This window comes from Humulus lupulus, chromosome 2, assembly GCF_963169125.1.
Source record: "Humulus lupulus chromosome 2, drHumLupu1.1, whole genome shotgun sequence".
In the NCBI taxonomy this organism is placed as follows: Eukaryota; Viridiplantae; Streptophyta; class Magnoliopsida; order Rosales; family Cannabaceae; genus Humulus; species Humulus lupulus.
The window spans coordinates 69,266,234-69,338,322 of NC_084794.1; the positions used below are offsets into that span (position 1 = coordinate 69,266,234).

General features: G+C 36.0%; 3 protein-coding genes and 1 non-coding gene across 4 annotated transcripts; 2 read left to right on the forward strand and 2 right to left on the reverse strand.

Annotated features, from left to right (window-relative positions):
• The first annotated feature begins 21,362 nt into the window (after positions 1-21,362).
• Positions 21,363-27,326, forward strand: LOC133814381 (aquaporin NIP2-3-like). The gene is made up of 5 exons (XM_062247348.1): positions 21,363-21,515; positions 21,705-21,929; positions 26,212-26,406; positions 26,554-26,615; positions 26,811-27,326. The coding sequence occupies exons 1-5, from the start codon at positions 21,363-21,365 to the stop codon at positions 27,061-27,063; spliced, it is 888 nt and encodes a 295-aa protein (XP_062103332.1). The 3' UTR covers positions 27,064-27,326.
• Positions 27,327-28,542: 1,216 nt separating this feature from the next.
• On the forward strand, positions 28,543-30,718 carry LOC133814382 (aquaporin NIP2-1-like). Its single transcript, XM_062247349.1, has 5 exons — positions 28,543-28,644; positions 29,133-29,378; positions 29,726-29,920; positions 30,004-30,065; positions 30,286-30,718. The coding sequence occupies exons 1-5, from the start codon at positions 28,543-28,545 to the stop codon at positions 30,539-30,541; spliced, it is 861 nt and encodes a 286-aa protein (XP_062103333.1). The 3' UTR covers positions 30,542-30,718.
• A 28-nt stretch (positions 30,719-30,746) lies between these two features.
• Positions 30,747-39,921, reverse strand: LOC133817992 (structural maintenance of chromosomes protein 4). The gene is made up of 28 exons (XM_062250667.1): positions 39,628-39,921; positions 39,242-39,331; positions 38,870-38,971; positions 38,381-38,557; positions 38,163-38,293; positions 37,819-37,897; positions 37,585-37,742; positions 37,439-37,514; positions 37,180-37,308; positions 36,968-37,112; positions 36,649-36,779; positions 36,315-36,467; positions 36,041-36,230; positions 35,591-35,724; positions 34,610-34,768; positions 33,971-34,279; positions 33,720-33,896; positions 33,378-33,461; positions 33,080-33,289; positions 32,906-32,995; positions 32,670-32,791; positions 32,377-32,532; positions 32,198-32,305; positions 32,034-32,094; positions 31,615-31,749; positions 31,386-31,473; positions 31,230-31,302; positions 30,747-31,146 (listed from the first exon to the last, which is right to left on the reverse strand). Exons 1-28 carry the CDS (start codon positions 39,769-39,771, stop codon positions 31,026-31,028), a joined length of 3,732 nt encoding a protein of 1,243 aa, XP_062106651.1. The 5' UTR covers positions 39,772-39,921; the 3' UTR covers positions 30,747-31,025.
• Positions 39,922-51,911: 11,990 nt separating this feature from the next.
• Positions 51,912-52,020, reverse strand: LOC133820232 (small nucleolar RNA R71). Its single transcript, XR_009886657.1, has one exon. It is a non-coding gene; the product is annotated as a small nucleolar RNA R71 (small nucleolar RNA).
• Positions 52,021-72,089: the final 20,069 nt, after the last annotated feature.

Here is a 72,089-nt window from a genome sequence, read left to right on the forward strand (position 1 = left end):
AGCTCCTGAAAGGCTAGCTCACACTCATCTGTCCATTCGAACTTCTTACTTCCTTTCAATAAGTTGAAGAATGGGAGACCGCGGTCTGTTGACTTCGAGATGAACCTGCTCAGAGCTGCCATCCTGCCAGTCAGGCTTTGAACATCGTTATGCTTCCGAGGCGAAGGCATATAGATGAGGGCCTTTATCTTGTCGGGATTAGCCTCGATCCCACGAGAATTGACAATGAAACCCAGAAATTTTCCTGAAGACACCCCAAAAGTGCACTTCTGAGGATTCAACTTCATGTTGTACTTTCTGAGCACGCCAAAGCACTCTTCGAGGTCATCAACATGGTTCTTGTTAAGTTGAGACTTTACAAGCATGTCGTCAACATAAACTTCCATGTTGTTCCCTATTTGCTCTGAGAACATCATGTTTACGAGCCGCTGGTACGTGGCTCCGGCATTCTTGAGTCCGAATGGCATGACATTGTAGCAGTAAAGCCCTTTATCTGTAATGAAGCTCGTATGCTCTTGGTCGGGGGCATGCATGGGAATCTGGTTATATCCAGAATAGGCATCCATGAACGACATCAGACCATGCCCCGCCGTGGCATCCACGAGCTGATCAATTCTCGGCAGGGGAAAACAGTCTTTCGGGCAGGCCTTGTTGACGTCCGAGTAGTCAATGCACGTCCTCCATGTCCCATTGGGTTTCGGGACCAACACTGGATTGGCCACCCAATCAGGGTAAAAAGCGTCCCTTATAAAATTATTTTCTTTCAGCCTGTCCACCTCCTCCTTTAGTGCTTTCTTTCTGTCTTCATCCAGCTGCCTTCGCTTTTGCTGCTTTGGGGGAAAAATTTTGTCTATATTCAATGCGTGGCTCGCTACATTAGGACTTATTCCCACCATGTCAGAGTGGGACCACGCGAAGACATCCTGGTTTTTCTTCAGAAAGTAAATTAATTGCTATTTTGATTCGTCTTGGAGGTGTTTCCCGACCTTCACCTTTTTTGAGGGATCAGATTCATCGAGCTGAACCTCTTCGAGCTCCTCCAAAGGTTGGAGGTCAACCTTCTCTTCAATCCTTGGATCGATCTCCTCATCAATTTCTAAAACTGTCCCATCTTTATTCTGTATGACAACAAGTGCTTGCGCGCTTGTTTGTTTCTTTCCCCTTAAGGAAATGCTGTAGCACTCCCTTCCTGCCAATTGATCTCCTTTCAATGCTCTGACCCCGCTTGGAGTTGGGAACTTAAGGACTAGATGCCTTACAGATGAAACTGCCCCCAGCCTGACCAGGGCGGGTCTCCCGAGCAATACATTGTAGGCAGATGGTAACTCTACTACCACGAACTCCATCATCTTGGTCATCGAGACTGGATAGTCTCCCAAGGTCACAGGGAGTTCAATGGACCCCATACAGGCGGTTCCTTCTCCAGAAAAGCCGTACAAAGTGGTTGCACAAGCCCTCAGGTCGCGAAGGGAGAGTCCCATTTTTTCTAGGGTTGCTTTATAAAGAATGTTAACTGAGCTCCCATTGTCTATGAGAACTCGGCGCACTCTTTTGTTGGAAAGCTGTAGGGTGATGACGAGTGGATCATGATGAGGGAACTGGACGTGGGAGGCATCCTCCTCGGTGAAGGTTATAGGCTGAGTCTCAACCCTTTGGCTTTTTGGTGCCCTTGGTTCGGGTTCATATGGAGACCCGTCCCCTGTCTTCAGCTCATTCACATATCGTTTTTGAGCATTTCTGCCCCCTCCTGCGAGATGAGGACCTCCCGAGATGGTTATTACGTCCTCTCCATCTATCGGCGGAGGCCTGTCCTCATCCCGAGATCGGGAGTTATTATTCTGTGCTGCCGGAAGCGCGGCTACTCTCTGGCTAGCAGTAGCCTGTCCAGTATTCTGGTTTTTGATGTACTGCCGGAAATAACCTCTCGAGATTAACCCTTCGATCTCGTCCTTCAGCTGTCGGCACTCATCAATTGTGTGGCCGGTGTCCCTATGAAATCGACAGTATTTGCTGGAATCCCTCTTGGATTTTTGATTCCTCATAGGGTCCGGACGCCTGAAGGGGACCTGGTTTTCATTAGCCAGGTATATGTTTTCCCGAGACTCGTTGAGCTCGGTGTGCACTTTATATACGGAGAAATACCTTTCTCCTTTTTTCTTCTTTCCTCCATCAACCTCGGGATTATTTCCCTCGCTCTTTTTCCTCTTGGAGGGATTCTCCGAGGTAGGCTGTGTAGCTTCCGGGTCAACCGAGGTTGAGGCGGAGTTAATGTTTATCGTTGTAGTTTCGGTCTGCGAGGTCGCCTTGAGTGTTGACCTCGCCTCCTCTACATTGACAAATCTCTGCGCCCGTCTGTTAAATTCAGTTATCGACCTCACCGGTTTCCCTTGCATGTCATCCCAAAGGGCACTCCCGGGCAAAACACCAGCTCGAATGGCCATCAAATGCCCACTGTCATCCACGTCTCGAGCTCGGGCGACCTCTAGATTAAATCTTGTCAGGTAGCTCTTTAGTGTTTCGCCCGGTTGTTGTCGGACGTTAGTCAAAGTGGATGCTTCGGGTCTAACTCCCACCAAAGCCCGGAACTGCTTCTTGAAGTCTCTAGACAATTGATCCCACGAAGTTATAGAATGTCTCTTGTACTTCTCGAACCAACTCTTGGCAGGCCCGGCCAATGATGTCGGAAACAACATGCATCTGAGCTCGTAACCCACGTTACTAGCTCTCATGATAGTGTTGAATGTACTCAGATGGCTGCATGGGTCGGTTTTTCCTTCAAACGCTGGGACGTGAGGAATCCGGAACCCTTGGGGGAACTAAGTGTTAGAAATATTGGGAGCAAATGGCTCGAGCTCCTCATCAGAGTCCTCATATCGACCGTTCCCTCGTTCATTCTTCAAAAGCCTAAAGGCTTTTTCGAGCTGATCGATCCTTTCTTGTACTGGGTCCTTAGGCGGTGTTTGGAATTGATAGTCATTAATCGCGATCCCAGGCTCGCGTCTCCGTGAGGGATCTCTACGCCCATTCAGATGATTCCTAAGATCCGGGTTTGTCTGATCTCCCTTTCCCCTGCTCTGATTCAGGTGATTGCGCAGGTCGGGATGTCTCTTGTGATTCCCAGTATTTTTACGACCCCGGTCGTGTTTACTGACAGACCTAGTTTCTCCGGACTCATCACTAGTGAAACTCATCGATCGGTCATTTCGTGGTGGATCCTTCCTACGTCGCCTCGTCTCTGCAGTGCGAGATCGGGACGTCTGAGTTCTCTCGGATGGCGCGCCTTTCCGCCCCTGGAACGTCTCCCTGTTTTCTTGTCTTTCCCCTGTACGCCCTTGATCCTGATCTCGATCAGGTTGAGCGTTCCTGCGGGGAGGTGAAGGATATCTTATGGGAGACGGAGGGAACCGTATAGGTGACGGTGGTTGCCGTCCTTGCCTCGGCCTGGAGGGTCCAGAATTTGCCCGAGATGGGCCAGTTGCGTTTGGTGCACTACCAGGAACCTGAGTCCGAGCCTCGGCAGGAGCTCGGTTGTTCTCAGTTCCTGCAGGCACTTCCACAGATGGATTAGGCGGGACCCGAGCTCGGGTACTCCTCTGAGGCCTAGAAGGAGCAGTGGCTCCATTGGTGCTGGAGGTTGCGCTGGCCTCCTTGTGGTAGCATTTTTTCGTGGACGCCCACGGGGCCTCCGGGGAGGAACGTGCACGTCCCTTGGAGGAGGGACTTGGTCTTCGCGTGGAAGCGGGGGCTGAGCCACCTGCGCTTCCACGGCTATCCTAGTCAACTCCTCGTTACGTTTGTTGGCATCTGCCAGCAGTTGTTTCAGCTGCCGATTCTCCAATTCTACAATAGGGACATAACGCTCAGGGTTATAATACATGTCCTCATCCCTTGGTTGTGGAGGTGGTCCCCGGGAATCGGAGGACCCACTCCTTTCTTCAGCGTCTGGGTTCTCCATCGGTTGTTTTCCAGGACGCCTTGGGTAATTTTCTTCAGGAGTGTTCTGATTGTTTGCAGCCATGAATCTCTCTGGGATGGATGCTTGAGGCTCTCAATGAAAGCACCAAACTGTTGACGCCGTTTTTCGTCAACAGATAAAAGAAGAGAGCACGTAAACAATTAAAGACAATAGCTAAAACAAACAAACGAATCAGACACACGGTTTTTACGTGGTTCAGCAGTTAAATCTGCCTAGTCCACGAGTCTCTGTTATTAATCTCAAGATTATCTCTGAACAATTCTTTAGCATGAATTCTCCAGAGTTTTCTCTCAAGAATCAGAAATTCGGCCCTCTACAATGGTGCATGACTTCTCTATTTATAGAGAAGGATGCAGAATACTATCCCACATATTTTGGGTAGTTACTCTTTTGTGAATAAAAATAAATGGCCTTAAATGCCAATAATCAGATATAAAAGGAAACGTTCCCCAAAGATCAGGAAACGCATAACTGACTAAATAATATCCCACGATTTTTGGGGATTTACATCAATAAATGAGGATCATATCCCATATCTACAACACTTGTAGATATTCAAGGTAATCATAGCGTATCTCCAAGGCTTCAGCATCTAAGGTTTCACGTCATTGTGCGAGCCACTGACATTTCCCGAGCTGACATTTCTTTCGAGATGGCATATCGAGCTCAAGATCTCTGCTCCGAAGTTGTTCCTGAAGATGAGGGGCTCACAGAGCTATCCTTCGAGATCGAGATCATTTCGAGGTCACCATATTCGAGGTCTGTACCATACTTTGCAGGCTCCGATTTACAATCGTAGAGCATACCCTAACCCTCACGAGACCATTTAATGCGAACTCAGCTTTCGAGGTCATATTTGCTATGGCTCGAAATCTGGGTATAACACCTACTGCAACTAAACTAACTTTATGTTCTAAATAATGAGTTGTTTAAGATAGCTAAATCTAGGATCGTTAAACGACAAACGGTCAATAACGTTAGAAATGACGTACCTTTGTGTAATGACCTAACTATTTCTAAGACTTAGATCATTAAACCTACTACACATAACTACTACTTTGAAGAGAACTTACATGAGAAAAATTCATAACTTTATTGAAAACTTTAAAATAATATTTGTAATACATAAAATGAGCTCATTGTTTTAAAATAAAACATAACTTTAAATGAAATTGTTTACAAAGCTAAATGCGAAAAATACATAAAAACGTAATTTTAAGAGACTAAAGAAAATAACATCGTCCTTGAATCGACACACAGCCCATCCACTCCATTCTCCTCAACACACAGGCCAAGCTTCCAAGAATCCTTCCACCTTTGTATCTATTTTCCTGCATCAAACTAAAAGTAAAGGAGTGAGCCTAATGCCCAGCAAGGAAAACTACTAACAACATAAAACATATACATAAATTATATCATAACCACATATACTATAAACATATGTCATATAATACTACAATGGCCATTATACTACTTGGGGCAAGTCATATGCCCAACAGATTTGTGGGGCTTGCTAGCTAAGCAAGTCATATGCCCATAAATTATTGGGGCTTGCTAGCTAGACAAGTCATATGCCCAAGGTCTATAAACATACTATACATAATGTTAACATACAACATAAGATGAAATAACATATAACATAACATATCATACAAACATACAAGATCTATCTTATTTTCCTTACCAAAACCGAGATTTTTGAAAACAAATGCGGGACTTGGAACACTCCTAAAACCAGCAATAAGAATGGTGAGAATTTCTAAAGAGTAAAGAATAAATGTGGGAACTAAACCTTCAAAAAGAAACTTACCAAGAAAGATCCTTAAGTTTCAAAAACCTAGTCAAAAACCAATATCAAAAGTTAGGATCTGAATAAAAGGAACTAAAGAAAACTAAAGAGTTTTAGAGAATTGAACTTAAAGAATAAGAGTACCTTAGTTGACCTTAAGGATTGGTCTAACTTCAATACCAAAATACACTAATCCTCACTTCCCAAGTATTTTATAAAGCTTAAGAATGGCAAAGCTTTTTCCCAACCCAAGTGTTTATCACTCTATGGAATCACTAGCACCTTGGAGTCTCTGATCACAGCTTGAAGAGTGAGTGGAAGGTTGGGTACTAAGTCCTATTTATAGAGGTAAGGAGTGAAACTAATCTCATTATGATTTGAATAAAATAATGATTTTAAAATGAAAAGAATTGAATTTTCGTCAATCAGAGGCTGAAGACTCGGTCAAAACGTTCAGAAGTAGGTCTAAGTAGTTAAGGCTTGTTTTTTTTAAAAAAATTAGAAACAAAAATATAAAAAAAATGTTGCTAAGGGCGATATATCACCCCTATGTGGCGAAATATCGGCTCTTCCCTAGTCCTGAGTCTTCGTTCGTCCGTTCGTGCAACATCAACGTGTTTTTCGTATCCTTCGTCAGGCAATATATCGGCTTCCAGCTGCGATATATCGGCATACGTGAATATTTTAAACACATAATTGCACTTTTTTAGCATAATTTGAATGGGACAACTACTTTGACTGAGTCAAACTATGACCCTAATAGTTTCTGGTGAATACTAAAGCTTATATTTTCTTATTTTATCATTAAAATACTTAATTCCTTAATAATCATGCTTATGACAAGTGTCATATTCCTATTGGCTCTATCTAAACCTTAGGTTATAATAAATATCATATTTATGACCAACAATATTAATCAAACCTTATGTTATAATTAATATTCTTAAACTATAGGTTAAACTTATAAAATCCATAACTATTGCTAGGAGTTTCCAACTAAGTCTCGGTTTGAACCAAAATCCATGAAATCTAAAATACTACAACTACTACTAACTAGCTAACTGAGTAAACATTCTGGGACTCTACACTTTGGCATTTTCTCTTTGGTCATATTTGCTATGATAGGATTCAAAGACTAACAAAGGCTGGGCCTTTGAGGGAACTCACCTAGGGTGACCTACCTGTTTGTGAATATTGTCTGGAGGGCAGAATGACAAAGCGTACATTCTCTGTGATAGGAGAAAGTGCCAAAGAACCACTAGGGCTAGTATGTTAAAATGTCTGGGGACATATGAATGTTCAAGTGAGGGGTGGTTATGAGTATTTCGTCACCATCATCGACAATTTCTCTAGAGACTTATGTAAGTATCTAAAGCATAGGAATTATGCGAATTTGTTAAGAAGTTCAAAGAATTCATTGATATGGCTTTAAAACCGCATTAGGTAAAACATTAAAGATCTTGCGATCTGATTGGGGTGGAGGATATTTGAATACTAAGAACCAAGATCATTTAATTAAACTTGGAGAATTTTCTAAAGCAACTATCCCAAGGACTTCGCAATAGAACAAGGTTGTTGAGCGGTGTGAATCGCACGTTTATGAAAATGTGTGTTCTATGATAAGCTATTCAACTCTACCAACTTCTTACCCATATATTTTCTGGAGACATACTACCTAGACTGCATGTGACATTTTTTAAATGTTGTGCCGTCTCAAAAGCTGTCTCCAAGACACTACTAGAATTATGAAATGGTCATGAACATGGTTTATGTCATTATGGAATTTGGGGGTGTCCTATTTATGTCCTAAGGAAAAAGGTAGGAAAGCTACAACAACGAACTGAGGTTTGCTTGTTTGATGGCTATTCTAAAGGTACTCAGGGTGGTCTGTTTTATAGTCCAGTAGACAAGAAAGTGTTTGGCTCTACAAATGCTACTTTTCTGGCTATTCTAAAGGTACTCAAGTCTCATAGCAAAATAGTATTAGATGGAAAAATGATAAACTATTGTTCCATCCTCACCGACGCAAGTTGTAGCGTCTCGAAATTTTAGTAGTAGCAGTAGCAGTAGCAGTAGTAGTAGCAGTAGTAGTAGTAGTAGCAATAATAGTAGCAGTAGCAGTAGTAGTAGTAGTAGCAGTAGTAGCAGTATTAGTAGTAGTAGCAGTAGCAGTAGTAGCAGTATTAGTAGTAGTAGCAGTAGCAACAGTAGCAGTAGTAGCAGTAGCAGTAGTAGCAGCGGCAGCAGGGGTAGCAGCGGCAGCAGGGGTAGTAGCAGTGGCAGTAGCAGTAGCAGTAGCAGTAGTAGTAGTAGTAAATATTAATTTTATCTTAAGGTTTTGATTAATGAAGATAGTCCTAAGAATATTATTTATTATAACCTAAGGTTTAGATAGAATAATTAAGAATGTAACATTTGCCACATATACGTTTATTAAAGATTTAAGGTTTTTGATGAATAAAAATAATCATGGATAAGTCTAGGAAGTCTAGAACCTTCCCTTAGCTGTTAGGATCACGTTTTACTCATTCAAAGTGGTTTAAACAAATTCAAGGGTGCTAAAAGTGTGTAAAAACGTGTTTGAAATATCAGCGTATGCCAATATATCGCAGCTATAGGGACCGATATATCGCCTATAGGAGGCGATATATCGTCTCCAGTGGCCATTTTTGAATTTTCGTGGAATCCGAAACTAGAAACAACCCTCAACAACTTTGACTTGTTCCTGAACATTTTTGACCAAGTTTTGGGCATCTGTTGAGCGAAAAATGTATTTTTAATCAATTATTTATTCAGTTTAAAAGGAGTTAGTTTCACTTCTTGAACTCTATAAATAGGCACCTTCACTAAACAATTTTTCATCATCTTTCAAGCACAGTTCAGAGCCTCCAAGCTGCTAAGTTCATTCTAGAGAGAAACACTAGGGTTTTGGGGTTAAAAGCTTTCCAATCTAAGCTTTTATAAACACTTGGGAAGTAAGATAGAATGATTTTTCAGTATTGAGGTGTAGATCGAAGTTCTAATCTATCTAAGGTATTCTTTATCCTTAGGTTTAGTTCATTATAGTTCCTCTTATTCTTTTCATTTTATTCAAATCCTAACTCGTTATAATGACTTTTGGTAAGGTGTTCAATTTCTTTGAAACTTAAGGTTTTTGGTAAGTATTTATTCCAATGGTTTAGATCTTCTATTCATCTTCCTTTCTCTAGAGGACTTATGGTTTCTATATGTTTGGTTTTAGGAGTTTCCAATCCCGCTCTTGTCTCCAATATTTTGGTTTTTGGTAAGGAAATTAGGTAGTTTAGTTTATGTTTTGTATGACCTAACATTTCAGGTACAATAAAGGGGTAAGTGTGTATGGACCTAAGGTGTCCAATGATGTATGACGGACTTATGTCCGGTAGGCTCGGTTGCCAAAATTTTATGACGGACCTAAGTTGATGTTTGGTGTATGACGAACTTATGTCCGGGGCTTAATTGCCACCCCTGTATAAGCACTTATCTTTTTATTATATCTGACTTGTTATTATGATCTATGACCTATAGTTAAGATTATGACTTATGACCTATGACTTGTGACTATGAACTATGACTTAGATTATGATTTATGATTATGACTTAGGCTATGATATGACCTAGGGTTTTATGATGTTGTATGATTAGTATAAATAAGTTTTGTTATGACTCTTGTAAAGTTTATGATATGTTGATTAAATGATTAACTCGTATTTGTATTTTCTTTACTGGGCTTAGAAGCTCACCCTTTATGATGTTATTTCAGGCAAGTAAAGATAGAAAGTTCGGTGGCGAGTGGGACCTAGGAGCTTCGTGATGTACTTGATAGTCGAGGAAGATCAAGCGGGCCTATTTATTTTTATTAAAGAATGTTTTCTTTTAAAGTTTTATTTATATGTTGCCCGTTTTAATATGTTAAAGACAGTTATTTCATTTTTGTAAAACCATGGATCCATATATTTATTTATTTATTTTAGTTTTCATTCAAAAAAAAAAAGAGCAATGTTTATGATTATGATCCAACGCTGTGTTCTCGATAATTTATGAGAAATTAGGGCGTTACACAAGTCAATGAAAACAAGGTAGATTTAGAAACCACTAATTCAAGTCAGAAAGTTACGATGTCTTGTCATAGCAGGAGGGTTTCTCGGAATCTTGTACCTATGAAATGGATAGTGAAACGCACAAGCTGGTTGCGGACACAAGTAACAATGATCTGTTGGCCTTTAAACAGACAATGGGTAAGTCTGAAAGGGATCTTTGATTTCATGGATCCATGGTCCCCGCATCACCTTTGAGTAAATCATCTAGAATGTCTCAATTAATTGATTTAATTATCAATTAGGATTTTTAAAGTTGACTAGGTCAATTTTGGAAAATTTACAGAGATGTGAGATTTAGAGAATAAAAGAGAATCTTTGGGTAAATTTATTAATATTGATAAATTGGTGTCAATATAAATAAATAATATTAAATCAAGTTTCAAATTATAATTAGTTAATTTGAATAAGGATTTAATTAATTAATTAATTCAAAAACAAATAAATAAAAGCTTTTGAATTTAGGCCCAATTCGGATTTAAATTCAAAAAAAAAAAAAGATTGGGCCCAAGTCCATTTATGGTAGAGCCCAAGGCTTTTATTTTTTGTTTATTATTTTTATGTAATTTAAATTTAAATAAAGCTCATTAAGTTTCCTATATAAGGAATATGATATCTAGGATTTTCAAAAGGAAGTCAATCTCAATTGATTCATTGGGTAAGTGAAAACCTAGACAGTCTAACCCTTTCTTGGCCACTTTCTCTTTTTCTTCTCTTCTAGATCTCTATCTCATGTGTTGAGAACTAGCCCACACTAATTCTAGGTTGATCAAAGGCTTGGTGAGGAAGATTGTGTTGCTGATCTAGTTTAATCTCTTGATAATACTCTACTACAGAAAGGAATCAAGTGTTAGAGAGATTGAAGGAAGGAGTTATTCCAGTTCCGTTGCGTATATGTAAGTGTTTATACTTAACTCTGTTTTGTATCAATTTCATAGGAACATGTTCTAGGAATTTTCATGTTTGTTTGATAATATGTAAATTGCATGAAAATAAATAAAGATCCTGCAATATGTATTGCCTACAGCACCTTGTGGAGTCACATTGAGAGAAAGCATAGGAAGTGTCCATTTAGCACATTCGTCACAGGGAATATGAAACAAGCAATGATAACCTATCATTTCACCAAGAAGACTCTTGATTCTGAAGATAACTGAAGTGGGACTCACACAGCAAAATTTAGTCAAAGTAAAGTGAGAATACTAATTGGCAAGTACTTTATTATTGATGAGCTTCCTCTTAGGCATATTGAAGGTAAAGGGCTCCGCTTTCTTGTTGGTCATTTTTACCTAAATTTGAATTTCCTTCAAGATTACAATTGCTCGAGATATCTACCAGTTGTTTTTGGAGGAAAAGAAAAAATTAAGAAAGGTTTTTGCCAATCATAGGTTGTCTTTAAATACTGATTGTTGGACTTCTATACAGAATTTTAGTCATATGAGCTTGATTGCTCATTGGATTGATGATAATTGGAAAATGCATAAAAGAATTATTAATTTTATTCATGTTCCTAGCCACAATGGTGAAATGGTGGCAAAAGAACTAATCAATTGTCTCAATCATTGGGGGATTACTAAACTTTTTTCTATCATGATTGATAATGCCTCATCAAACAATGTAGCTTTAAGAAAGGTAAAAGAATGTTTGTTAAAAAAGCATAATGCTTTAGTTGTGGGTGGAGAGATGTTTCATGTGCGTTGTTGTGCGCATATTTTGAACTTGGTTGTTTGTGATGGTTTAAAAGACATATCTTATGTCATTTCTAGCGTAAGAAATGCAGTAAGATATGTGAGACCTTCTCCAACTAGATTGTAGCGGTTTAAAGACTTTTGTAAATATGCAAATGTTGAATCAAAAGCAGTATTATGTTTAGATATGGTGACAAGGTGGGACTCCACATACATGATGCTAGAAGCAGCATTAAACTTCAAGATGGCTTTTAGCTATATGGAAGGGGATGCAAACTACACAAAGTATTTTGAAGAAGAAAGAGTCAATGGGGAAAAATAGATGGCCCACCAGAAGCTAGTGGTTGAATCAATGCTGAAGTATTTATTAATTTTGTCAAAACTTTTTATGAACTTACTTTGAAGTTCAGTGGTTCATTGTATGTAACATCAAATCTTTTCTTCCAAGAGATTCTTGCAGTTCAAGTTGAGCTCAAAGAAATGAAGACTAGTACAGATGTGTTGATGAGAAAAATGGCAGAGAGCATGCTATTGAAGTTCAACAAGTATTGGGGAAATGTTTAGAAGGTTAATATGTTGTAGTATATTGCCTCTATTTTGGATCCAAGATTCAAACTTGATGTAGTTCGGAATGGTTTCAGGTATCTCTATGATCCAATTAAAGCTTAAAAAATGATAAAAAAAAAAGTTGAGAATATGATGACTTGTTTGTATGCATTTTATCAAATGAATGTTGTGCTTCCAAATTCTTCCAATGACCAACAAGAAAGGGAAAATGTCACTAGCAATGTAAGTGGAAGTTCAAGTAGCACATTATTTCTTATCATGCTTAAGCCTGTTTCAAGTGAAGTAGCCACTAATGCTTTGGATGATTATCTTGCTGATAGAAAGCAAAAGTTACTTGAGAATGTGGATTTTTACATTCTAGATTGGTGGAAAATGAATGGTAATTGGTGTCATATTGTCTCTCACATTGCAAAAGATGTTATTTTTTCTCAAATGTCTACAGTTGCTTCTGAATCAACATTTTCTACTGGAGGGCGGATACTTGATTCATTTAGAAGTTCTTTGTCACCAAAGATGGTTGAGGCTTTAATTTGCTTAAATGATTGGTTGACTTGAGAATATGATTGATGAGTGTCGTATACCACAAAAAAATTAACAATTATTTTTCTTTCAATACTTCCAATTATTTTACTATAATAGCAAGCACAGGTTGAACCCACGAGGACTATCGTTCACTTTATTAATCAATAATTAGCTCTAAGACTTTAAAGGGGGATTTAGATTTCAAACTCAAAATTAAATAACATAAACTAGAAAGCAAATAAAGATTAATATTACAATATTAAGAAACAATTAAAGGTTAATCTCCACCCTCAACAATCATTCCCAATCACTAATAATAAATATTATTCCAATTTCTCAATTAAACTATTAACCCCGCAGATAACGTTGATGGGGAAACTTATACATGATCTTTATTTATTTTCATGTAGATCTAATATTAAACAAGTTAATATGAGACAACCTAGAACATGTTTCTAAAATTGAATTCAAAGAGAAATAATGATAAGAATACTTACATTATACGCAGCGGAATGATAGAGTTATTCCTTCATTTTCTCTAACCCTTGTATCCTTTCTATCGCAGAGTATTACCAAGAAACCGAATCGTTCTTCAATTTACTTCACGCCTTCCAAAGTATCATTAGAATCACCTAGACTAGAGTGGGCAATTCTAAACACATGAGATAGATATAGAGAGAATAAGATAAAAGAACAATGAGGCTTAGAAAAGGACTTATATAGTAGAAAGAATCTAAAACCTAATAGATCTTCTGATCTTCTTAGAAATGTGTGATTCAACTTATGTTTTCAACTCTCTTAGCATTCCTTTTATAGACTCAATTAGGTCATTTATTTAATTAAAAAAAATCAATAAAAAATAGCCAATTAACAGCCCTAGGTCAAAATTATCATGGGCTTTAGGCACATGAAATTTCTCATTTGATTATAAGCCTGTTGGACTTAAAATCAAGGCCATTATTATTTTTTATTGATTTAATTAATTAAATAATTATTCAAATCTTTTATCAAATTAATTATTTATAATTTGAACATTGATTTAAACTTATTTATTAACTTAGATACCAATTTATCTTAAGTAATAAATCTGCCCTAATTTCTATTTTCTTCTCTAAATTGTATAACTCTGCGAAACTATCCAAAATTGACCTGGTTAACTTTGATAATTCTAATTGATGATTAAATCAATTAATTGAGACTATCTAGATGGTTTTTATCCAAGGTACAGTGGGGATCATGGGCCTATGAAATCAAGCTCCAATAAGTTATCATAAATCTAACAAATAAATTTACTAACTTATTAATTCCTCGTGACTCCACTAAAGACTCGAAATTTCACTCTTGAATTCATAGAACGCTCTATAAGAAATATAGACACGTTATTAATTATCCATTGTTACAACCATAATTGTCACTCAATCCTCTATAGACTGTCTACAATGAGATGGGGCTAAAATATCGTTTTACCCCTCATTGTATTTTATCCTTAAAACACTTAGTTCCTTGTAAATGATATTTCAGTAAACTAATATTAATTACTGAAATGAGATCTCTATCATTTAGCACCCTGAACCAAACTAAAAGCAAACCATCGTTTCACTTCTTCAACAGAAGCTATAGATGTTCATATCTATTATTAACAGTCCCACTCAATTATACTACCGAGTTTCCAAGATGTAAGTATGGGCTAGTCCGTATGGTAAGCTAGTAACGAACAAGTCAAAGAACTCAAATAATACAATCAGTTAGAATACTAACCACTCATAATTAAGATTAAATTGACATATGGTCAACTATATGATATGACTAGAATAGATAATAACGGTATGTTTATTTATCCTATCTACTATCAATATCGGTCCAGTCCGATGTAACAAATACATCCAATCTTATCTACTTTGCTAATGTTCTGGAAAGAACATAACACTACGATGTGTAAGTAGATCATATCGTAGATTGGCAAGTCAATGTAAATCTTATGCACTAACTAATCTTAAGACTAACTTATTTTGAACATATAATCATATTTATATTCCACTGTGATTACCTCACTATAAATATGATTAGTTATATGCTCGGGATTTAATAGAAATTTACATTAAACAAATAATCATGAAAATAAAACATGTGAGCAAAGTCATTGACCAAGTCAAAAAATGATTTCTATTCTTTTATTGATAATAAATAAGATTACACAGAAATTGGGTTTTAATTAAGGCATAAAACTGTTGGGGTTTTATGCCCTAATTAAAACCCAAATTCTTTGTAATCTCATTTTATTATCAATAAAAGAATATAAATCATTTTTTGACTTGGTCAATCACTTTGCTCACATGTTTTATTTTCATGATTATTTGTTTAATATAAACTTCTATTAAATCCCGAGCATATAGCTAATCTTATTTATAGTGACGTAATCACAGTGGAATATAAATATGATTATATGTTCAAAATAAGTTAGTCCTAAGATTAGTCAGTGCACCGGATTTACACTGACTTGCCAATCTACGATATGATCTACTTACACATTACAGTGTTATGTTCTTTCCAGAACATTAGCAAAGTAGATAAGATCGGATGTATTTGTTACATCGGACAGGACCGATATTGACAGTTGATAAGATAAGTAAACATACTGTTATTATCTATTCTAGTCATATCATATAGTTGACCATAGGTCAATTCAATCTCAATTCTGAGTGGTTAGTATTCTAACTGATTGTATTATTTGAGTTCTTTGACTTGTTCGTTACCAGCTTACCCTACGGACTAGCCCATACTTACATCTTGGGAACTCGGTAGTATAATTGAGTGGGAGTGTTAATCATATATATGAACATCTATAGCTTCTGATGAAGAAGTGAAACGATGGTTTCCTTTTAGTTTGGTTCAAGGTGTTAAATGATAGAGATCTCATTTCAGTAATTAAATTATTAGTTTACTGAAATATCATTTACAAGGAACTAAGTGTTTTAAGGATAAAATACAATGAGAGGTAAAACGGTATTTTAGTCCTATCTCATTGTAGACCGTCTATAGAGGATTGAGTGACAATTATGGTTGTAACAATGGATAATTAATAGCGTATCTATATTTGTTATAGAGCGTTCTATGAATTCAAGAGTGCAATTACAAGTCTATAGTGGAGTCACGAGGAATTAATAAGTTAGTAAATTTATTTGTTAGATTTATGATAACTTATTGGAGCTTGATTTCATAGGCCCATGGTCCCCATTGTACCTTGGATAAAATCATCTAGATAGTCTCAATTAATTGATTTAATCATCAATTAGAATTATCAAAGTTGACCAGGTCAATTTTGGATAGTTTCACAGAGTTGTGTAATTTTGAGAAGAAAAGAGAAATTATGACAGATTTATTAATTAAGATAAATTAGTATCTAAATTAATAAATAAATTCAAATCAAGGTTCAAATTATAAATAATTAATTTGATAAAGGATTTAAATAATTATTTAATTAATTAAATCAATATAAAATAATACATGACTTGATTTTAAGTCCAATGGGCTTATAATCAAATGGGAAATTTCACGGGCCTATAGCCCATGATAATTTCGACCTAGGGCTTCAAAATGGCTGTTATTTTATTGATTTTTTAATTAAATTAAATGGCCTAATTGAGTCTATAAAAGGAGTGCTTAGAGATAAGATTTCAGAGACGACAGATAAGTCACAAGTCAGATTTTCTTATAGTTTTATATTCTCTCTAAACACAAGTCCTTTTCTAAGCCACTTTGTTATTTTCTCTTCATCTCTCTATATCTATCTCATGTGTTGAGAATTGCTCACACTAGTCTAGGTGGTTCTAAGGATACATTGGAAGATCGTGAAGAAAATAGAAGATCGGTTCAGTTTCTTAGTAATACTCTACGACAGAGAGGATACAAGAGTTAGAGAAACTGAAGGAAGGACTCTTTAATTCCGTTGCGTATACTGTAAGTATGATATTATTTGTTTCTCTTTGAATTCAATTTTAGAAATATGTTTTAGGCTATCTCGTATTAATTTGCTTAATATTAGATATACATGAAAATAAATAAAGATCCTGTATAAGCTTATCTAACAAAAACCCCAACAAACTCCCACTTGCACTAATTGAAACTAATGCCTTAATTATAATAATCCAATTTCTTTTATATGCTTATCAAATGTAGCTTCTGGTAGTGTCTTTGTAAACGGATCCATAAGATTGTCTTTAGATACAATCTTCATAACCTTCACATCTCGCCTAGCCACATATTCTCGAATAATGTGATACTTCCTTTCTATATGCTTAGTCCTCTTGTGACTATGAGGTTCTTATGAGTTGGCAATCGCTCCTGTGTTGTCACAAAGCAACACAAGCGGTTTATCCATTTCTGGAATAACACCAAGATCTAAATAAAACTTCTTTAGCCAGACTATCTCCTTAGCTTCTTTTGACGCAGCTATGTATTCAGCCTCCATGGTAGAATCTGAGATCGCAGACTGCTTTATGCTTCTCCATATCACAGCTCGAACCCCAAGAGTAAACACCATTCCAGAAGTAGACTTCCTATCGTCTACATCAATCTGAAAATCTGAATCGGTGTAGCCTAAAGGGTTCACACTATAAGAAAAAATATTTATGATAACTCTCAAAAAGTGTTATCAAATGAAATTTATAACACTTTAGCAAGTGTTAAGTATGCCCATGTTATTAAAAGTCTTGCCATTTGATTACATTTTTTTCATGTTATTAAATAGACTATTATAACGTTGTTTCGGTGTTATATATTGTCAATAGTAACATTATCTAGATGTTATGATTCTTTATGTTAAGTATATTTTTTCATGTAATTACATTTTTAAGATGTAATCTTATTATCTTTAATTACATTTTCAAGATGTAATCTAATTATCTTTGATTACATTTTAAAGATGTAATCTAATTATCGTTGATTACATTTTCAAAATGTAATCTTATTATCTTTAATTACATTTTAAAGATGTAATCTAATTATTTTTTATTACATTTTCAAGATGTAATCTAATTATCTTTGATTACATTTTCAAGATATAATCTTATTATCTTTAATTACATTTTAAAGATGTAATCTAATTATCTTTGATTACATTTTCAAGAAGTAATCTTATTATCTTTAATTACATTTTCAAAATGTAATTAAATTATTTTTAATTACATTTATTTGATAAAGCAATTTATTATTTAATGATGTAATTTGAATTTGATAAAGCATAATGTATTTTTTTTATCAACCAAAATATCCAATACATGTGTCCCAAATGAAAAAATTTCAAGTGCAAAATACCATAATAAAAGTTTGTGCTTAGAAATAATATGTCTAATTAGTCTAATAAAAGGCAAATTGTAATATTTGTCCAATACTATCTCTATATTAATTGCAAGCATTCAATTCTCGTGTCGCTATTTCATCACCTAAATAACATAGAGAGAAAAAATGCAATAAGAAAACAATACTCATGATATTGTCATAAGCAATGCGCATATGAGTTGGTTATTATTTTTCTGAAAACAAATCGGCAGCATAACATGTATTTTTCAATAAATCCTAAATTTTGAAACCTGCAATTAAATCTCAAATTTTCACATAACAGTTCCAGAAACAATATGATACAACTCATTATTATAGGTAAGATCAATCTTTACCTCATTATAACTTTGTCAGCGAGCCAAGCAGTAACACTTCCAACACTATCTTCGATACTAGTTATCCTTAAAAAAATACAATAAGAAAACAAAACCCACATGTTATCTTCTTAACCAATAAGCATAATGGTCGGTTGATATGTAAAAAAAAATCAGCAACATAACAACTATTTTTCAATAAATCCTAAATTTTGAAACCTGTAATTAAATCTTAGATATTCCCAAAACAGTTCCAAAAACAATATGACACAACTCATTATAATATGTAAAATCAATCTTTACCTCATTATGACTTTGTCGGCTGGCCAAGCAATAACACTTCCTACACTTTTTTCAATACAAGTTATCCTTGAAGTAGGCCTCCACAAAAATGCATCAGGCTCTCTTGCAAAATCAATACAGACCTTCATGGCAAATGGTCCAATAGGGACATCAAGAACTAAATCTTTTGGATCATTTGAAATGAAATATCCATAAGCAACAATATTCCCAGAACCATTCCAATCCAAAAGTTTGCATCTTTGGCCTTGAGTTCCAACACTTCCACTCTGTAATCATCATCCAACCACAAAAATTCCAAATGACAAAAATATTATGAGAGATCAGAAGTAATTAATTAACTTAACAATTTATAAGCAAATTGATAATATTGGAATCTTACCAAAGTAGGACTATGTGCATTGGATTGCTCTCCGCTCAAACCAGATTGAGACTATAACCATCACAAACAAAAATATTAGATACAACAAATAAGGTGCATGCAAAGTAAATGTCAATAAGAATGAATAAATTTACCTTGGGATTCATGAAAGAGTGAATCAACTGCTCCATAACTGCCACTTTTTCCTTCAACTCTTTATAATTATTTTCCATTCGAATTATATGATCATCTTTCTCAGATGCAATTGCCAACTTTGTTTTAGTAACTCCTTTGCCATAAGCTCTCAGATAACAACCTTTTTCGAGACCTATTATATTTGAAAGAAGATCTCCTATTTCTTTTGGAGTTTTTTAAGATAATGACGAATCATTCAACATGTCATAACAAAATATCCAGATACAAATAACATATAATCATATTTAAATTTCAAATAACCATATTGAAATAATATCAAAAATTAAATAGAAATTAGCAGGTGCATACAAAAGCTTCAGCAACATTTGAATTGACAGGTTCCCCATTTTTCTTTGTGTGCGCCTTAGTCCAGACATCAACCCTAGAAGATGCTTCTTAAATACTAACATATAATCCCTAATCCACCTTAAATACTTCAGAATATGCTTAACTGTTATCCAATGTTTCGGTCCTGGGTTTGACTAACACCTGCTCACTACTCCCACTGCATAGCAGATATCTGGTCTAGTACACAACATAGCATACATCAGACTTCCAACTGCAGATGCGTAAGGAACTTTTCTCATTGCATCTTCCTCTTTAGGAGTCTGGGGAGACTGCTTCTTTGAAAGATGAATTCCACGGCGAGACGGTAAACGTCATTTCTTGGAATTTGTCATTGAGAAACGTTCAAGCACTTTATCAATGTAAGTTGCTTGAGATAAAGCTAAGAGTCTGTTCTTTCTATCCCTAATGATCTGGATACCTAAAACATAACTTGCTTCACCCAAATCCTTCATTTGGAATTGAGTGCTCAGCCAATTCTTCACATCTGACAATTTCTTAACATTGTTTCTAATGAGTAAGATATCTTCTACATAAAGAACCAGGAATACTACTACTTGATTTGCCTTCAGTTTGTAAACACAAGGTTCATCAATATTTTGTTCAGAGCCATAGGTTTTGATTATTTCATCAAAACTAAGGTTCCAGGAACAAAAAACTTGCTTAAGTCCGTAAATGGACTTATTCAACTTGCAAGTTTTTCTTTCTTGTCCAGCTATTTTAAATCCTTCTGGTTGATCCATATAAGTGACTTCGTCAAGCTTTCCATTAAGAAAAGTTGTCTTGACGTCCATTTTCCAGATCTCATAGTCGAGAGTGGCTGCTATGGATAGGAGGATGTGAATGGACTTGAGCACGGCTACCAGACTAAAAGTTTCCTCATAGTCCACGCCTTCTCTTTGGGTATAACCCTTTGCCACTAATCGAGCTTTATAAGTCTCGATATTTCCATCAACACCTCGTTTCTTCTTGTAGATCCACTTGCACACAATGACCCTAAAGTCACCAGGTCCTTCCACAAGATCCTAGACGCAAGTTGAGTACTTGGACTCTATTTCCTGTTTCATGGCTTCGAGTCATAGTTCCTTTTCAAGGCTAGCCATTGCCTATGTGAAAGACAACGGATCATCATCTTATAAATTTAAAAGATGATAATTCCCATGTGGTGTTGAGAGAAGATATTAATATATTAAAATTAAGGGTAGAAAATCATTGCCTAGCCATTCCCATTTTCAAGGCTAGCCATTTAGAAAATCATTCCCATGTAGAAAATCATTCCCATTTCCTATTTGAAAAACAACGGATCATCATCTTATAAATTTAAAAGATGATAATTCCCATGTGGTGTTGAGAGAAGATATTAATATATTAAAATTAAGGGTAGAAAATCATCTAATCGCAATCACCAACCAATTTAAGTGCTAAAAAACTATATCTTCAGTAAGAAAGACACAAACAAGTACATGTCATTATGTCATGATTAGTTTTGTTTATTCAAATTATATACCTAAATTTTAATGAGAATTATTTGGATTGGTAGAATACCCTTTTAATTTTCTTCATGCGATGGTAAGAAGAAGGGTACATATATAAAAGTCGTCGTAAGTTATAATTGGATGTCCTAGTGGAGGTCATGAATTGTATCTAGCTAGCTTTAGCATCCTTGTCATAATAAAATAGGTGACATCGCACCATATGTAAAGGCTACTCAGCTTTGTTCTCTATTTAAGCCAACGTTCTCGAGGCTATTGATGCATGAAAAACACCAAACTTTAGAACTAGAGTTAAGCATAAAGTTCTTCTATAACCTCTCTTTAAGTTCTTGCTCTATAGTATATAACTCCATATATATAATGGACACAATAGATCAAGCAGTTCCTAGAATGATGAGTAGTCATGAGACAAACGAACTGACCTCTAGTCTGTATCCCAAACCTCAAACTCATAGCTCATCACGTTTCTGGGCTCTGTATAATGACCACTTCGAACCTGGTCTGTTTAGAAAGGTACTATATATAAATTGAAATAAGTACTTTTAGCAAGCCAGTTAATGTTATATTATATTACACATATACATGTGTGTATCTCCTCTACGGAATTTTGTCCACATGAGCCATGCACATGCATCATGGATTAATATATAAAACGTTTATTTAAGAATATATATATTTAATAAAATGTATATGCATAGGTAGATGTTGGCAGAGGTGGTATCAACGTTCCTGCTGGTGTTCATGACATGCGCTGCAGCTGCCATAAATGGAAGCGATGAGCGGAGAATCTCGCAACTGGGAGCATCGGTTGCCGGTGGCCTCATTGTGACGGTCATGATCTACTCTGTTGGTCACATCTCCGGTGCACATATGAATCCTGCTGTCACTATTGGTTTTGCATCTTTTCTGCGCTTCCCATGGAAACAGGTATAAGAACTTCATTTAATTATATATCAATGTTATTTTTATATAATTAAACTCGAAATCTCTCTCTAATTTTTTATGCTCTATTTGAATTCATAATTTTATATTTGGTTTAAATTAAACTATATTAGTTTGGCCATTCATACGCTCATGATATGAAAATTTGACAAATATTATTGATTTGAAAACTCTTAAATTTACACACTATACTAGAAAGAAAAAAATGACCACTTTTTAATCACACAAAAATAACAAATGATTAGAGTGATTAGTCACATTAGACAGAGTCTATAGCGAATACATTTGTCATTACTATTGCTTAAAAGGTTGTCGTTATTGATATCAATAGTAACTTTGTCATTGTATTAAAAGTTTGTTATTATTGCTTAGCGACGAATTTTAATGTCCTTGCTAAGCATTAGCAACGACACATATCTTCGCAAATGAACAAATGCTAAAAATTTATGGATTATTATTATCTTATACAAGAGGTTAGTGAGTACTAGCAAGAACATTAGTCCTAACTAAAGGGTATTTATACTATAAGAAACAAAAGATCTAGTGACGGCGACTTCAATAACAACACTGAAAATATCGTTGCTAGACACATTTTAAAACACTGGAAATTTTTGTGGGGTTTAATTGATCTAGCAAATTATTTTATTTTCTATGACAATTTTTATATGGATTGTAATTTGTGCATGCTTTTTATTACAAAATATACTACAAAAGATGTTTATGTCATTTTTTTTCCGTTGATCAAATGTGATAACTAACATAGAAAAAAGATGAGAGTTTAAAAATTGACATAGTATCTCGTCACAATATATCTCATAATTTCTCATGTCGTTTGATACCACATCGCAATTTGCAACCGACGTGATATCCCTCCTACGTAAGTCCAATATAAACCAAGTCAAAAAAGATATTTCTTGTAACTGTTTAAACTCATTAATTATAACTTTCTAATATTATTATTTCTAACATTGTAACATTTATATAAATATCTAACACCATATGAGTCATATAATTATTATTGTAATTTATTATTAAATTCTACAAATTTAAATTTAAAATAAAATATATAAGATCGAATATTAAAATATACTAATCATACTATTAACAACTACCCGTACCCTCTATCACAATTTGCCTAATGTTGAATTTCAACAAAATGTAACTATAATTTAGTTGGGTGGGAAAAATGTTTGTGTAGAATTTAAATGATGGGATTGGGATTTGAATGAATTATGAATAGACACGTGTCCTAAACCTAAACGATTCTAAATGAGTCAACCACGACTTGGACCCACAAAGATTCCCAGCTTGCTATTTGTTTTTTTTATTCGAGCCAAAATAAGGCAAAATCAAATAGTCTACTTTTATATTTGGAACCGTCCAACAATATATCTATATATATATATATATATATATCTATTCTATATAAAAAAGTGTGTGGATAACGAAATTATTGGTTTTAACGGTTTTTTAATTTTTTCCAGTTAACTTTAACAGAATATTCTTGTATTTAACAGAATATTCTTATATTTAACAGTAGATTGTAAACATGACTTAAATTTAAATAAATAAATAATTAAACAAATTAAAATAAGATATTTTACAATGATAATTATTTAAGAATAATAAAATCATATATTTTATAACTTAAATAAAATTTAATCAAACTTAATTAAAAATAATAAAACCATATATTTTATAACTTAAATAAAATTTAATCAAACTTAATATTATATTAAACATATAATATATTATCATTTGTTGTCACTACCAAATTCAAAAACTAGAACAAACATAAACTTAAACAAAAATAAATTAATTAATTAATTAAAATAAGATATTTTATGATAATTTAAATAATTAAATCATATTTATTAAAAAATAATAAAGACATGCATATTATTTTTTTATCTTATAAATTTATGTGATAGTTTGTTTTTATCAAGTGATTTGAGCTTTTCTTCTTCATCAAATTCACCAAAAGATATTGCGAGATATATTAGAATCTAAAAATAGTTGATGCATATATTCTACTGTCTACACTATGACTTTTTCTATTCTTATTTTATTTCTATTATCAATTTCTTTTTAAATATTATTCTATTTTATATATATATGTCATGTAATCATGTAAATATATATATCTATGTCAACGTTATGTTTAGGTGTCATATATGTAAATATTATTAATATAAATATTTATATATAATATAGAACTATAATTCATTCGATTATAAATATATATATTTTTAAAAAATAGTGAACTAGTTTTTATTAAAATTATATACCATGTTTACAACTTTAAAATTAAGCAAACGTGCATTGCACGTTGTTTTTACCTAGTATATATAATAAGTGTGTAGATAATAAAAAATTTTGGTTTTAACGGTTTTTATTTTTTAAAGGTTAACTTTAACGGAATATTCTTATATTTAACAGAATATTCTTATATTTAACTGTAGTTTGTAAACACTTAAACTTAAATAAAATAAATAAATAATTAAAAAAATTAAAGTAAGATATTTTTTAGATATTTTACCATGATAAATATTTAAAAATAATAAATAATTAAACAAATTAAAATATGATATTTTTGAGATATTTTATAATGGTAATTATTTAAAAATAATAAAATCATATATTTTATAATTTCAATAATATTTAATTAAACTTAAATTTACTTATTATAATAATATTATATTAAACATATAATATAATCTACTGTAAATTAGCAACAATTTAAAAAAAAAACTAGCAAGAAACTTAAATTTAAAATTTACATATAATATTTAATAATTATATTAAATATATAATATATAATCTATTATTGTCACTTCCATATACTTAAACAAAAATTAGAATAAACTAGAACAAAGATAAACTTAAACAAAAATAAATAAATTATTTAATTAAAATAACATATTTATTTCAAATTTATATGACATTAATATAAATTTGATAAAAATAATTAATAAATTCTATAAACAAAACTAAGCAAACGTGCATATTGCGCGTTGCTTGTATCTAGTATCATAATAATATATAAACTCATACGAAAGTTTGAAAGGTAGACTATTTATATATATATACGGTAATTTTGTGGTGCATATGTTTCGTAACTTTTTTTATTTCTCGGTTCGTGAATAGTTTTTGGCGCAATTTTTTTTTATGATTGTGTTTATTGAGTTATTTAGAGCATCCTGCAAATTTTTAGGAAATTCCGAATAATTTACAATGCCGAAAACTAGGTTCAAACAGACTGTTTTCCACGAGTATAAAAAAAATTAATCACGCGTGCAACAACCTGTTTGAACCTAGTTTTTGGCATTGTAAATTATTCAGAATTTCCTAAAAATTTACAGGATACTCTAAATAACTACAATAAACACATTCATAAAAAACCTCGCACCGAAAACTGTTTACAAGCCAAAAAATATTAGAAGTCACAAAAGGTATGCTGCAAGATGCATATCTTTTTAGTATGCACCATAACAATACCCTATATATATATATATATTTACAAATATTATATTTACTTATTTATTGTTCTTTTTTGCTTCGACAAATCACAAATTGGCAGACATTGATGCATAGGCAACTAGATGTCTTTTCTATTTTTCTTTTTTTGGTCTGCATGCATAAGAATGCTATAATTTGTGCTCGAAATTTTTTTTAAAAGAAAAGTACACAAAACAAATTATTATCTTCTTTAAATTAAGATTAAAAAAATGAAATGAAGACTATTAATTTGTTTTCGTATTTATATATATACTATAGAAAAGAAATATAGAAATGCTTGATCATGATATTTATTATGGTATGTGTTAATTAGAACATCGATTTCAATGGAGAGTTGAAATAGGGCAATGCGCGTACGTAGTGGCTCGATCTTGGTAATTCATTCAATAAAATTTATTTACAAGAGGATCGAGTTAATTAGGAGGAAATAATACATAACAAACTCGAAAAAGTAAATATAAATTTTTGAAAGGTAAGCGTTGACTGATCTCATTTTATCTACTGTAGCTGATAAAGGGGTACTAGCTAGACCTAGCTGCCAATATAATTATATAATTAAGTTAACTAACCTTGTCTAGCATTAATTAATTTTTTTTTTTTTTTTTTTTGAGAATGGACTGTTCTCTAAATAATCGATTGCTAGCTAACTCCATCATATATATGATCTTGTATTAAAAAAAAAAGTACAATGAAAAGAGAGAAGTAAATAGTAGCTTTTTTTCTAATATATACCATGCATTGCAAACAGGTCCCATTCTATGCATTATCACAATTTACAGGAGCTATTGCGGCTGCATTTACGCTGCGAGCACTTTTGGACCCAATAGACCGTATTGGCACCACAACACCTTCTGGGAGCAATGTTAGGGCTTTAATCATGGAAATAGCTGTGACTTTTAACATGATGTATATCACTTCTGCTGTTGCAACTGATGCTAAAGCCGTAAATATTTTCACACCTAGCCTATCTCTTTTTATTTTCTTGTTACAATAACTATATATATTTAACACACACTTGAACATGTTTGATTCTTGTACTATATATCATATATAATATTATGTGTTATTGGACTAATGTATACAATTGCAGGTTGGAGAGTTGGCTGGTTTGGCTGTCGGTTCATCGGTTTGTATAACATCAATCGTTGCTGGGTAAGTAAAATTTTCGAATAAAAATCTAATAATAGGGAACATGCCACGTCAGTTAATAATAATAATAGTTATATAGCTTTAGACACCCTTAAGCACTAACTATCAAAAATTGGTTGTAATTAGATTAATTATATATGTGACAAAAAATAAGAGCTTAATGAAGAGAGGAAGAATTTGATGATTTGTGAAATCCAGGCCGGTGTCAGGTGGATCTATGAACCCAGCAAGAACATTAGGCCCAGCAATCGCGAGTAGAGAGTTCAAAGGGCTTTGGGTGTACTTTGTGGGTCCAGTGACTGGAACATTGCTTGGGTCATGTGTTTACAAGGTTCTTCAGCTGAGTGAGCGCAAGCCCATCATTGCTCCGTCCGTTTCACTCAGACTTCGTCGTATGATAAGCACTGATGCTGCTCAGGCTCGCGACAAACGCCATGCTACTTCTGTTTAAAACCACTGCAATGATAATATTTCCCTAATTACAACGTAAGTACGTTTGGTTAGCCTTCCAATAATATTACTCCACTGGATGGAGTGATTGCACCTGTGAAAGTGACTATATATATATATATATATATATATTTGTATGTTGTGAGTGTGCCTAGCTCTAAGTTAAGTTTGTTTGTACTCAGCAAGCTTAATTATAAGACTACTGCTTTAGATTATGTGTATCTCGTAGAGTGTGTGATGGGATTGCGACTGAAAGGTGTAATATAGGGCTACAATTGTGAATAAAAACTTTCTATCGAAATTTCTGAAACAAAGTTTTCAGCATTGTCAAATTAATCTCAAATTCCATCAAATCAAAATGGGCAAATAAATAAGTAAATAAACTTAAGACATGTAGTTTTAATATCTCAAACTCAATTAAAGCATTGGGAGCACAAAAGTAAAGCATTTATTATATTAAAATTATAACCCTTTTGTTTGTTCTTCTTCATCTCCAAATTATAATATGTAGCTATCCTCTCTATCTTTTCCATGAAAAGTACGTTTAGAAACCATATAGACTACTAGAGCTTAATTCCATAGGACAGTCTTCAATACAATTCACATCTTTGGACTGCTCATTAACAAAATTAACCATCAAACAATAATGATCTTGAAAGAATAAAGGGTGATGAAAAGCATAAAAAAGAGAAAAATAAGGAAGAAGGCGCCGGTGGGCATAATGATCAAAAGGCTGGAAAGAGAGTAAAGTGTAGTGGAGATACTAGATATGTGTGTGAATTTAGAAGAAACAAGATTAATTAAGGGATGAAGTTTGGTGGAAAGATCGGCCTTGGGTTAACACTACGGACTAAATCTGTACCTAGCTAGGGCCCTGAGCCTAAAGTTATCTAGGTCAAAATTGTCAAGATTGATTCTAATTGTGAGGAACAGTAGATATTTAAATTTAAAATTTTGTTGTAGTAGTATTTTTAGAAATTGTACCGAAATACAAACAAAAAAATCTAATATTTGAATAAAAATCCATACATATATTTTCTTTGGAGCATACCTGTACTTGCATTATTCTCAAGATCATTTATAGTACTTATTACTTGATAGGGAGATCCTCATCATGTAAATATCCTTTGACCAAAGCCTACCTAGCTAGCTTGATCAATCAAAAGTAGTTACTAGTCGTACTAGCTATATATATTATTATTCTCTCATCCTTTTCATAATTCTTTTCTTTTTCTTCTTACTTGTGCCTTCTTCCCCCCACCCTACAACTTTCTCATTTCGAAGTGGACGACCAACTTTACCTTCTATTATTGCACTGTTATAACAGAACTAGCTTTTCGAAAGCAATATTAATACATATATATATATATATGTGTGTATACAATAAGCAACCCGAACAAAGGGAAAAAGTGAAATAGAAACACATAAGAATCAGAAAAACATTCGTTTCCAATTTAAGTTCAAACGAAAGATTAGTTTAATGGATGACATAATTGAGCCAGTTTCAGAGCAAACTCCAGGGTCCTATTATGTTTTCTGGAAATTTTTAGAGCAACATTACCCACCGGGATTTTTCAAAAAAGTACGTAACATACTAATATACGTAATGCATTTCCTTAGTCTCATAATTGCTTTCGCGAGGAATAATGCCATACGTTTTATTTTCTTGAAAAGTTATTGTGTACACCAAGCACGTTTGTTCATATGTTACACTTACATGTGTCTTTTCTTCTCTTACAATAACTGCATGTTTTTATTTAAATTTTTCCAACAATACTAAAAAGGATAACAATTAAGCTAGATGAAGACTTTTATGTTACTTCTTCTAAAGTTAGCAATACATAATAATTTTTAACATCTCTGACCAAATAAAAAATAATAATTTTTTAACATCATTTCCATAATAAATAAGTGTACACTTTTTATTTCGTTTGTACTTTTGAATAAAAAAAATTGATAAGATAAATGTTTTAGGGATGCACACAGAACGTGCGAGGAACACTCGTCCTACTCCTAATACTAGTCTCGCCCAGCACACTTAATTGACTTTCGAATAAAATTTGACATTAGTGTATTAATTATTTGGGACAGGTGGTGGCAGAGAATGTAGCAACATATCTATTAGTGTTTGTTACATGTGGTACCGGTGCACTGAGCGTAAGTGAGGAGCACAAAGTTTCAAAGCTTGGTGCCTCTGTTGCGGGCGGACTCATTGTGACCGTGATGATCTATGCCGTCGGCCACATCTCCGGCGCACACATGAACCCGGCTGTCACTCTAGCTTTTGCAGCTGTTAGGCATTTTCCATGGAAACAGGTACCAATCAATTACACATGCCTTGATTTGGTTAATTTATAATGGTGACTCTTAACGTAACGACAGGTCCATATTTCCATGTTGGAAAGATGAAATGGGCTTAGGCTCTTTAAGCCCCACAGCCCATGACAGGACCACATTCTTAGCACATGCATTTCACTTCAAATTTTAAAACACACACTACCTAATATCCTTTTAAATTTATTTGAGACTCAAATTAGCTGGATTTTCACAATACCTGTGTATTTTTTATTTTTACATCAATTTACTCATCTTTTCATGAGTAGAACATGTACATGATTATAAAACCAAAGAACAAAACAGTAAAAGAGTTGATACACTTCCAGGTGCCAATTTATGCAGCAGCTCAACTAACAGGAGCAATACCTGCATCTTTCACGTTGACCTTACTTCTACACCCAATAAAAAGGGTTGGCAATACATTGCCTTCAGGAACAGATGTTCATGCTCTAATTATGGAAATAGTGGTAACATGTTCATTGATGTTCATCACTTCAGCAGTGGCAACCGATACTAAAGCTGTATGTATCACTACTCCCACACTAACATTAAATCAATCAATTTCTTTAGAGTCTAACTATACCAAAATCATTTGGCATGCCAGATAGGAGAGCTAGCCGGCATAGCAGTAGGATCTGCTGTATGCATAACATCAATTTTGGCTGGGTAAGCACAAACTGACACTTCATTATCAAATATTTAATATATTGTTTTTTTACAAATACCAAACCAGCTTTTGAATTTGATAGTATATATAATTATAACTAACCAAAAAATGGATGACCTGTAAGGCAAAAATGAAATAGAAAGTAGAAACCTACCACCAACTTGACCTTTTTTTTTAAAAAATAATAATAATAATTAAAAGTTTAGAGTTCATCCACAGACCCATATCAGGAGGATCCATGAATCCGGCAAGGACGATAGGACCAGCTATTGCTAGCTCATGCTACAAAGGCATTTGGGTGTATATGGTAGGACCAATCACGGGAACACTAACTGGAGCTTGGTGTTACAATCTGATTAGGGTGAGTGAAAAGCAGGTTCATGCACCATCTCAATCTTCATTTTCATTCAAACTTCGGCGAATGACAAGCAATGAAGGGCAGGTTACCAACAAGGAACCTTTCAATTCGATTTGAAAAGTTGCTTCCTGCTTAGCTTTTTACCAGATACTAAATAAGGCTTTCTTCAGCCAAACCCAAAACCAGCTCATCACATCTTGTAGTCTTTAGATTAGCATAATTAATGATATTATAATAGGTGTGTAATATTACAATACAGTACTAGTTTATAAATCGGTCATATAATTTAGCTAAGTGGAAAGTGCAGTGAGTTCCCATGAGCTTAAAAGACTGCAATTGTCAACACTACCACTCTGATATAGAAATACGTTTATATAATATCACGATAAACTTACAGAGCTCCTGAGGAGCCTACATACAAAACATGCAATCTACCACTTACGCTGTTCATATTACAAATATTTGGTATATGTATGATACCAATATTAGACAAAGAAGAACAAAATATACATAAATAAGTAAAAAAGACACAAGCACAAAAATATTGAATTGATCATAGCACACGGAGCGATTCATGCATACCAGGCAATGCGCAAACACATCAAGCAGCCTTTTCACAGACAACAAAACTCCCTGGGTTGATGGTAATGCTCTTTGTGCAATTATCCGTTTTGTATATCCCCACAAGTCGATCAGCCAGCTCAAACATATTGTTTCTAAGGCTGTAAAGAGGCAAAGAAACAATGATTCTTACTCATAGTTACAAGTGATTCTATGTATAATCAATTGGCAGCAGATAACCAACCTTATGATTATGAACTGTGCATCCTTTGTCCTGTCCTTCACGTAATGTCCCACTATAGAAACGTTCTTGAAATCTACAATGCCACAAGAGCCATATAAATGAGAACAGAGGGAACATATTTATTGAGAAGAAGTTTCAAGTTTTCAAAGGAAGTACCCAAAGCAGCATCAATTTCATCCATTACATAAAGTGGTGTAGGCTTGTAGTGATGCAGTGCAAAAACAAGAGCTAATGAGCTCAGAGTCTGAAAACATTAAAGAAACAATGTAAAAGATAGAAATTTTGAGGCATTACATGAACAGGGAAGATTTCCCTTCAACAGCACAAGAATATGTATATTAATATACATATGGATATTGTAATTTGTAAACGATGTGAAGAGAACCTTTTCACCACCAGATAAGTTTGCAATATTCTTCCAGCTCTTCTTTGGTGGTCTGACACTGAAAACAACACCTTCAGAGAAAGGATCCAAGGAGTCCACTAGTTCAAGTTCTGCATCACCTCCAAGCGTGATCATCTGAAGAAAGCACATTAAGAGGAAAAGAATAATTAAACTCAAATAGGAGAGAAAACATAAAGGTTAGAAAGAATGTTGCTTGGATAAAGAAAAAAGAACATGATGCAAGTAGCATCTGGTATGCGAGTACCTACATATAAGCTGTGAAGGAGGTTCCTCCCAGCAACAAAATTAGGTAAAGTTGAAGAAATATGCACCACAGCATACAAGTGCAGCAGCAATGTTTGAGGATGGTTATAAAAAAGGCTAAAACATGGGCAAGAGCAATAGTTATGATCACAAACCTGGTACATTTCCTTCAACTTTAAAGATATAGCATTGAATCCTGCCATGAACTCATCTAACCTGAAACAATAGCCATTTCACTTTATTTAGAAAAGAACTTTGAGAACTACAACACAGACATACTGCACAGGTATGTAAACATATAAGCAAAAGGCAACCATGCCTCTTTTTTCTCCATTCGTCATACTGCTTCTTGATATCATCACGCTGTTGAGTGACTGTGTTAAGGTCCTCAACTCGTTCATTATACAACGAAACCTTTCTTCGATACCTATAATAGCAAACAGTTAGAAGATAAACAAGGCAGTGAATTTCACATAACAAGACCCCTCCAAAACATACTCTGCAATTGAATCAAGATTAGGATTCATTTCTTTTAGTTGTGCCTCCAGCAATGTGACTGTTTCAAGGGCTCTTTTAAGATCACAGTCCTTATGAAGAGTTTCATCTGTCAAGGTTGCTTGAAGCTTTTCAGGATCCACTAAATCTTTCTGGATTCTGCAACCACATGGTTAAGATATATTTCTCTATTACTGAAAAATTAATCAAAAATATACAGTTACAATGCGTTATTATGTGTCAAATTCAAAAGCACAATATATATTTAAAACAAAAAATCAATCAAATTAACATACTGTTCCATATGCTTTACAATAGCACTTTCCAATTCGTCAAGCTTTTTCTTATATCCCTTCCCCTTTAGTTCCAACTCATTGTACAGCTTCTTCATGTCTTTTAATTTATAGTCTACATCTACCTGTAACATTAGATGATCTAGTGCTCAAAACAATGAATAACGACAATAGTTACCAGAATAAAACATGTAACAGCAGGAAATGTCTCCAAGATAAGAAGTTTGATATCATAGTACCTCTGACGCTCGCAATTCATCCACTGTCTTTTTCATTGTATTATACTCAGATTTTGATTCATCCAAAACATCTTTATGTTGATCAATCATCTACACAGACAAAAAGATAAGACAATTCCATTGTAGTTTGCCACATAATACAAAAAAAAACTGAAGTGAATAAGAATGCTAGACCTCCTGTGTCTTCTTATAATTCTCTTGAACGGCAAAAGCCTTCTGTTCTATTTCTTTAAATTTATCTCTCAGTTTTTCCTTTTCCTGAGTGAGTCTTTCTATCTCCATCTTTGATTCCTCAATCACCTTTGTTAACTTCTTTATCATTTTCTGGCCAGTCTCTATTTGAACCTTGTGACGGTTGATGTCGGTACTATTTTTGTCAATATCCTACAATCGGTAGCATAAATTAGGATTTAGGAGAGAAGCTCCACTGCTATAAACATTTAAAAGTGATATACCATTTGTATAAACTTACAGACTGAATCTTGTTGACCTTTGACTTTTGGGATTTTAATCTTTCTCCACCTGCATTCTCTATATTGTTCTGAAGTTCCAAGGCCTAAAAACGGAAATGATTTAAGGGAGAGAATTGAGTATTCGGCCAAAAAATAAAAATAAGAGATAGTCAAGTAAACTGAAATATCAAACCCCCCAAAATAAATTAGCAACAATCATATTCTACACCCTGTAGTTCTCAAAAGTCCAAAATTGAATTAACACGAAAGCAGAACATATAGAAGTATATAGCTCTCTATTCAAGATCAAGAGATGGTAGAGCTGGAAATAGAAAACATAAAACAAATAATTTATCACTCACCTTCTCCTTCAACTTCTTAGACCCTTGAATGAGTTTATCAATCTCCTTTTCTTCAGCAGAAATCATTTTCTTGAGCTCCTGAAGCCGATTAAGCTCCACCTTTTTTGGTCGTGAGGCAGCTTCCAGGGAATCACGTTGCTTTTCGAGATAATTATGTTGTGTATTGAGACTGTCAATCTACACAAAATGAACATCATTACTGTTTCAAATTCTTCTCAAACCCAGAGAAACCTGGAACATACTGAACATACCTCTTTCTGTGTTTTAGCTAATTCCATCTCTAAGTGTGTAACTGCTTTCTCCAAAGCTTGATATCTCCGCACTGCATCAGAAATTCTATCACGGATGCTTTTTAACTTTTCAACCATGGTAGAGAGCTCCTTCTCAGCACTTACAATAGCTTCTGCAGACACACTGGCAGCTCGAATAGATGTGCCCATCTTACCACCACGTGGCTTACTTCCTCCACCACTCATAGTACCAGATTTTTCAAACAATGCACCATCAAGTGTTACAACTCTTCGGAATTCTTTGTTTGCACTATATGCAATTCGAGTTGCCTGCAATCAGTCATTGTACGTTTCTGAACCATTTGTAAGACATTCACTAAACTAAAACTAGTTGATTATAGGCATATCAAAAAACAGGGAAAAGAATAGAAAGACTTGACATGCTTAGCACATTGGCTGTTTTGTAGTTGTTGCAACTGATCCACAACACCCAAGACTTCAGCAAGCAATTTAAACAGCCTACTATCCATAAACTCAACCATGAAGAATATCAACATGCTTCTAGTGCTATAGAAGTATAGCTAGTAATCAACATGTGGCAGTCCCAGCACATGCATATGTAGGACATAACATGAAACGCACATAAATACACAAACACACCTGGTCAAGATCTTTTGCAACCACGGTGTTCCCCAAGGCGGCAAAGAAAGCAAGCTTCATTCGTTCATCTTGAACTTTAACTAAATCAAAAAGACGTGGTACCCCCTCAGGAGTGTGCACTTTCTCTTTCAACTTTGGTAAATTATCAACTTGCTTTTCCTGATAATATTAAAAAATGGTTAGAAAATGAGATGCAACCCAGACAAGTTCTTTTCAACATATGCAAACTCATACACTTACATGGTGTTATGAACTAGAATGAAAGAATAGATTCTACGCAGTAACTCTATTCATAATCAGAGGGTTACAATGGTGTTGAGCTATTTGAGAAGCTCAAATCTCTCCACTTGAATAGAAACTCGTCCTATTCTTCTTAGTGCGTCACTATAAACAAATTGCCAAAATCTCAGATGTCCCTCTACAAACAACTAAGCCTACTATTCATAGACAATTGTCCCAGCCAACTTACAACAAACTCCCAAGAAACCCTAAAAAAACTAAATAACAAAGAACCTATAATAAAAGTACAACTGGACATTATAGAACCAATAAAAAAATACAGCTGGACCTTTTACTTGAGTTCTTTTTCTTTAAGTATTTTTAGGCCTTCTCCTAGAGTATGTCAAATGTATTGGAGGCCTAACACATGAATCAATGAATTGGGAAGAAAGTTAAAGAATTAAACTTTCCACTGTTAAATGCATGAGTAGCTAACAAGGTAACCTTGAACAACACTCAACACAACAATTAACTCTACAATGCAAGAGGGTTGCAGTTAAATATTTTGAAAACCACATAAAGATAGGCGTGCAGGTAGGTACAAGGTAGTACATGTCACAACATAACATAATAGCCATGGCCCCAAAGTTTTCTTTCTCTAGTGTATCCAAGCTATCTAGGATATTATCTATTGCTTGATTTCTACTACGTAATAATTATGCGTCACAGAGATTGATAGCATATGAAATTGCACATTAATACCAAAATCATGAAAGTTGCGACACCGAGATTCTCTCTCCGTAGTAGCTCGACACATGCTTGTGCTGCACCAGTTGTCTCCACCACAATGTAATCAAGTCCATGGCAAGCTGTCGATATAGCGACATCATATTTTGCTGCAAAGATGGTGCAATTTCAAGAAATAATTAGTTCCTCCACACAATAGCAGATTATAAAATTTGGTTTTGCTTATAAATAATTTACAGGATAAAGATATCATGTCAGTATTTGAAGCTCTAAATATCAGAAGCACAGGCACATTAGGTAAACAAGCAAACACTATTGCTCCGCTCCACACAACTTTGATGGAATAAGAGCACAATTATAGAACTAGTCTGGATAACTGATCATGCAATAATGCAACTCCAGAGAAACTTGGATGTATATACATATATACATTTACTTCACTGAATGCAAGGAAAGGCAACTAACCGTCAATAGCTCCCAAGTCACCCATTCGACCATATATTCCCTGTATCCGGTTAGAATCCTTAGCCTGCAAAATGGCTTTCAAAACTGATCCCTGACTCTTTTCAGAATCCATAACAGACTTGAGTTCTGTAACCTTCTGTCTTGCTGCTTGTTCAAGAGGAATCAGTTCTTCTTGCTCTTTGATGCATTCCTACAACATACCAATTGTCATCACCATATCCTGTAATAGCAATGAAGAAATTTAAGCTTAAATGTACATCAATAAAACACGAACTTGTTCCACTTTATGAGCTTCCAATGCTTCAAGTTTGCTCCTTTCAAGATCACTTTGAATTTTTGTGATGCTCTCAGTTTTTGTTTCAATAGCTCCCAATATGTCTTCCATCTGCTTTTGCGCATCTTCAAAAGCTGCATGAGCAGCTTCATGCTAGAAAAATTAACCAACACTGTCAGCTAAAAGTTTTTAAATACATTAAAAAGCAAAGGGCCATGTGCACATTTTAGAAAGGAAAAAAAGTACAATAAAAGAACATAATAAGGCAAATGTTTATCTATTAGAGTGTCAATCTACTGATGTTGAAAGTCCTAATATAAATTATTAACCTCACCTTTTCACTCAAAAGCTTATTCTCAGTAGATGCAACTTCAAGTTTTCCCTTGTGCTCAATAAGTTGTTTTTCCCAAGGTTCCAATTCAGCACGAACTTTTGCAAGCTCGGAGCGGTGTCTCTCTGTTTCAACTGCTTGTCAATCAATCAAATTGAAAAATATGTTAGACAATGAGTTGCCCAACCACATCAGCTCTAAGACTGCTGCATAAAGTGAATATATGTTCTTTTACACTAATATCTGAGGTATAAACGCAAAATCATATACAAAACAACAGCAAAAACTAAACTCCTAAAGGTTGAGAAGAATCAAGCTCCACCTTTTGAATTCTCCTTAATCTCCTCTAGTACTTTTTCCTCTTCCACCAAGAGCTTTTGCAGTTTTGGAATATTTTCCTCAAGTTTTGGAATCAAATTTGCTGAGTTCTCACTCTCTTTTTGAAAGTCTTCGATCTTTGATGAATCCTGAGTTGGAAGACAGATTTTAGACGTATGTATAAGTTCACATAATATTATAATGCATATTACCTACCTTTTCAAGCTTATCCGTTAGTTTCTTGATCTTTTGCTTCATGTGCTTTAAATCTTCTCGATATTTAACGTCCTCCCTTTCAAACTGCTTAAATTCTTCTTTACATTTTCTGAGAGTACTATCAAGATCCTACTCGTTTAAAGCAAAAAAATGAATGCAGTCAAGAATAATGATGATTGACAAATATTACAAGTGCTAGAATTTTGAATTTTCTTTTCCAAAGCAAAATTATCTCAGTAGCAAAGATATGTAGTCAAACCTCTTGATTTTTCATGTGCTTATTGTGCTTAGATTCAATCTCCTTCAATCTATTATTACTTTCACGAATCTTCTCCCTGGATCCAAAGATTAAATATAAGTTCAAGTACTTCTAATTAGCTATTCATCTTTCATTAAGAAAATTACCTTTCTGTCTTTAAATTTTCTTCCAAGCTGGCAACTTTTTCTTTTAACTCAACCATATTTGTACTGGTACCTTCATGAGCCAATGCTGTGGCTTTCTCTTGCCATTTCAGAAGTGACAGCTCTTTCAGCATGTATCCTTCTGCTTCGTTTTTCACATCCTGTTTCAAAAATGCATGTCAACAGGTAGGAAAAACGAAATCAAAGAATAATTCCAAATACGTAAACTACTCTTACTTCCAAGCCATCCCTTTCTTTCTCTGCCAACTTAACCATTTGCACCACTCCAGATCGTTTCTCATTGAGGGATTCCAACCTAGCAAGACCAATTAAACAATACTAAACATAAAAAGGTGTGAAAGTTCTATATTAATTCAAGAGATTTACAAAACTTCTAGTCAAACATTGCATCACAATCAGTAGGAAAATATTATAATCGCTGATATTAGTCAAAAAAAATCAGAAATTGCCAGCATAGCCATGTTGAAAGTAAAATCAATAGCCTGTGTTGAGATGTATATAAGAAGAATAATTACAGCAAGTAAACTTCATTTGAATTAACGAGAGAACAAAGTACTCACTCCTTAAAGGACTCATCAATTCTTTCTACATATTTATTAGTTCCAATAATGTCCTCAAGATACTCAAGAAAGCCTTCATCATGGGGTCCTTGAGCTTTTGGCTTCATCAATGAAATCTGTTCCACTTCACCCTGATAGCAACCAATGAGTTAAATATTAAAAAGAAAACATGTTTTAGACTCATGACACAAAGTAGAACACTGTGTGAGTATGTAAACCTGAAGGATCAAAAAACGGTTGTTATCTAGATCAACTCCTTTCCCCTTTAGTTTCTTTGTAACTTCGGTAAAATTGCTTGTACGATCATTGATGTAATATTTAGAGGAATTATCACGAAAGGCCACCCTAGTTATTACAAAATCACTTCCTGGAACAGCTTCATATGTTCCATCATCCTGAGATAATTTAAAACACAATTAATAATGTCAATAAAATTGGATAAATAAATAAGAACATTTTGGTTTCAAACACATGTTGGGCCAATAATACAATTTCACAAGGTTTGAACTTCTAACAGAAATATACAAAAGACGTTGCCGACATTCAAGAGAGCCATTTACAACAAAAGTCAACTAAATTTTTCATTTTTAAAAATGCTGTGACAGAACAAATAAAACTTGAAAGTTCATTTTTTTCTCAATAATCAAACGGTAGGTAAAGGTAAAATTACATCTAATTGTAACGTAAATGAGGAATACAAAAATTACCAGATCAATTATCTCCTGGAAGTGAACAGAGACCCCTGCACTGTCCAGATTCTGATGATTGGTAGAGTTATGAATAAGCTCCGACACCTTATTCAGTCGCATCTACACAATTAACATTGCCCAATTATGGAAAGCAACAAGAAGGAAAAAGTATAAACTGATGGAGTAAACTGTAATTTAACCATTATTGTCTTCTGCAATTCTTAAAACCCAAATACATTAACACAATGTGGAAGATAGAAACTTGAAACCTATTACAAGATAATAGGAGAATTCCAATCTAGAATATTCTATCTTAGTCAAAAGAAAATATGTTACTATCCTAAGTAACATTAGCTGTAAAATAACCCAAAAAATTAAAATTTTCCATACTTGCTTAGCTCGCTTTCCGAATACGAACAGCATTGCATCTATCACATTGCTTTTCCCACTTCCATTGGGTCCAACAACTGCAGAAAAGCTCTGAATCCACATGCGAAAAATAAAATAAATCAAGAGAAATACGCAGGTTAATGGATACAAAACTCAACAAATCCCAATTTGAGCTAGAAAACATTAAAGTACATTCTCTATCCCTTCCTCCATAGTTATCATTCGTCTTACCCAGCTTCGCTTTCATTTTCTTCCCATTTACGCTATAATCAAGACCCAGGTACCGTAAGTACCCAAGTTTTGCCATTAATCGAGCAAAATCCCACCTTGAACTACTGAAGGATACAATTTTATAAAAAGAAGAAGAAGCAAGTGAAAACCCTAACCTTGTGAAAAGGGCCAACACGTTGTTCGCCGGCGTAAGACTTGAAATTTCTCATAACCATTTCCTTGATGAACAACCTAGGGGCTCTGGATCTTCCGGGAGCAGAGTCGGACGCGTCCGCCATTAACTCATCCTGAGTTCCCATACCCGACTCCACTTCTCGAGAATTAGGGTTTATCGAGGAGATAAACAAAGCACGATAATTGGGATTTTCAGTTCCACAGAACCCAGAAGTTCGAAATGAAACTAAAGTTCCCTGACTCACATACTAGTTCTAGTAATCGCGAAAGAAAAATAATAATTAATTTTTTTATATAAATCTTTTTCTTTTTTGCTTTTCTTTTTCAATAAAATAAGTAAAATGGCGGGAACTAATTGCGAGCTATTTTGACTTTTCAAAATCCCAAGTTGGGCCTTGAGAGTCGAATAACACAACATTCGGCCCAATCATATTCTCAAGCCCCCCCAACTCATAAAATTGGTGTCAGAAAATTGGTAACAAATTTACATTTACATACCACTCATGCAATCTCCTTACCCAAATACCAGAATTCCGTTTAGGAGGCTAATTTGCATTCTTCTAATTTTAGAGGAGGTTTTAATTTATTTTTTTCAACATTTAAGGAGTGACATTAGAACAAAAAATTAATAAAATTACCAATTTTGGTCTCTCGGTTTAAACTCACTACTAAGCTTAACCCTATATTTCTAAAACAAAATCTAAGAAAATAAACCCTTGATATTTTTAATAGTCATAAAAATGGCTCACTCTACATGTTTTTGGTCAAAAATTTTTATAAAAAAAATGCTTTTGCTAAAAATATATTAACATAAATAATTTCTTATAAATATAATTTACAAAATTATGAGGAATTTGCGGCAAAACTACTGGAGATTTTTGGTTCATTACATCTAGATACCCAACTTTTTTTACAGGAAAATTAGCCAAGCACACTAAAACATTGTTTCGTAGCTAACCAATCATTAATGGTGATAACTTTTCTAACATGGCACTTAGACTGGAATGAGTCATGTCTTAATTAGTTCAACTCATATTTTTCTAAAAAAAATCTTATTAATTGATTTTAAAATTAAAAAATAATATAATTAATAAAAAAATAAAGGCTTATATGTATGACAAGTTTCTAAACTTTACATGTTTTTGGCAATTTGGTTCCCAATTGCCAAAAATTACATTCCTACACAGAAAGTTTAGTGACCAGTAAAAATATTTTCGATTATGATCAAAATTACCCTAATTCATTTAATTTAATTATTTTTAGTTTTAAAACATATTTATAAAACAAACATAAAAATATTAGTAATACATATAAATGATACATAAATCAATATAAACTTTTCCATTAATTTTGAAACAAAACAGCTCTAATTTATTTATTTAAAATTCTTTTTAGAAAATATATTTATAAAAAGACTTTATCAAAAAAAAATTAATTAAACAATAGGAAACTAAATATAAATATATCTTTTTAGTTTTATTGTAATATGAATATTATGTAAGATTTCAAATTTGCTTTTCATTTCAGGATTGTTAATCTCATATCGGAAGCCAATGTCAAATCAAATAGAAAAATATAATATCTTATTTACCGAATAATATCATATTGAATTTTCAATTCAAATGTTATACCATATTAGTAAATACACAAGAGTATACCTATTTTCAATTCAAATGTTATATCTTTAGCTTTATAAATTCTAAATGCATTAAATGTCTTATCTTTACTTAAGCAAATACATAAAAGTAAACCTAAAACAATCATCTATAAAAGTTATGAAGTATCTATTTTATTCTCTAATTAACATGTCATTTTGTTCGCAGAAATCTCTGTGTGTTAAATGTAATGACCAGAATTTACTGTTAAGGCTAAGTGTTTGGATTACTAAGCCTGAAGGGCATAATAGGATATATATATATATATGTTGAATTAATTGATTAAATGTGTGACTATGTGGCATACATGATTTTATATGATGTTATGGATTTAAATGCATGGTTGTGTGTATTAAATATGCATGTGGGCCCATTCTTGATAGTAATGGCATATTTGTAATATTGGCTCATTGCGGGCATAAATATGATTATATGTGTGTAAATGATTGAGACCACATTATTATGTGGATATATTTGCAGTATATGGCTCGAGGCGATCTTAGTGAGCAGATTAGCGGAATAGTCACAACGGTGTTTAATACCCGGCTCGGGGTGAGCCTATGAGTATTTTGGGAAGTTTAACATATACTTGGGACTTATTGAGTAATGAGTAAAGTATTGGGTGATTAAATGGGCATGTCGAAATTAATTGGGAATTTATAGGGGCCACTCGAGGATTAGCGAGAATTGTGGCAAATGACGATTTGGACTAGGGGCCATTAAAGGATAAGAGGGAACCTAAGGGGTATTTTGGTCTTTTGAGGTTAGGAATGGACTTAAGCTGTTGGTGGTTTGGTCTAGGGCGTTACAGTAACACCCTGGATAATCAAGACCGTTACACTGTATATTTTAAAATAGTGCAAGAATTGCTAATCAAGTCGTTTGAACATAAATGTGATCCTAAAGTCAACTAATAGGTTAGGGTTAAAAGATTTTAATCATAAACGGTTAATTTCATTAAAACAGATGTTTAATACATGAGATCCCAAAAACAAGGTATTTGATACAATCCCCAAAAGTTGGTACAACAAAAGCCAGTCTAATGGAAAAATACAATTTAGAGCTCTATTCCTGTAACTTTCCCTCAGTCGTGGCGGTCAAGCAGCTAACACTCCGCCCCCAGAGCTCTCCAACTCATGGTTGGTCCAGTTTTCCTTTGCCTTTACCTGCACCACGTAGCACCTGCGAACCAAGGCCCAGCATGAAAACCATAAACAACAAATACATATAGCAGTAGTAGCATCCAATCAACCATAATTCAGTTAATTCGATAATTAAGCAGAGTATGAGCATTAAGCTAAACAACAATGATCATGTATTTTCAAGCATACATTTCAATCAGTAATACAAATGTTCAGGATCGGCACCCTTAGGCCGAGCTCTCTATTTATTTAGCTGACCCCGGCTCGCTTAGGCCGAGCTGCGTTCAGTACGCTTATCATCAGCCCCAGCACCCTTAGGTCGTACTTTCATACAACGCATAACATCAATATAGTCACACAATGCATATATTCAAATACAGGGAACCTTAGTCTCAAACACAACCACATGGGTGCAGTTTTCTTACCTCGAATCCCGAGCAATGAATAAAGAGCGGTTTTGAGCACGATCCTCAGTCCTGAGCCTTAGCGATAATTCCAGTCACAATAACAATGGGTAACAATCAATCTATAATCCAAATAAATGTTTAGGGAACAAGTGTTAGCTTCCGGGACCTCGAATTATACTAAACCGGGTAGTAGAATTCGACCTGAGCGCTTAGGTTTGAATTCTCGAGCCTCCTCGAGCCTAAAACCTTGTCTGCCCTTAATTTCCCATTTAGGGTCGCGACCCACCCCTTAGACAGAGGCCTAGCCCTCCCAACTGGAGGGCACAGGCCGCGACTTGCAACCCTCCAGGTCGCAGTGCACCTGGCAAACAGAGGCATCTAGCCCCTTAAAACACGCGGGCTGCAGCGCCTAAAGAACAGGGCCGCGACCCAAGGACCCAAACCTAGAATTTCCTTCTCTTTCTCAGCGTTTTTCTCAGCTAAATCCTCAAATTTCAACCTCAATTATACTCCCAGACCTAAACCAAATCCAGAAGCAAGTCTAGGACTCTTAGTCGTATATCTTAAGCACAAAATATCAAAGAAAACTCTACTGAAACTACTATCCAACTATCAACAATTCATCACTTAAAAACTTAAACCAATTGATCTTATAAACCTGAATTCTTAACAGAAACCAAACAAAATTCCTTACCTTAATGATGTTGTTCTTGTTCCTGAGTTTTCCCTTAGAGTCTTGACCTCAATTTTCCCAAATCCTCAAGCTAAACTACATGGTTCTATCTTTCGGTTCATCAAAATTCCTTTAAACACAAGAGAGGGAGAGGAAATTGTGCATGAGAGAGAGAGAGAGAGAAAGTCGAGAAGTGAATAGACTTGGGTGGTTTCTGGCTAAGTTTAGACTTCCTACTAAGTTTATCTCTTAACTCAAAAAGACCAAACTGCCTCTTGCATTACTTAACCTTCTAATGATTTCTAAGGGTACAACAGTCATTCTCCCGATTCCCGCTAATTCCTTATGTGTTCCTACCATTTACCAATTAATCCTGTCGTGTCCAATTAATTACCAAATACTTGTTCATTACTCAATCAATCCCAAAATATTCTCTAAATTCTCAAAATACCCCTAGGCTCCCCCGAGCTGGGTATTAAACCCCGATGTGACTATTTCGCTAATTCGCTCACTGGGATCATCTCGAGCCATATACTACAAATATATCTACATAATAATGTGGTCTCGACCATTTATCACATATAGTCACATTTATGTCATCAATATACCAAAATTACAAATATGCTCTTATAAACAGTAAAGAGCCCACATGCATATCTAATACTCATAAACATGCATATAATATATCAACATAATCATATAAGTCATGCATACCACATAGTCACGCATTTAATCAATTAAACACACATATATCCAATTATGCCCTCCTGGCATGCTAATCAAGGCATTAAATCCTATTAGCACTTTGGGTCGTTACAGTTACATTAAATCCAACAAGTTTAAACATTTATCAACATTACAAAAATATTTCTTAATCATTTTAGATTTATCACATAATTCACATTTATCATGCTCATTCACATCACAATAAATCAAACCACATTTAACAACTCTTTTAATTGTGCTATAACCTATGTGAGCAAGCTTATTATGCCATAAAGTAATAGAATTAGAATTAATCACATTACAAGAACAAGATGCCACATTATTGTTACCATTGTCAAGAGTACAAAGTTTGATCATCCCATCAGATGAGTAATCATATCCCACAAAAATGCCCAAATTAGTCAAAATGAGTTTATTGGATTCAAACTCCATTTTGATAATAGATTTACTCATAGTCTTCCACTTACAACATTTCTATTCATATCGGGAACATAGAAAACATTAGTTATGGTCATTTTCTTTCCATTAGTGAATATCAAATCAATGCGACCCCTTCCAATACCTTGGATCTCTCTTCATTTCTCATTTTGACTTCAAGTCCTTCCTTTGCAACTTTAAAGGTTTTAAAAAGAGTCTTATCATAGGTTGCATAAATGGTGGCACAAGTATCATACCACCATTCTTGCACATTTCCTTGGGTTGCATTAATTTCATTCAAGGTTGCAATGATATTAACATCAAATACATTTGCCTTGGTATCCTTACTTAGGTTTACAATGATCTCATCATCAAATGCATTGACCTTAGTACCTTCATATACGTTTGCAATGATTTCATCATTAATTGCATTGACATATTTACATCCTCTTAAGGTTGCATTAGTTTCATCACAACATTAAACTATGTCAATTTCATTTAGAGTTATCATGCATTCCTCACTGAATATAGTATTCTCAGTTACGGTTACAATGCATTCCTCTTTGATTGCATTAAATTTAAGAGGTATTTGCGGCATAAATACCTAATGTTTCACACTTGTTACAGTTAAATACCTAATATTTTATTTTTATAGTAAAAATACCCAATGTTCAATATATGTTAAAGATAAATACCTAATGATTTTTCTTTGTGGCAAAAATACTTAAAGTTGCTAAACCATTGCTTCTGTAAGTACCTCCTATATTGGAGATGTTAAACATGTTGACTAAGCAGACATTTGTCACTCTGTAATCGGTCAATTTCATAATTTTTTTTAAAAATATTTTAAATTAGAAAAATGAATTCAAAGACATTTTAAATTAATTCAAATTTTAAAAAATACATATTGTGGGACAAAAATACCTAAATTACGAAGTGATACATATCTAGTGAGTCAACACTTAACAGCTCCACACAAAGGAGGTACTGATAAAAGCAATGTTTCAGCAACTTTAGGTATTTTTGTCGCAAAGAAAAAAGATTAGGTATCTATCATTAACATATATTGAACATTGGGTATTTTTGTCATAAAAATAAAAAATTAGGTATTTAACTATAACAAGTGTTAAACATTGGGTATTTATGCCATAAATACTCCTAAATTTAATTAAGGCCACAAATATCTCATCATCATTAAAATAACACAATTAAATTTATTTAAGAGTGCAATGATCTCAATATCAATTGACTTAACCCTAATCTTATTATAGCTTGTTTGTAAAATATCATATTTCCCATGATGATCGGTAATTTTACAAACATAGTAAGCACATCAATAGTCATTGAACTATTTATTAACATTCATAATTGTACTCATGCATTTGACAATAAGCATTAACTCAAATATAAATGGTAGCAAGCATTTCTCAATCAAATTCTTAAAATGTATACTAGAATTAAGGAATTTGTTTAAGAATTTGATGATACCTTTCATCATTAGAATATAATTCCAATGTGTATCGTCATATTTAATTGATGAAGACCATAGATCCACAATTACATCTAGGCCATGTCTATCCAAGTAGAAGTTTCTTTGGTCTCCCATGATTATGTGTTCAACACAAACCAAATCTTGAAGCAAAGATTTGAGAGTTGTAGAAGATGAACAAATTTTTGGCATTATTGATTATGCAAAATACAAAAGGGAAAGTAATTGGAATATAGATTTTGATTGTTGGGAATGTATGGCTTATACACCACAAATCAACGATGAATAATAGGAATAAACTCAATAATACAAACCTTAGAGACTAATCAAGAATCACATGCATAGTATGAAGACAAATATTGAAAATGGAAAGATTAAAGCAAGATACAATGATGTAAAATGAAGAGTAAAATTACACCTCCTAGATAAACGAAGTCCTCACATAAAATATAATAGAATCATCAAAGGTGAAAACACAAAATATAATGGAAAACTCAAAAAATGAAATTAAAATAGTATTTCTCATATAATTTGGGTTGTAGAGATCCAACATTTGAATTAAACAACTGAGTCTTCAAACTTGGGGGAACATCAAAAGGCTTATACACGAGGAGTATCACTATCCGAAATTTCTTTTCTAAGACTTCCCAAAGTTGCTTGAAGCTTCACCAAGATGGAATGAGAAGTGAGATTTAACAAGCTTTTGAAACTCACACAAGTCAAATAATTATTGGTGAGTTTCTTGGAGAAAATGAGGATTCTTAGAAAGCTAAAGAGAGTAAGGGGTTAGAGAGAGAGTTGAAAAGTGTTATCAAGGCTTTTCAACTCTAATAACATTTATTTATAGTGTAGGCACCGTCATTAGGTTTAGCCAATAGAAAACAACCTTTTAAACACATATTTTTGGAGCGACATGTCACATGTCATAGCCATTAAAGTTTTTAATGACTACAAGCAACAAGTCTCTATCCCTCTACCTAAGGTGTTCTAATTTGTGTTTAAAAATGTCATTTGATTAGTTTTAAAGCTTTAAATAAATTAAGTTTAAATTAATATTTTCATGGATTTATTGTAATATATTTTATAATTAAAAATATTAATTTTAATTTAATTTGTGTTGAATTTTCAGGAATAAAGTGCATTTTGGCACAAGGAAAAAGAAAGAATTGTTTAAAATGAAGAAAAGAAGAAGAAAAATGATATTTTTGAAACAAAAGGCCCCAAGAAAAGCACAAAAAAGAGGCCCAAACACTTAGGCCCGCTGCCTTTTCTCTCTCTTGCCATCCCTGCCACTTTCGCGCGATCGCAGCACGCCATACGTTTGCTCCCTGCAGCCCATCCGACCCGCACGCTCTTGCAGCTCTCCTACCCCTGCCAGTCGTGCCATATGTCACTTTGTGATTGGTCAGTCGCTTGCCATACCGGCCTGCTGCGGATGCTTTTGTGTGCGCCTTGGTCCACGTACGACCATGCCAAGCTTCAAAGCTGCTATTTTCCCCCACGCCACCTGCAAGGAAAAGAATACAACATAACAGTAATGAAACACTAAAACTAATAATAATAATAATAAGAATAAGAATTTTGATTTCAGATTTTATTATTAATATCTTAGTTTTCTTTTGTAAACCTCAAATTTAGTGTAAATTGTATTTTAACCCCTTTTGAGACTCTATATGAGTTTATTTTCTTAGTTTGAGGTAATTTTTTTGGAGAATAGAAAAACTATAACAAATTTTTATCTCACTTTTTCTTCTTATATTTTATAATTAGATTACTTTGAGAATGATGAGCATAATAGGCTTACTCTCGTTGAAAGGTTAGGGATGATCTTATATGCCAAGTGAATTTGTTTGTAACTTTTGATTCACTATGGTTGAATTATTTAAATATTTGAGTAATGTATGTTCTTTCTCCATCTTCTCCATACTACTATCTTTATCTAAATTTACTAAATATATATATAGAATTAGTCATGCTCTATATATATTTCTAATTAGTAAAAATAATATTGATAGTTAATTTTATGATTAACCTATTATTGCATTATTGCCTATAAGTGTCATTTTTAGGTCTTTCATAAGATTAATATTATGCTTCAAAGGTAATGAACTTTGTTACTCAAATAACATTTTGGTGAAATATATACATGTGCTCAATGGTAAATTTCCTAAACTAGTTATTTGTATATATTTTGTGGATTAAAAATGCCATATGAATGAACAATGTGTAGGATCTTGGAATTTAATTGCGTGCTCCCTATTATTTTTCCAAAACGTAATAGAAACATAGAATAGCATGACATACATATGAACATCAAATTCGTAAATTAACATAAACACAAAGATGTAGAAACTTATGAATACGCAGCAGAATTAGAACAACTATTTCCTTCAATATCTCAAACTCTTGATTCATTTCTGTAGTAGAGTATTATCAAGAGACTGAACTAGATCATCAACACAATCTTCCTCACCAATCATTTGATCAACCTAAAACTAGTGTTGGCTGGTTCTCAACACATGATATAGAGATCTAGAAGAGAAGAAGAAGAAGATAGTGAGTGGCCAAGAAAGAATTAGACTATCTAGGCTTTCAGTTACCTAATAAATCAACTGAGACTGACTTTGAAAACCCTAGATATCATATTCCTTATATAGGCAGCTTAATGAACTTTATTTAAATTTAATATTAAATTTAATTAATTAAAAATAATAAACAAAAAATAAAAGTCTTGGGTTGCCACAAATGGATTTGGGTCTAATATCTTTGTTTTGAATTTAAATCCCAATTGGTCCTAAAATCAAAACTTTTTTATTTATTTATCTTTTAATTAATTAATTAATTAAATCATTATTCAAATTAACTAATTATAATTTGAAGCTTGATTTAATATTATTTATTTATATTAACACTAATTTATCAATATTAATAAATTTACCCAAATATTCTCTTTTATTCTCTAAATCTCATATATCTGTAAAATTTTCCAAAATTGACCTAGTCAACTTAAAAAATCCTAATTGATAATTAAATCAATTAATTGAGAAATTCTAGATGATTTACTCAAAGTTGATGCAGGGACCATGGATCCATGAAATTAAGCTTCAATAAGTTACCGTGAATTTATTTACGAATAATTTCACTACCTTATAAATTCTTCGTGACTCCACTATAGACTCAAAATTGAACTCTTGAATTCATAGAACGTATTTTCCCAACCACAAATACATTATCTATTGTTATAACTATTACCGTCATTCAATCCTATATCGATGACTTACTAATGAGCCGGGTGCAAATTACCGTTATACCCCTCATTTGTATTTTATCATTAACTCCCACTAAGTCCCTTGTAAATGATAAATCCGTAAACTTAATCACAGATATGAGCGCTCAATCATTTACCCTTTTAGACTAAGCTATTAAGGAAGTCATCTTTTCACCTCTCATACAGGAGCTATAGATTTCATATCTATGATTAATACTCCCACTCAATTACACTACTAAATCTCCAAGATGTAAGTATGGGCTAGATCGTAGGGTAAGCTGATAATGAACAAGTCAAAAGATTTAAATAATATAATTAGCAGAATATTATCACTCAGAATTAAGATCAACTTGACATATGGTCAACGTTGTGACATTGATTAGATTCGATACCAGAGATACTTATTTATCTATCAATAATCAATATTGGTCCTAGTTCAATGTACCCATATACATCTTATTTTATCTACTTGGTCAATGACTTGGATAAGACATCACACCCTAGATTTGTAAGTAGAACATATCGTAGATTACCTAATCAGTGAAAATCCAACGCACTGACTTTTGTATTATTCCAATAATCACGTAATAAAACAAGCAAGCAACACGATTGTCAAATTAAATGATTTTTACTACATTTACTGATAATATAAAATTGTGTTACATGTCCGACGTGATTTTATAAGGGCATAAAACCCAACACAATGTATGTAGGTGACTCCTGATACCCTTCTACTTCTCTCTTGATTACATCATATTTTTACTTCACTTATTTCACCATCAAATCTTAAAAAAAAAAAATACAAATCCATTTTTCTTTCACTTTTACTATATTTTGTGTTTAAATTTTCTAGTAATCTTTTTGTTTATTTTCACCTCCTTCAGGAATCGAACGCCCTTCTACATTACAACCATCGCTTAATGGATGCACGTTTTGGGCGTTAATCAAATTTTGGCGCTGTTGCCGGGAGGTAGTTTTTAAAGAGTTTAGTGGAATATTTTTACCAAGATGTTAGTAACTTTATTTGTATTTTTGTTGGTATTAATGTTGTGTTAGCATAGTGTTCTTTCAATTGTGTGTGTTATATTTTTTTTTATTTGCTAATTTTTGGTCAATTTGATTTTTTTTTTAAAAAGAGTAGTTATATATTTGAATTTAAAAAAAAACAAAAAAAATATAAATATAAATATATTAATATATAAAATATAAATATATATAAACAGTTATCAATTTTTTTTCTTTATTCCAGATCATATATATATATGAAAAAAACTTATATACATATATATACTTAACTTTAAAAAAAAAATAGTTATCTTTGCTTTTTAGTTAATTCTAATTTTATTTTCCTTTTCTTAATTTTTCTTAGTTTAGTAAATATTTGTAAAACATAAAAAAAATTACATCTTCCTTGATAAACCATTGTTAAGTAATTTGTTTCCTCTCTTTACTTTATTTTTGTGTTGATTAGTTTGTTACTTTAGGTTTCCTAGTTTAGACCTTTCTTTCTCTTTGCCTTAGTTTTTCTTAAAATTTAGGTCTTCCTTGAAGAAAAAAAATTGCTTAAAATTGTTTATAAAATTTCAATCATAAAATGCCTAGTATTGAGAACAATTGTGTAATACTACAAATGGTAAAAGTTGATATTGTTTTGTCTAGAAAGATTGGTTATTAAATAAGGTTTGTGGTAGTGTTACCCTCCACACTTACCTGGGAACCTCGGGGAGTTCTGTCTAAGGCAAGTGTGGGTCTAAAGCGATACCTTGGCAACCTTCCCAATTAGCCTGGGAACATTTTGTGTGTATACCTTTGCACTATTACATTTTTGAACTCATTACTATAAGAAAACCAAGTTTGTTATGTCAAAATAAGCAATTTTACTCTACTTAAAGGTTATTTGGTCGAAAAGGTTTAACTTGTGATCCTCCATACTTACTCAGTAACCTCGGGGAGATCTAGTAAGGCGTTGGAGATCACCCTAAAGCCTCCAAATCTACCTGGGAACAAGTTTAAAAAAAATAATTTCCCAATTCATCCATTATTCCTTCCGGAACTCCTTCTACCATTCCTGTTTCCCCACACATCTTAGTTGGTAATAATCAGTTCGCAATGGCTCACAATGATGAAATCCAACCAAGAACTCTCAATGACTACATCTTTCGTACTCGCACTTCCACACCTTTATGCATTATATTCGCTCCTAATATGCCTGCATTAGACTTTAAATCTGGCATGATTCAACTCTTGCCCACATTTCATGGAATATAAAACAAAAGCTCATATGTGTATATTAGAGAATTTGAGGAAGTAGTAGCCACATTCTATAACCAAGCTAAAAACGTCGATTCTGTGCGACTAAAGTTCTTCCCCTTCTCCTTGAAGGACAAAGTTAAAAGCTGGTTATACTCTTTAAGACCTAGGTCTATTGGAACATGGGATGAAATGATTAAATCTTTCTTTCTGAAACATTTCCCTAGCCATAAGACCGACACTCTAAAACGACAAATTTCCACATTTTCCTAAAAAGACAATGAAACGTTCTACCGAGTATGGGAAAGATTCAAAGATCTGTTAAATTAGTGCCCTCACCATGGCTATGAGAACTGACGTTTGGTCAGTTACTTCTAGGAAGGCCTCACAAGTGGATAACGCAAATTTTTAGAAATGTTATGCAATGGTAAATTCCTCGAAAAAGAGCAAGTCGATGCTCTTGAATATCTCGAAGAAACTGCAAAACAATCTCACACTTGGACTGGTACAAGTGCTTCTAATAGCACCAACTAACATAAACCATCTGGGATCTATCAACTTCGAGAAGAATATAGTGTTAAGGCCCAACTCGAAGCTTTGAAAAAGCATTTCGAGGTCTTGATGACGAAAAGTGGCCAAAAACCACACATGATTGCTCAAGCGGAACCACAAGAACCTTGTTTTGTTTGTGGAGGGACAGAGCATTTAGCTAAGGACTGTTTAACTTTTAATGAAATGGAGGGGGGGTTATGAGGAGCAATGCAATGTCTTAGGGGCGTATAACAAGCCATTCTCCCATACGTACAACCCTGGTTGGACAAACCACCAAATTTTAGTTGGAGAGACTCTAACCAAGCTCAATCATCTAGAAACCAATGGAGAAACGAGAATCAAGCTCAACCACCAAAGGCATATTCTGCACCACAATACAATGTTCATCCACTAAGGAATTCTCTTGAGAATACCCTTCATGAATTCATAGAGGAACAAACTAAAATAAATCGCCAAATGATGGAAGAAATCAAAGAAATGAAAAGTCAATTTTCAAAACTGACTGGATCCTTGGCTATTTCTGAAAAAGGTAAAATTCATTCTCAGCCTCTATTCAATGCATAAGGGCAACATATGGCTCAATCCTCCGACTCCAACGATCAAAATGTTAAGGAGGTCAATGCCATCACAACTAGAAGTGGTAAAACTTTAGAAGATCCATTGATAAAAACCACTACTTCAAGCACTACAAATGTTATTCCTGTGAGTGCACCACCCAACGCTTCTGTAAAAGTTCCATTTCCTCAAGCTTTGAAACCTGTTGGGAAAAATCCTGATAACTGAGCTGAAATCCTTGAGCACTTGACATAAGTGAATAATAATCTTCATTTGCTTCACTTCATAAAACAAGTGCCGACTTATGCCAAAATCAACAAGGATCTATGCACTGTAAAAAGGAAGCATCATGTCAAGAAGAATACTTTCTTTACTGAGCAAGTAAGTGCGGTAATTGAATAAAAGACCTCGCCAAAATACAAAGATCTCAGTTGTCCCACAATTTCTTGCCAAATTGGGACTCATGAAGTCAACCAAGCTTTACTTGACATTAGCGCGAGTGTAAATCGCATGCCTTATTCTGTGTACTCGTAACTCGGTCTTGGAGAAATGAAGCCAACATCTATTGTGATAGCTTGCAGACCGCTCCATCAAATAGCCTCGGGGTATTGTTGAGGATGTTCTAGATCAAATTGAAAAATTCTATTACCCCATGGAATTTCTTGTTCTTGATACCCAATATGTGGTAAATATGGAGTAAAAAATTCATACTATCCTCGGAAGACCATTCCTTCCTACTACAAATGCTTTAATCAATTGTCGGAATTGTATAATGAAGATATCGTTTGGAAATATGACGTTAGAGGTAGATATTTTCCACATTGTAGAACAACCCCGAGAGGATGATGAATTTTACCAAACTTTTATGATTGACACTCTAATTCTCGAGGAGATTCAATTGCGAAGCAATTTTGATAATCTTGATGTACTCCTCCTTCTGTCTAATTATGAAAGTTCCGACCTTATTGAGTCCACTCTTGCAATTTCTGATCATAAAGACTCACAACACAAAGGGAATTTTTTTTGGAAGCCTTGCTTTGAAAAGCTACCTCGTGAGAGGGCACAACCAAAAATTTCAGCCGAAGAGGTTCCAATTGTTCAATTGACTCAACTACCTAAGGGTTTGAAACATGTCTTATTGGGAGACGGTAAAACCTTTCCAATTATCATCTCGTCCAAACTTCAAAATTTTCCAGAATTGTAGTTACTCAAGCTATTTTGAACGCATAAATCTGTGATAGGTTGGACGCTTGCTAATTTCAAAGGTACTAGCCCTTTAATTTACTCCCATCGAATCAATCTGGAGGATGAGGCTATTCCTCAAATTGATCCTCAAAGGTGACTAAATCCCACAATGAAAGATGTTGTGAAAAATGAAGTACTGAAATTGCTAGACGTTGGTATCATCTATCCAATGGACGACATCAAATAAGTTAACCTGACTTAGGTAGTACCCAAGAAATTGAGTGTAACCGTGGTCCAAAATGTAATAGGGGCCCTTGTTGCCACAAGAACTATGACGAGATGGTGCTTGTGCATTTATTATAGAAAATTAAATGCCGCCTCCCGCAAAGATCATTTTCTGCTCCCATTCATTGATAAAATCCTGGAGTGTGTAGCTAGTCACCCTTTCTATTGCCTTCTTGATGGCTATTCAGGCTATTATAAAATTGAGATTGCACTGAAGGACCAAGATAAGACCACTTTCACTTGTCCTTTTAGCACTTATGTTTTCCGGCGTATGCCATTTGGCCTGTGTAATGCATCAGTTACTTTCCAATGATGCATGATGAGTATCTTCAGTGACATGATTGAAAAATCTATGGAAGTATTCATGGATAACTTAACCGTCTTTGTAAAATCTTTTGATACTTGCCTTCTCAACCTTGAAGTCATTTTAAAACAATGCATTGAGAAAGGCCTTATGCTTAATTGGGAGAGGTGTCATTTCATGGTATCTCCCGAAATACTCTTAGGCCACATTGTTTTTGAAAAAAGGATTGAGGTTGATCAATCTAAAATTGACCTCATCTCGAAATTGACTACCCCTAAGACTGTCAAAGACATTAGGTCATTCCTTGGTCATGCTGGCTTTTATCGGAGGTTCATACAAAACTACTCAATGATTTATCATCCGTTATGTAACCTCCTAGTCAAGGATGCCATCTTTGAGTGGACACCAAAGTGTGAGGATTCCTTCCGAGCACTTGTGACCTTACTCACTTCCGCTCCCATCATTCAATCACCCAATCGGAGTCTTCCTTTCGAAATCATGTGTGACGCCAGTAACTTTGCCGTGGGAGTGTGTTGGGACAATGAAAGGAGGGGAGACCCTTTGTTGTATATTATGCAAGACGAACTCTCAATAGTGCTCAAATGAACGATTCCACTACTGAAAAAGAGTTGCTTGCAGTGGTTTTTGCTCTCGACAAATTTCGAGCTTATTTGATTGGGTCCCCTATTACGATCTTCACATATCACTCCTCCCTTAAGTATCTCATTTCCAAAAAGGATGTTAAGGCGGGATTAATACAGTGGATCCTTCCCTTGCAAGAATTTGATGTAATGGTCAAAGATAAGAAAGGTCTTAAAAATGTTGTCGTGGACCACTTGTCCTAACTTGAATTCAGCGATCCCGCTAATGGTCCACCTATTCATGATGATTTCCCCGATGAACAATTGATTTATGTTACTAAGTTACCGTGGTATGCACACATTGTTAACTACTTAGTAACATGTGAACTTCCTTCTGAGTGGAGTTCACAAGATAAACGCAAATTTCTGGCCGAGGTGCACAATTTCTTTTGGGAAAACCCATACTTATTCAAGTATTTCCTAGACCAAATCATGCGAAGATGCATCCATGATGATGAGGTGTCTAGTGTGTTGAATTTTTGCCACAATGATGCTTGTGGTGGTCACTTTTCCTATGAAGAAAACCACAGCAAAAATCTTACAATGCGATCTTTACTGACCCACTTTGTTTAAAGACACCAATGATTTCTGTCGTTCCTGTATAAGGTGCCAAAATTTAGGTTCCTTGTCCCGTCGGCACATAATGCCCTTGAACCCAATTCTTGTTATTGGAATATTTGATTGTGGAGGGATGGACTTTATGGAACCATTTCCACCCTCTTTTGGCTACCTTTACATTCTTCTAGCAGTGGATTATGTTTCAAAATGGGTCAAGGCAGTACCCTGTCGAACCAATGATAACTCTACGGTTGTCAAATTCTTGAAAGAAAATGTGTTATCAAGGTTTGGTACTCATCGCGCTATCATCAGTGATCAAGGCACTCATTTTTGCAACATATATTTTGAGGCTCTTATGTGTAAGTACGGTGTACTTCATAAATTTGTCAATGCCTATCATTCACAGACTAATGGCCAAGATGAGTTAGTCATTATGGAGATAAAACATATTCTGGAAAAGACGGCAAATCCCGACCACAAAGATTGGTCTACACGTCTTTTAGATGCCCTTTGGGCATACCGCACTGCTTTCCCAATGGTTCTGTTGAGGTCGAGGACCAAACCGATGAGAGAATTTTTTGAGTCAATGGCTAAAGATTTAAGCATTACATTGCAAATGTGTGAGTCGCGGTTAAGAGGTCCTTCTTAAGGACCCAATTTATACTCTTTAAAATTCTGAATGGTTTGTTTGTTTTTATTTTTTTGTCTTTCTTTTATTTTTGTATTTTGTTTGCTTTGGGGTATTGTTATCAGGTTATTTCATATCTTGCCTCATTGACGTTGTCATCATCCCGGTGTTCTCTTTCCCTATCTTTTTTAAATATTCATTTTGACATTGAGGATACTGTTTGGTTTTTGGTTGGGGTGGTGAGCATTCATTAGCATTCATTTGGAGAATCTTATTGTCTTGTTGAGCTTTTAAGTCACATTTTCTCAAAATTATCCAAGCCAGAGTACAACTTTTCGATTTGAGTCAATTTTTACTATGTTTAGCTATTAAGAAGTGATTTCCAGAGTTCTTTTGTCCACTTTCCAATCATGTGGTAAAATGGTTGTTAGTACAAATAGTTGAGAAAAAAATTCAAGTTTAAGTTTTTAATTTCTTGGTGAGCTGTGAGAGTTGAGAAAATATCTTTTTGAACTTTTATTGATCATTTGAGTTGGTAAAGTCACATTTTTGGAATTTGAAACATGACATTTACTAGAGGGATACTTTTTATATAAGAATGAGCCTTTGTAATAAAATTTAAATTTGTGATCTATTTATTTTATTTTATTTTTTGTAATTTCCTTTTATTTTTGTGTTGCCTCTTGTAAAAAAAAAAGAAAAAAAATGAGTAAATAAAAAAAAGCAAAGTACCAAAAAAAAAAAATAATAAAAAAAAGAACAAAGCAACACTTTTTCTTATTATTTTGTAATTTTGTATAAAAAAAAAATCTGTCTATTATTATTTTGTTGTTTTGTGTAAATATATTTATGAATAAAAAATGTTATATATAAAATAAATAAAAAAAGTATTTTTTTCAAAAAAATTATAGTTTCCTTTTCTTATTTATCATTTCTAGTTGGTTGACTCTTTATTCTTTGAGTTTTCTCTTGTAAATCCCAAAGGTTGTTTGTCATTTGAATTCCAATAAGTTGATAAGCCTATCTTGTGATCAATACTTATTCAAATTGTTTGTCCTAAAAAGTTTATCTTCTCTCAGTTGAGCCTTAATTGTTACATTATTCCAACTCCAAGAGTGTTATCCTTCCCCTAAAAATATTTTCAATGCCCGTGAGGAATTTGGAGTAGAGATCTTTATACTTTTAAGATTTTTCGATACTATATGTATTATGACTTGCGATAAAAATGAATATGGTTTGGTGCACACACAAACGACTCTAGAATTGTAACTAAAGTAACTTTGATAGTAATTTCTGAATTTCTGTTGATACTTCGAAAATACTTAGATGATTTTGCTTGGTTTGACTTGATTATTCATCTTGATAATTTTCTTTTCTGCTTGAATTGCTAGGGACTAGTAATAAGCTGGTTGGGGGTTGTGATTAGTATTCAAAAATGTCATTTTATTAGTTTTAAACATTGAAATAAATTAAGTTTTAATTAATAAAATCATGGATTTATTGTAATATATTGACGCTGTTTTTCGTCAACTTAGATATGAAGAGCACTAAACAAAAATGTAGAAAAAGTAGAAGGATTCAAAGGCTTTTTACGTGGCTCAGCAGTTAAAATCTGTCTAGTCCACGTGTCACTATTATTATTCTCACTACTCTCTCAAAGCATTTTCATAAAGCAATTTGTGCGTGAGTACAAATAAAAAATCCCATACTGTAAATGTGGGAATTCTTCCCTTATGAATGCCATTCAGGAGAACCTCCATATTACGAGGTACCTTAAAGACTATGAAACACATGCTAGTGGGATGGTGCTATGGTACATGCCTCACTCTACGCGTCGCTACCCTTGTGGACATCGGCATGAGGTGCCAAGGGTGTGTGGTAACTCCTAGGTGGTATGGGCATGAGGTAACCTAAGGCTGACACTCGCACAAAGGCCTTGTGAGGGAAAGGCCTCGCATAGCAAGGCCTAACCCGTCTAGGAGTGACGCACACCAACCCGCTGGGCTACCTTCCGCATGCACGAAGAGGCGAGGGCCTGACTTGGCATCAGAGTCATTAGGCCAAAAGAGCCACCCTCGCTATGCGAGGCTCTCAGCAAGCCTATCATGTGTACGCCACCCTCACTATGCGAGGGTTCTCGGCTAGCCTCCCACGTGCACCTAAGCACCTGAACACGGGTACCCCGAGGCGCCACCCTCGCTATGCGAGGCTCTCGGCAAGCCTCCCGTGTGCACGCCACCCTCGCTATACGAGGCTCTCGGCTAGCCTCCCTTGTGCACCGTGTCTACGCGAGACATCGCGCCTCGCCTCTTAGTGATCACATGAGGTGCAACCTCGTTAGGCCTCTCGTGTCTCGCATGCATCCGAACATAGGTCTCTAAGGGCTATCTCGCTATGCAAGACATTCTAAGGACCCCTAGTATCTCGCTATGCGAGGCCCTCGCTAGGCCCTCCGTGTGCACCTTGTCTCATCACAAGCACCCTGTGCCTCGCTGAAGAGGCCCTAGTTCCCTTCTAGAAGTAGGTGCCACCAGCGAGGCACCCCCGCACCTTGTCTTCTCACGGCATGTAAAGTTTGAAACCTCCTCAATATGCATACGAGGAACACTTGGAAATACCAAACAATCATTTGATGCCAAACTAGAATTGATGAAGATGACTGGGTACAAGGTACGTGTACTGACATAGGATGTACGACCATGAGGAGGACAGAGGCGTGGCCCTGACATCCGCGTCTGACAAGTAGTGGCAGTATGAACCTGTACCGAGAGTGGAGGCACTACCTTAGCACCCCCGACCATATACCAAAGTCGACAGTACGATGTCCTGTGCCACTACTCTAGCATTGTCAGGGTAGACACCACTATGTCCTGAGCCACTACCCTGGCAATGTACTTGTGTACGTCCTTGTCCTCTGGGACTTACTTGTATTAGGGGCCAATAGAGCTGTAATGCCCCAAAATCCTTAATGCGGTTTAATCGCTGGCTTAGTAGGTCGGGAGGGCCATAACTGTTTAATTATGCCATTAAATGATAATATGCATGTTTATGTGAATTATATTATAATATGATGTTATATGCATGCATGTGGGTCCACATTTGATTGTTATGATATTTTGGTAATTTGGCCCGTTGAGGGCATATTTGTATATTTGGGTGCATATTGTGATTTGTGAATGAGATCCCATTATTATGGAGATATATTCGAGTTATTCGGCATGAGACGATCTTATATTGTGAATTAGCGGTTTTGTCATAACAGGGGTCTTTTATTGGGATATTGGATAATGAGAATGTTATTTGATGATAAATTGGGAGTTATTGAGATCAGGATGAAATTCTGGAAGTTTTGACTATAATGTCCACAAGGGTATTTTTGGGACCCCGAGCACTAGGTTTTATTTTAGGTTACTTAAGCTTGAAGTAGCTTGTCAGATAGAACCGTACGTTAGAAAACCTCTCGTTCTCTTCCCGTTAGTTCATTTTACCGTTCGAAGCATTTTCGAAGAAATCTTGAGTTCTAGGAGTCGGAATCAAGCGAGGATCGAGGCATAGCAATCCTAGGAAAGATTAGAAGCTTCTTGACCGAAGGATTTGACAAGAAACAACCTAATCAAAGGTAATCTAAGTTTTAAGTTTTGAGTTTTTAGAGTTTCTAAGCTTAGAATTGGATTTTGTGAATTGTTGAGTTTTTGGTTCGTTTGAGCCTTGGGATTTGATGGTTTTGGATCATTGGGAAGCTTGGGAACTTTGATTTGATGATTTGGAAGTGTTTAGGTATGATTTTGGAAGGTTTGGGATGATGGAAAATGAGTTTGGGAATGGTTCTGGGTTGGGGGTCGCGGCCCTGTTCTTGGGCGTCGCGGCCCTAGCTCGAAGAAGCTGGTGGAGCAAGTTTGGCCTTGCGCATCACGGCCCTAGGTGTAGGGCGCTGCGGCCCTTGCTCTTAGAGTGGCTGGGGGCCGCGGCCCAAGGTGTTAGGGCCGCAACCCTTGGACAGGTTTGAGCCTGTTTGTGTGTTTTGGCCCCGTGAACTTGGTTTTAGGCCTCGGGATGGTTCCTACTACCCGGATTAGTGGGGATTGATGTCCCGGAGGCTAGATCTTGGTTTAGGAACCTTTGATGTTCATTTTATTTATGGTATCCTATATTTGGTTATGACTAGGTGACCGCTAAAGGACTAAAAGTCAAATCATTCTCAAGGGTCGTTCTTTTATTCATTCTCGCTCGAATCAGAGGTAAGAAAACTGCACCCCATATGTGACATGCATGGTTATTCATGAGGCCTGTTGAATGTGTAAATGTGGACATGGATTGATTATTGAATGCTTAGCAAATCTTGCTCACTTGTGAATGGTACTGACTAATTAGTCAGAATTGGCAAAGGTGCCAGTATCAACTGTGAAGCTGGGACTTATTAGTCAAGTTCGGCAGTGGTATTGGGCACTGGTCACACAGTGCTGAATCATAAGTCAGGACGGCCTTAGCATGCTCAACGCAAGCCAATAAAGATTAGATCTAATCGACATCTGCATTAAATGACTCAGAAGAGCGTTAATGCCGGACCGACCTCAAGTTCGATGAAAACTAAAAACGCTTGTGTGACTTACCCATCAGTCACTCATCTGTTAAGTTAGAGACTTATCCATCAGTCTCTCATCAGATAAGCTAGTGACTTACCCAGCAGTCACTGATCTGTTTAAGCTAGTGACTTACCCAGCAGTCACTCATCTGTTCAAGCTAGTGACTTACCCAACAGTCACTCATCTGTTTAAATTAGTGATCTGTTTGTCAGTCACTCATTATGGTTTACTAGAACCTCAAGTGATATTCACTCATCTGTTTAGAGCTATAAGCTCTGGGTGATTATAATAATAATCATTTGATAATGTCTATATGCAAGACTGTGTTTTCTTGCTGGGCTTTGGCTCATGGGTGCTATGTGGTGCAGGTAAAGGGAAAGAAAAGCTCACCCAGCCTTGAGTGGAGAGCTTCGGTGGTGATGTGTACATATGAGGCCGCTTGACCACCACGACCAAGGAGTTCTCAGAGGAACTAGAGGGTTTTCCCTATTTTTTCCGCTTAGGTCGGCGGGTTTGTAAATTTGAAACAGTAATGACCATTTTGAGTTGTAAATAACTTGTAAATGTTTTGATGGGCCCATGAACAGTTTTACGTATTAAATAAAATATATCCTTTCATTTTTATTGGTTTTCCACCTTAGCCTGTTAATAACACTAGAAGCACGTTTTTAACCAAAGGACTCGGGTAACGAGTTAAATTTCTGGTTCACCGTAACTGTTCTGGGGTAACCAGGGCGTTACAACTTGGTATCAGAGTGTGCCAAGGTTAGGGTTCCTGTAGACTGGCTGGGCATGTACACACATCACTGAAGTCAAGCTCGACTCATGGTTTGGTAACTATTTATGTAGTTATATGTATAATTTCTTAAATATAGTATATATGCTTTACTTGTATGCATGAGACACCATGTTAAACCTGTGCCCTAAAATATTATATCCTCAGCAACTGTGTGCTAATTAGTACTGAAATTGCTGGAACATACTTATTAGTTTTGTTGTTTGTGAATTATTATGTGATACATGCTAAGTGCTAGATGCTATAAACATGTATCTGCCTGTATAACTGTATGACTGTGGAATATGATAATTGTCTGCTTGTTCTTGGACCTTAAGGCGGCAAGAGGTTTAGTTATTACTACCTGACTGCCCGTATTGACCATTGTTTTAGCAAGGTATCAGTAATAAGAATGAATCCAGGGCAGACATATACTTCATCTGGCCAGAGTGATCAAGGCCAGAATAATAATAGTCAGGGTCAGGAAAATGACCAGTCGCAGATTCCACAGCCAGCTCCTGTAAACTGATAGTAGTTAATCAGTGATTTGCAGGCAACAGTGTTGAGACAGGGAGAAGAGCTTCGTCTCCCGAGACAACAGCAAGCGCCTGCAGTGGCCAGTATATCAGAGGCACCTCCTGTTTTGGTGCTAGTAGCTGGGCAACTGCCTGAGGTTGGAAATAAATGGGAACCTCTTTATGAAAGGTCCAGGAAGCAACAACCTCTTGTATTTGAGGGCAGTGCAGATCCTGCCAAGGCTGAACAATGGATGAGTATGATTACCACTATCCTTGACTTTATGAGGGTAACTGGTAATGATAGGGTGGCTTGTGCCACTTATATGTTTTGGGAGGATGCCCGAATCTGGTGGGAGGTTATTACCCAGACCAAAAATGTTAATGCCCTGAGTTGGAAGGGGTTTCAGACTTTGTTTAATGAGAAATATTATAATGATTCTATCAGGGCGGCGAAGGCCAAGGAGTTCATTAGGCTACTTCAGGGAAGTTGGTCAGTCACGGAGTATGCCTTAAAATTCGATCGTTTGGCGAAATTTTCCATGGAGCTGGTGCCCACTGATGGGACCAGAAGAGAGAGATTTCTTTAGGGGCTACAACCCAGATTAGCCCATGATGTACGTATCACCACTGTGGCTGGGGTTACTACCTATGCATAGGTGGTTGAGAAGGCACTCACAGCTGAGAGTGCAGAGTATAAGATCTGGCGTAATAGTGCAGCCAGAAAGGAATTTAGGAGGCCAGGTCCTCCATTTGTGGGTTCTGGTAGGGGTGGAGGCCCCAGTGATCATAAGAGAAAGGTTCCTGACACCTTCCCAGCTCCAGGTCCTGATAGATGGCCCCGTGGTATTACAATGGGTTGTCCAGGTGGTAGTGAAACCTGGAAGACTCATCCTGAATGCCCTAAATGCAAGAGGCGTCATTTGGGAGAGTGTAGGGCAAAGGCCTGCTACTTGTGTGGAGCAGTAGGTCATTTTAAGAAGGATTGCCCTCAGGTAAGAAAAGAAGAACCCAGGAAAGCGGACAGCTCGGCCCCAGCTCGAGTGTTCGCATTGACTCAAGCAGAAGCTGAGGCTTCTCCCTCAGATGTTACATGTCAGCTTCTTAGTGATGGAACCCCATTTAATGTTTTGATTGATTCTGGTGCTGCACATTCTTTTGTTGCTAGTAGTATTATTGATAGACTGTGTAGACCCTGTGATTTTTTTGCTGTGGGGTTTGGAACTTTGTTACCCACTGGGGAGTTAGTGGTATCTAGGAGGTGGGTCAAATCTTTGCCAGTGATAGTGGAGGGCAGAGAGTTATCAATGGATTTGATAGAGTTGGTTATGACTGACTTCGATATGATATTGGGTATGGATTGGTTGGCAAAGTATGGGGCAACCATTAATTGCAGAAGGAAGATGGTCACCTTTGAGCCTGAAGGTGAGGATCCTTTTGTGTTTGTTGGTACTGTGCATGGACCTCACATACCTATGATTTCTGTATTCAGGGCTAGGGATCTATTGCAAGGAGGTTGTATTGGATTCTTAGCCAGTGTGGTTGATACCACTCAGGTCATGCCAGTGAGACCAGAAGAGACCAGACTTGCTTGTGAATTCCTGGATGTATTTTCAGATGATTTGCCAGGGTTGCCACCACACAGAGAAATTAAGTTCGTTATAGCACTGGCACCAGGGATGGAGCCAGTGTCTAGAGCACCTTACAGAATGGCCCCAGCTGAGTTAAAAGAATTAAAAGTGCAGTTGCAAGAACTGTTAGATTTGGGTTTTATCAGACCTAGTTTCTCACCTTGGGGTGCGCCAGTTCTGTTTGTGAAGAAGAAAGATGGTTCTCTGAGGATGTGCATTGATTACAGAGAACTGAATAAGTTGACAATTAAGAATAGGTATCATTTGCCAAGGATAGATGATATGTTTGATCAGTTGTAAGGTAAGAAAGTATTCTCAAAGATCGACCTTCGTTCTGGTTATCATCAGTTGAGGGTCAAGGAGGGAGACATACCGAAGACTGCTTTTCGTACCAGGTATGGGCATTATGAGTTCTTAGTCATGTCTTTTGGATTGACTAATGCCCCTGCTGCTTTTATGGATCTGATGAACAGAGTGTTCAAGGATTATCTGGACCAGTTTGTGATCGTCTTCATCGATGATATTCTGGTATGTTCTCAGTCTGAGTCAGAGCATGAGCAGCATCTAAGGTTGGTTCTACAGAGACTGAGGGAACACAGACTGTTTGCCAAATTCAAGAAATGTGAGTTCTGGTTATCTCAGGTATTCTTTCTTGGGCACATTGTCAGTAAGGAGGGGATTAAGGTAGATCCAGTGAAGATTGAGGTAGTCAGAGATTGGCCAAGGCCAAAGAATGCTTCTGAGGTTAGAAGTTTCCTTGGATTGGCAGGTTATTATAGGCGTTTTGTGGAAGGGTTCTCAAAGATTGCTACTGCATTGACTGAGCTGACACGCAAGAGTCAAAAATTTATGTGGTCAGATAAATGTGAGAACAACTTCCAGGAACTGAAGCAGAGGTTGATTACAGCTCCGATTCTGAGTCTCCCGACAGGTCAGGAGAAGTTTGTGATTTATTGTGATGCTTCTCATCATGGTTTGGGATGTGTTCTGATGCAATTAGAGAAGGTAATTGCTTATGCTTCTCATCAGCTGAAGGAGTATGTGATAACTACGGCGTTGTATGTGACTCATCTAGTATCTCTCGTCTGATCCCCTCATCATTCAAAACACAGATTCTTCCCTGATACCAAAGCAAACCAACCTCAGAGATAGAATAGTCCTTAGCTACCCCCGCTAAGACATTCTCTCTAACCTCCTGTAACTGAGCGTCTACCAATTGCCCTTCTCTAATCCGCTCTAGCAGGGTCGACTGCAGAGTAATATTGGCCAACTGGCCCACCACCAATTCTATTCCCGCTCTGACCATCTCATCAGCTAACTCTCTTGAGATCCGGATGGAACTATATAACTAACATGGGCCTCTCTGGCTCAATGCATTCGCCACTACATTGGCTTTCCCCGGATGGTAAAGAATATCACAATCATAATCTTTCACCAACTCTAGCCAACACCTCTGTCTCATATTCAGGTCCTTCTGTGTAAAAAAATACTTCAGACTCTTGTGGTCGGTGTATATCTCGTACTTCTCCCCATACAGATAATGTCGCCAAACCTTCAGTGTGAATACCACCGCTGCTAGCTCCAAATTATGGGTAGGATACCGCTGCTCATACTCCTTCAGCTATCGTGATGCATAAGCTATAACCTTCTCATTCTGCATCAGCACACAGCCTAAACCCAACCTCGATGCATCGCAGTAAACAACAAAATTCCCTTCCCCCGAAGGAAGACTCAACATAGGCGCAGTAATAAGTCGTCGCTTCAGCTCTTGGAAACTGTTTTCACACTTTTCTGACCAAATAAACTTCAAATTCTTCCATGTCAATTCTATCATCGGTGCCGCTATCTTCGAGAAGCCCTCTACAAACTGTCTGTAATAACCCGCTAGACCAAGAAAACTCTGCACCTCCGAGGCGTTCCTTGGCCTCGGCCAATCCCTAACTGCCTCTACCTTAGATGCATCCACCTTAATCCCATCTGCACCCACAATATGTCCAAGGAATGTCACTTCCGGTAGCCAAAATTCACATTTCTTAAACTTGGCGTACAACTGGTGTCCCTCAACCTCTGTAGAACCTGTCGAAGATGATGCTCGTGCTCTGCCTCCGAACTGGAGTACACTAAGATGCTGTCGATGAAGACAATAAAGAATTGATCTAGAAAGTCCTTGAACACCCTGTTCATTAAGTCCATAAAGGTTGCTGGGGCATTGGTCAAACCAAATGACATGACCAGAAACTTAGAGTGCCCATACCTCATTTGGAAGGCCATCTTCGGCATGTCCTCGTCCTTGATCCTTAGCTGGTGATAACCAGATCGAAGATCAATTTTCGAGAACACCATCTTACCCTGCAGCTGATCGAACAAGTCGTCAATCCTTGGTAGGGGATACTTATTCTTAATAGTCAACTTGTTTAATTCCCTGTAGTCTACACACATTCTCAAAGTCCCATCCTTCTTCTTCACAAACAAAACTGGAGCACCCCATGGCGAGTAACTAGGCCTGATGAACCCCAAATCCAGAAGCTCCTACAACTGTATCTTCAATTCTTTCAGTTCTGCCGGTGCCATCCTATACGGTGCCCTCGACATCGGCTCTGTCCCTGGCGCTAGCTCAATGACAAACTGAATCTCTCTACACGGCCGCAACCCCGACAAGTCCTCAGGAAACACATCCAAGAACTCGCAAACCAATTTGGTCTCTTCCGGTCCTGCTAGCGAAACTCTAGTGGTATCCACCACACTAGCCAGGAAACCTATACACCTTGTAACAGATCTATGGCTCTCAACGCTGATATCCTGGGTATGCGGGGTCCATGCACCGCTCCCACAAAAACAAAGGGATCCTCGCCCTCCGACTCAAAGGTCACCATCTTCTTCCCGCAGTCAATGGTAGCTCCATATCTAACCAGCCAATCCATACCTAAAATCATATCAAAGTCCTCCATACTCAACTCGATCAAATCTACTGACAATTCTCTACCATCAACTATCACTGGCAGTGCTCTAACCCACCTCCTAGATACTACCAGTTCCCCTGTAGGCAAAATAGTCCCAAACCCTGAAGTACAATACTCACTAGGTCTACACAGTTTATCAATCACCTTACTAGAAATAAACGAATGTGTAGCACCAGAGTCAATCAATATAATTAAAGGTGAGCCAGCGATAGAAAGCTGACCTGTCACTACCGAGGGACTAGCCTCGGCCTCTGCCTGCGTCAGGGTGAACACTCGAGCTAGAGTCAAGCTGTCCACCTTCCTCGCATCTCCCTTCTTCACTGTCGGGCAATCTTTCCTGAGGTGTCCCACCATCCCGAACACATAGCAGGCCTTAGCCCGACACTCGCCCAGATGGCGTCTTCTGCACCTCGTGCACTCAGGATAAGTCCTCCATGTATCACCTCCTCCCTGACGACCACCCTAAGTACCCCGACCTCTCCTATTAGGACCAGGAGCGGACAAAGCATCAGGCGTCTTCCTCTTTAAATCACTAGGGCCTCTGCCCCTACCAGAACCAGAATATGGAGGCACCGCCTTGCGGCCCTCCCGCCTTGCTGCACTCTCCCTCCATATCTTATTTTTCACTTCCTCAGCGGTAAGAGGCTTCTCTACAGCCTGGGCATAAGTTGTCCCTCCAGGAACTGTGGTAATTCTCACATCTTGGGCTATCATAGCATTAAGCCCTCTAATAAATCTGTCTTGCCTAGCTGCATCAATAGGCACAAGGTCGGGTGTGAACTTCGCAAGTCTGTCAAACTTTAGGGCATATTCTGTAACTGTCATATTGCCCTGAACCAGCCCCACGAACTCATATACTTTCGCTGCCCTGATGGCAACATTATAGTACTTCTGACTGAATAGGTCCTTGAATCCTTCCCAAGTTAGAGCAGTAACATCCCTAGTCTGTGATGCCACTTCCCACCAGATTCGGGCATCCTCTCTTAGCGTATACGTGGCATATGCCACTCTATCATGTCCCTCTACCCTCATAAAGTCTAGAATGGTAGTAATCATAGTCAACCACTGCTCAGCCTTCAGTGGATCAGGTCCTCCCTCAAAGATCGGGGGTTGCTGTTTCCTGAACTGCTCATACAACGGCTCCCATCTATTCCCAACCTCTACTGGTTGTACCACTGGTACCACTGCAGGTGGCACAATAGGAGCAGCACTCCCTGATGGAGCCTGCTGTCGCAGAATTTGAATCTGTTCATCCTGACTCTGAAGTCGTGCTTGCATGTCAGCCATAAGCTGCTGCCAGTTCTCAGGGACTGGCGGAGGGGTCTGGCCCTAGTCATCATCTCTAGTCTCAGACCTGATGCCGGCTAGTCGCATAGATTTTCTTGGACGTATATTTATCCAAGTCAATCTGCAATCAATGACTCGGCAGTCAGACTATGATGACAGGGTAATAATCCTTTCATGATCCACCACTGGGACTCAAACATTCACAAACAATCAAAATATAACATTTTATCAAAATATTCATTCACATGCATAACAATGCTAATAAGCATGCCTCAATATCATCATGCAATAGTCAAGGGCCAGGCCCTATTAGTATATCATGCTCCCTATTAACCAAGCAGATATCAACAGTCATATTTCGTTCAGATCATTTAAGCATATAGTCATGTATACACAATTTACCAAACCCTGAGTCGAGCTTGTCTTTCGCAGCGAATGTACATGTCCAGCCAGTCTTCAGGAACCCTTAAACCTAGAACGCTCTGATACCAAGTTGTAACGCCCTGGATAGCCAAGACCATTACACTGTGTGTTTATAAAGGTGCAAGCCTTGCTAATCAAGTCGTTTAATTTGAAACGTGTCACTGAAACTACAGTTGAACTAGGGTTAAAAGATTTTAGCCTCAAAAGCTTCATCTCTTATAACACAAACATTTTCCTTACATGGGATCCCAAAAGTAGTAAAGTTAAAAGACAGTCTACAAAATTTTAGGACTAAAACACAGTTATTAGCCACTCTAAGGCAAAAGAGACAATTAAGCTTTTCTCGTCCTGTATCACTCCTCGGCCGTGGCGGCCGATCAGCTGATTATGTACATTCAGCCCCACAGCTCTCCATCTCAGGATTGGTCCAACTTGCCCTTTCCTTTACCTGCACCACGCAACACCCGTGAGCCAAGGCCCAGCAAGAAAGCACAATAGCAGAGCATAATCATTTAACGAACAATTAGATAACTCATACATTATAAACATATACTCAACAGTTCAGACATTCATGTTGTTCAAGTATTCAACATACCAAGTACATCATCTCATATCATTAATCAATTCACATATGATAACTAGGGTTAACGCCCTTAGACCGCACCCTCTATTTATCCCACTGACTCCGGCCCGCTTAAACCGAGCTCAGTGAATATTAAGCTGTCCTCGGCTACCAGTGGCCGAGCTGCACCCTGTGCGCAAGTATTATTTATAGCACCCTTAGGCCGTATATCACATGTCCCATGACATAATACCATCTATGACATCATACAAATATAGGGAGCTCTTAGTCCCATCACAAACACATAATCAGATGCAGTTTTCTTACCTTTAGATTTCGCTAGCTTTGTTCAATTTGATCCTCAAGCACGATCCCGTTTGAGCCCTAGCGCAATCCTAGTCATAGCCATAGATCAAAATCATCACTAAACCTCAAATCCAAAACCCAGCCTCAGGACCAATCCCGAGCCCTCGGGAGGCCTTAGTTCCACCAAACAGGGTGGTGGAATCAAACCCCGAGCCCCCGGGCAAAAACCCTAAGAAATAACCCAAAAACCCCTTTATGGAAACAGGGTAGCGCTATAGTGCCCTAAGGAGAGCGCTATAGCGCTACAAGCAGAGCCAAAAGGCTCTGGAACTTCAGGGCCTAGCGCTGTAGCGCCCAATGACTAGCACTACATCGCTAGTCTCAGCACAACCCAACACAGTTTTTCCTCCTTCGAATTTCTTCAAGCCAAACCTTTCTAAAACTCAACCAAACCTCAACCAAACTTCAAAAAAAGCCTCCCAACATCCTCAACTCATCCTAAGCAACCTAACCACAAGAAATTCAACCACATGCACCCCAAAACACAAAATTCACTATGGCTGAACCTAGAGCTCAAAATCTCAGCAAAACCACAGAAATCACAAAGTCTGAAGCTAGAGTTTCTTACCTTTGATGGATGAGCTCAGCCTAGGTTGTCTTCCACACTTGATTAGCCCACACCTCCTCAAAGCTTCAGTCTTAATTACCTAGAATTCCCACCAAAACTTAGCTCAAAATCCATATTAATACCAAGAATTAGAAACTAAGTTACAACCTCAAGACCTTACCTCAAATGATGGGTATCCCCTGCCAATTTCTCAAGCCAAACCAGGAATCCTAGCCTCAAGCTCCTGCCCGAACTCTCTCTGAGTTTTAGCTCCAAGAAACCTCAAGAATTGGTGATGAGATGCCTAAACCGTTGAGAGAAAACCCCTGCTTTTCCCTTCCTTATTTTCTCTTTCTCTTATTTTCTTCAGACCTCTACTGCCTTCTATACATTCCACTAAGATATAAAGTCTAATAATACTTATCCCTTATAAGCCAAATGACCAATTTTCCCTCCCCTTTATAACTAAGCTTTTAAACCTCCTAGGGGCATTTTAGTCATTACACCCAATTCCCGCTAATTCCTCGAATGTCTCTAATATTTACCGCTTACTTCTCGACACCTAAATAATCACCAATTATATTCCTCAATATCAAAATAGACTCCAATATATCCTCTGAATTCCCAGAAATACCCCCAGGCTCGCCTCGAGCCGGGTATAAATCCCCGCTGTGACTTTTTCGCTGAACCGCTCACTAGGATCGCCTCGAGTCACAGATTACAAATATATCCACATAATAATATGGTCTCAACAATTTATTACAGTTATTCACATTTATGCCCTCAACAGGCTAAAATTACGAAAATGCCCTTCTAACCTAATCAGGGCCTACATGCATACTAATACACATAGTCATGCATCACAAACATTCAAATAATCATATAACATGATTTTAATCATTAAATTACATATAATCCAATTATGCCCTCCCGACACACTAATCAAGGCCCGTAAGCCTTATTAGTAAATTTGGGTCGTTACAACTATCCCCTCCTAATGAGAATTTCGTCCTCAAAATTTACCTGAATAATTTGGGATACCGATCCCGCATCGCCGTCTCAAGCTCACAGGTCGCCTCCTCGATCTTAATATTCCTCCACAACACTTTAACAAGAGGAATCATCTTGTTCCGTAATACTTTATCTTTCCTATCCAAAATTCAAACCGGTTGTTCCTCATATGCCAAATTTGTCTGCAATTCCAAGTCTTCATACCTTAACACATGAGTCGCATCTGAGACGTACTTCCGGAGCATAGAGACATGGAATATGTCATGGACTCCTGACAACGATGGTGGCAAGGCTAACCTGTAAGCCACCTGACCGATCCTTTCTAGGATCTCAAAAGGGCCAATGAACCTAGGGCTTAGCCAATAGATCAGCTGGTGGATGCGATGGTCGGACACGAGTTACTCAGCTTCATGGACGCTTACTCTGGGTATAACCAGATACCTATGAACCCAGCTGATGAAGAGCATACGTCATTCATAACGGATAAAGGACTCTACTGCTATAGAGTGATGCCTTTCAGATTGAAGAACGCAGGTGCCACCTATCAAAGATTGGTGAACAAAATGTTCGCCAACCAGATAGGGATGAACATGGAAGTATACATTGACGATATGTTGGTGAAGACCAAAGATGTTGCAGAACTCAACAGTGACCTAGGTGAGATGTTTAACACACTCAGGGGGTATCGAATGAAGCTGAATCCACTTAAGTGCACTTTCAGTGTCTCCTCGAGAAAGTTCTTGGGTTTCATGGTCAACTCCAAAGGCATCGAAGCTAATCCTGACAAGATAAGGGCCTTAATAAAAATGAGCCCACCCAAGAATAAGAAGGAGGTGCAATGTCTGACGGGGTGAGTGACAACCCTTAACAGATTCATTTCAAGGTCTACAGACAAGTGCCCCCTCTTCTTCAACATCCTAAAAGGGAGCAAAAAGTTCTCTTGGGATGGAGAATGTGAGGATGCTTTTACCAAGTTGAAGGAACACTTAGGGAAGCCACCCTTGTTGGCTAAACCTGAAAAGGGTGAAAGACTATACTTGTACTTAGC

Coding starts and splice junctions, on each gene's coding strand:
- LOC133814381 (XM_062247348.1), top strand. CDS start 21,363: ATGGACACAATAGATCAAGCAGTTCCTAGAATGATGAGTAGTCATGAG. Junction 21,516..21,704: donor AACCTGGTCTGTTTAGAAAG/GTACTATATATA, acceptor ATGCATAGGTAG/ATGTTGGCAGAGGTGGTATC. Junction 21,930..26,211: donor TGCGCTTCCCATGGAAACAG/GTATAAGAACTT, acceptor CATTGCAAACAG/GTCCCATTCTATGCATTATC.
- LOC133814382 (XM_062247349.1), top strand. CDS start 28,543: ATGGATGACATAATTGAGCCAGTTTCAGAGCAAACTCCAGGGTCCTAT. Junction 28,645..29,132: donor CACCGGGATTTTTCAAAAAA/GTACGTAACATA, acceptor ATTTGACATTAG/TGTATTAATTATTTGGGACA. Junction 30,066..30,285: donor ATAACATCAATTTTGGCTGG/GTAAGCACAAAC, acceptor GTTCATCCACAG/ACCCATATCAGGAGGATCCA.
- LOC133817992 (XM_062250667.1), bottom strand. CDS start 39,771: ATGGGAACTCAGGATGAGTTAATGGCGGACGCGTCCGACTCTGCTCCC. Junction 36,780..36,967: donor GATTAAGGAGAATTCAAAAG/GTGGAGCTTGAT, acceptor ATTGACAAGCAG/TTGAAACAGAGAGACACCGC. Junction 33,462..33,719: donor CTAAGAAGTTGAAGGAGAAG/GTGAGTGATAAA, acceptor TTCCGTTTTTAG/GCCTTGGAACTTCAGAACAA.